At 38.4% G+C, this 60948-nt stretch overlaps 1 protein-coding gene across 1 annotated transcript; it reads left to right on the plus strand.

Annotated features, from left to right (window-relative positions):
• The first annotated feature begins 27569 nt into the window (after positions 1-27569).
• On the plus strand, positions 27570-60732 carry LOC139731159 (ras-associating and dilute domain-containing protein-like). The gene is made up of 11 exons (XM_071642040.1): positions 27570-29513; positions 33943-33980; positions 36851-37184; positions 43279-43510; positions 50498-50667; positions 52400-52553; positions 54985-55143; positions 55772-56905; positions 57656-57873; positions 58535-58674; positions 60633-60732. The coding sequence occupies exons 1-11, from the start codon at positions 27663-27665 to the stop codon at positions 60730-60732; spliced, it is 4530 nt and encodes a 1509-aa protein (XP_071498141.1). The 5' UTR covers positions 27570-27662.
• Positions 60733-60948: the final 216 nt, after the last annotated feature.

The raw sequence follows: 60948 nt of genomic DNA on the forward strand, positions 1-60948 counted from the left end.
GTGGTGTGTATGGCTTTTGGAAGCTACAGTGACAAAAAAATAAAAACAATCACAAAAACAAAAATGCAGGAGTGCAAGAAAAAAAAAAGACTGTCCACAAAAGTAATGTACTCTATTAGTGGTGTGAACAATAACAGGAAGAAGTCGTGTGCAGCTTTAATCAGTCCCTCTAATGAGAGTATTAGCCCTTAGAGTTCAACTTCTGAAGGTCTGAGGAAGTTGGCTCAATCAAGGTAGGGTCTGATCGTGGGAGGATCGTGGGTAAAAGGACAGAGCATAGTCTATTCCTCAGCCTTCAACTCAAAATGCCAGTTTGGGATTTTTGCTTATAAATGAAAAAAGTATTGCAAGAGAGAGTAGTCTGAAGACAGTTCCAAATGCTTAATTTTGCTAACTCCTATATTACGGGCCATTTCTACATTGTAGGGTGAATGAAATGACAAAAGATGATTTGAAGGGTGGGATATGACAAAAGGTGACTTGAATAGTGGGATTTGGACATATAGGACTGCACATTATAAGTGGGATCATTTTATCTGTTCTGTTTTGTTTATTTTCATGAAAAGTAGATCAATCTTTTATTGTACTACATTTTGTGTTGTTTTTCATGCTTTTGTTTCATGTTGCTGCGCATGTGTGTGTGTGTGTGTGTGTGTGTGAGTGTGTGTGTGTGTGTACTGACTGTGAGGAAGAGCCTGAACTCTATACCTTTTTTTTTTGTATAGTAAGTACTTCTGAAGAGAAGTAATTTGAAGAAGCATTCTACAGCCTTGAGAGGTAGCTAAAGTGAGGGTGCTTCATAAGAGTGATTTAAATGTTGCTGTTTCTGTGGCATTGCGGCATGATATTCATCCCCATTGCAGCTGTATGTGTATATTTTCCGCAACTAGTATTTGCCAACATCAGCCTTAAGGCATTCTTAAGAAGCACATGAAGGTGTTCTGTGCTCTTTTGTTGTGCCTGCATCTGTGCAGTCAAGCATCCCCATTCCCACCAGTTGTACATTCTCTCCCTGTACTGGCAACATTACACTCCATGCTTCCGAGCATCCAGTGGCTTTAGCTGGACTTCCATAGCAAGAAAACAGAGCTGACACTCCAAATCTGTTCTCCTGGGCATGGATGAGATCATCCATCCAGGATAAGCTAGAACCAAATGAGTTCAGGGACTCCACTGGAACTGCAGCAGTGTAGAAGAATTACTGCTCTATGTCCAAAGATGTGTTATCTCCATTATCCATCCTCCCAATATTTACCATTACATTGTGAAAGATCATCAAAGTAATTCTTAAGTACATCCCTTCAGGTGTTGCTTGATAGTTGAACTTCTGAACAATTACTTCACACACTGTCTGTCATAGATAGCCAACACTTAGCAGAAAATATAATCAGTCAAAAAGAGTTAAGATCTACTATTGCTACTAGCAACAAACAAGTCCATCGATTCAATTAATTATAACTCTACATCTCCATTAGATAAAGTCTGAGTGAATCCTCTAATAGTCCACTTTTAAGCTACACATGTTTACATTACTAGCATTGAGAGGCAAGTTATTACTCACAAGAATGGCATCATCTACACATTCTAGGTGGAGAAAAAAATTGGTTTTACCACTAACTCCTTAGCAGACACTAGTGCAGAGCTTTTAACGGTCTTTCAAATGATAAAATCGAGGATGTTGGGAATTGTAAGACCTTCCCTTTTTCATTTCTGTGGCTTCCTTACGACAAACTGTCCCCAGGAAGCCCCTGAGCAACCTGTTGTCTAATCTGCTCATACTGAGCAATCAGGGGGTACTTAGCACCTTAAGATCCAGCAAGTGGATTAGCGTAGGGATAATCCCTGACCCCAGAGCTTTGTACCCATGGCCCCATGTTCCCTTGACTTGGTAGACTTGTAAAGCAGCGTTGTGCATTCCATGGGCAGCCTTGATATGAGATGACAATGATTGAATTTGCTGCAGTGGAATCGATCCTTATGATCTGATCCTGAGCCCAGTCCAAAGCAGGTGCCTAATTCTGGATAAGGTGGTGGCTTTATTAAGGTCTCACTGAACACATTAGCAGACGCATTGTACACTGTACATTCGAAGAAATTCAAGATTGTGAGGTATACCTCTTTGTTTTGTTGCATATCCTGTGCTTATGGCTGAGAGTATGTTTGTAATCATTTGAGTCTTGTTGGGTTTTCTTTGTGAGTAATGTGGAAAGCATGTGAGTAGCAACACTTTCATTCAATCAGTTCCAGGAAAGTTTCTTCATGTTGAAAATGAAGAACAGAAATGTTTCAAATTAAGTGGATCTCATCAAATTTGAGGCAAGTGAATGTTTCCATACTCCTCGTATTCCATTGAATGGATTCAGTTGATATGTAGGTAGGGGCATTTTCTCTGTAGTATTCCATGGGATTTGCTCTCTGCTTGTAGGAACAACCAGATAAGGACTACCATGTCAGTAAGAACAGCACACACATATTATATGGGTGAGTTTTGGTGTCTTCACTTTTATCCTTTCAGCAGAGTGTCTTTTCTGCTCTCTTAAACATATTGAGATGAGGTAATGCTTCTTTCAGTGAGTTCTTTTGATTGCCACTGATTGACAAATTGTCATTCATCAATGTAGAGAAACATCAATTATTCAGTATTTTGGTAGTAGCCATGATAAAGATTAAAGGCATACATACTCAAGTATGGCTCAAACCACTGACCTCCTGATTGCTAGACAGCCGTCATATCCACTTTAGACTACCATTCGTACCAAGTTTCTTAGAATTTTGTGCTTATGAATGAGATCTGAAAAGCATAAGACCATTCTTTTTTTTTTAATTTCAATTAAATCAAATTCAAAAGTTCATATATTTCCATCAAAGAAGAAAAAGAACACATGACTCAAAGCAAATTCAACTTGAATTGAATTGAATTATTAATAGCTCACACATTTGGATTGGGCTTTAACCAACGACCTTCTGATGGCTATTATAGACAGATGTTGTATCCACCAGACAACTGAGCTTTCTCCTCATAGCTAGTAATAGTTCTGATCACATATAGCAGCAGGTACTACATGTCTGTTTAAATTAATGATCCTTGCATCCAGTTGTTCTTATTGCAACCGATTGAAAAATTGTCATTCTTGGGAATAGATATACAGTACCTGCTGCTATAAGAGATCAGAACCATTACTGGTTATAGGATGGAAGCTTGGTAGTCTAGTGGATATGATGCCTGTCTAGCAAGCAGGAGGTTGTTGGTTCAATCCCAACTGAGTGTATGTGCTAGTGATAAAACAAAGAAGAGAATAATCTAATGCTTTTCAGATCTCATTCATTAGCACAGATTTTCATTCATGCATAATCAATAATTCAGATAACATTTTCTTGAAAATTTCTTTCAAGTTGTGAGAAATTTTGGAAAAAAAAAATAATGCAACCCGACAAGTGCTTAACTCCTTTCTTCCGCAATGGATGATTGCCATCTAGAATGTGAGCTGTCTGTTTGGTGAGCAACATGTACGTAGAACGATTGATTGCAAAGCAGAGAGACGACAGGTGTCGTACTTACTGGCAGCGTGCGAGTTCTCATTGCAGTCCAATTCAAATATCACTGGAATTTTAGTTGACAGATTGACAAGTACTACAAGGAGCCAATGGTGGTGATGTAAGTACTTGTCATCGATTGGTCTGTCAGGCTCTGAGCTGTCAGAATGATTGTGTGTGTGTCTGGCTGTTTTTTTTCCTGTAAAACAGGGTAATAGATGACTTCATATGCCTCATGTGAGTCTATGCCTTTCTTTGTGATCAAGCCCTTCTTTGTCTTCATTTTTCCAATCTTTGACAATAAATTGATACCAGTTTGGTGATTGTCATGGTATTTCCCTGTTTGTCTGAATACACAGAAGAAAACCCTTGACATACAGACAGACAGAGGGAGGAGGGAAAGAGAGGGAGGGAGAGAAAGAGAAAGAAACATAAGTGAAATGGAGGAGAAAAACAAGAATGATTCTCTTTTGTTTCCTGTCACTAAGATTTGATTTCATGAATGATTTGCATAGATGACTTTCAATTGTACATTTTTGAACGACACCTTAAAGGGATGGTACAGTATTGGTGGAGATGAGAATTGGGCTTTAAATTTTTTGCGAGACACCAAGAAAACACTTATGATATAGTACAGAGCATACCATTTTAAGAGGAATTAAAAAATTATTTGATGAAAATCGGGTTTGGAATGACTGAAACATCCAAAAACAAAGTAAAACAAAGCAATCGAAATAAAGTGTGGGTCCCACACTTTATTAGAATCGCTCTTTTTTTGATATCTCGGCCTTTTCAAAACCAATTTTCATCAAACAAATGTTGAATTCCTCATAGAATTACATGCTCTTTCATATTTCATAAGAGGTTTCTCATTATCTCATCCAAAAATGTTAGAAACCTGAAATTAGGTCTCAACCAAAACTATATGATCCCTTTAACTAACCTTTGTTATTAATTTCATGGCCAAAAAAACCCCCAGACAAACAAACAAACAAAATCCAGGCAAGTCAGAAATGCCTAATATCTTAGGTATATAACATTGCAGAAGCATGTGTTCCTCAACTCATCTATTTGACACACAGCTCAACAGAATTGCTCATTACCAGATCTTTGTGCCCTAGTGCATATAATGTTCCTCATCATTACAGTCTAATGAATAACAATGGTCAAAACTTTAACCTAGAAACTGAAACAAGTAAGCTCCCATCATGGACTCATTATCTTGGTATGTAACTAACCAAAAACCCTTCCTCCAACATCCATGAGAGACGTAAGAATGACATCGATCATGTTCAGAGGGCACCTTCGCCTGCTTTACATGTACATGTTTGTGCCTCATGAGCCAGAAAGTGGGCGGATCCCTCCTCCCTCCCTGCTACAAACCCACTCCTCCTTTTTCTTTCTTTTAAAGAAAAGCATATCCTGCTCATCGGCAAAGCCAGTCAAAAGACAGAATTGAAGTGAACATCTGCAGTCTACAATAACAGGAAGTCTCTTTTCAGAATGTGTATTGATCTCTCCTTCCTTCTCCTCCTCCTCATCTGGTATTACCCTGTGGCGATTCTCATTCCATGCTTTCATTCACCTCAGTAAGTAAGGTATATTAGCTTGTGGCGTTTGATATGCAGTGAGAATTTATATGTGGTGGTTGTTGCTATTTTTTAAACCTGTAGGAAATGCTTGAGAGACCAAACCCATATCAAGGGAACTAACACCTGCTGCTGAATCGATACTGTGGTGCAAAAGGGATCAGTAGTATTAATTAAGCTGGAGAGGTTATACTTCTGTACCTCTACACTCTACCAGAGTGACTTATTCTTTGAGAATTAGACAGGCTGAAATTCTGGTTTTAGTTTTTTCTTAATCATTTCTATCTTTATCATGTGAAAGATTATTTAGACCACACATCACAGCTTGTGTTGTATGATTCATGTGTCTGAATACCTGTCATTGTATTTTTCTTTGTCTGATATCTTTATGCTAGTATCAAGAACCAGAAGCTAATGATGCACAAAACTAGGACAGTGTATTGAATGACAGCACTGTGCAGTCAGTTGCTGTAATTATCCTTTATCCTGTGCCATGAGCAACACATCTTCTGTTGATGTTTCCTTTCTACTTTTTATGCACCCCCAAATAAAATATATATTACAGGAGGAACTACTTCACATCAAACTGTGATATTCAAGAAATATCAAGACTGCAGACAGGGAACTTCCCAATGCGTATTATCATGATACTGGTCAAGCATCAACCATGTCAACTTGAAGCAGAGAATTTTCATAAATACTGTAAAACCAGAAATTTTCACTCTTGTTTTAATTTCACAAATTTTTCGAGAGCCAAAATTTGTGAAATTAAAATGCATTCAAAATTTCTTTTCATGCTATATGCATTGGATGCCAGTAGCAATTTGCAAAAATTTAATTTAATCTGAGCATGTGCACACCATGGGTTGAATCTGCAAAATTGACCAGCAGCTGACCAGTGGCTGACCAGTGAATCATCAAACTCTCACTAGCAGAGGAGTGAAATAAAAGTGAGCATGGCCCTGCCTTCCTGGTAAAGAGGGACAAGGTTTGCTGATGGTTCCTGTCAGATTAATTAGAGTCAATTGGAAGTAATTAAAAAATGAGGCTATTTTGAGACTTACGAGGACCAATACATCATCAGTTCTTATTACACAACACCTGCCATTAGTCTTTCTCCCTCTCTCTATATTTATATCTCTCTCTCTCCATCTTTGTCACCCTCTCTATTTCTCTCACTCCTGTACATACCACAGCAGTGTCCAGATTGCGGTTTGGTCATTGACCTTAATTTGTAAGGAATATTTAATGAACCAACTTGTAGTGCTTTGAAACAGATTGGCCTCAATTCACGAAGGTAGTTTAAATTTAGTCCATGGTCTAAAATAAGTAAGAAATAGGCATGCATGTATCAATGCGCATTTGGTGTACACATTTGGTCAGATGTATTTATGTAGAAGATATATGCAGAAACCATGGTCTAAATTTAACCCTCCTTCATGAATTCAGGCCAATATGGACATTACAGTGAATTAATTTGTAGATTGTTGGTTTCACTTTCATTATACAAATACTAGTAGATGAATAAAGTCTGTAAACTGATAACATAATGAATGATTCCTGTCCATTATTGTGTACCACCCATAAAATGTTATAAGGATGGTATGCCTTTAGTTGAGATGTGGCATTAGATTTTTTGGTGAAATAATGAGAAACTACTTATGAAATATGAAAGAGCATAATGATTCTAAAAGGAATTTTAAGTTCATTTGATGAAAATTAATTTTGAAATGGCAGACATATCCAGACAAAATGGTCCTGATAAAAGATGGAACCCAAATTAAAGGACCACAACAAAAACTATACCATTCCATTTAGCTCATAATTAGATAAAAGCCATGAGCTTTCATAGAGAGGGCTTTGAATGCAGAGATCCCTTACAGAAATATCTGGCTCTCAAATAATGGCTTTGAAGTGTATATTTTCTGAAGTGTGAATGGTTACCTAGTATGTGAACATCAGTTTCTAACACCTTTTGAAATTCTCATGAAAGGAAAAAGTAGATTTCTTGAAATTTTGTTTGGGTTCAATCAAATTTATCATGTATGTATTGATATTAAATGGAAGATTAAGGTGATGTTCGGATTATGAACCAAGCATGTTTCCTTATTCTTCATCCCACAAACAATAAGCTGCTTCACACCCGTGCTTGTACATGAAAGGGCAGCCTAGGGAATTGACAGGGTTAAACAACCATTTACATTACAAACAGGTGTACATTTTTATCTCCTTGTTTGTATGGCTGCCAGGGAGCAATGGGAGATTCACATGGACACAAACTAGCAAGTTACAAATCTCAAGATTTTGAGTGCAATCGCAAGCTCAAGCTTACTTGGTTGACCATAATCCACTAATTTGTGTACATATGAATCTCCCAATTGGGTGAGACATGGAAGTGTTTTTCTTAACCTGTTGAGGACGGACTGATTTTGCAACAACACACATTTCACATAGGCACCTGCCCAAGTATACTCAGGACTTGTCCTGAATGGGTTAAAGAGCATGACCCAAATATTACCATTATTCGCTGTCCTTTTGCAGAAATCCCAGACAGCTAAATAAGTTACATGACACCTGCTGCCCTGAAATGCCATTATGTCTAACTCATTTACATTATCTGAAGTTGAATTCCAAATGCTTCTCTTGTCTATGTGTCACCTCTGGCAGACATTGATGCCAGGTTCAAATCTCATCACGTACCCTCTATTACCTCCCCTTGCCTAAAAAATTAGGTCTGCTTTATTGAAACTCTTCTGATGGGCAACATAAAGGCATGACTTGCATTGTTCAACTAGATCTTATTTTTTTCTACTACTAGAAATTATGCACACTTACTTGTTCCTGGTTCATCTCATTGAATAAAGCTGTTTTTATCTTTAAAGTGTGTTGTTTTAGATAGCTCTAGCTGGTCTAGTAAGTGGAAAAAAAGCTGGTATTATTTTGCAGAGCTTTAGAACCTTACGTTGATTATTGTAAATATGGTAGCCTATCTAGATGACATAATATACCAATAATGATCATTCATATCTTAGTACTATAGTGCATCTCAGTGCCATGTAATGATTGCTTGCAGCTTGTGTGTAGATTTTTAAATGTGCAGAAGACAGTTCTGAACTTCCAACCTCCATAGTCTAGCGGATATAGAAAAAATCATGCACTTAATGGTAAAAGCACCATATTTGGTACACATGTACATGATGCCAATACAAGTCATTTCTGATATGGAAGCCACTCTGATTCTCCCTTTGGCGGCCGTGGCGGCCATTTTTCAAAATGGCCGCCATGTGATGTAGCAATGCTGTGTATTTTGGAAACTATAAGTCCGATTGTCGTGATTTTTGTACCAAAGTATAGGTTTTGAGGGTCAAGGATTCCAATAATATATTTTTTGAGAGGATAAAACCATGGCAACCTACTTATTGGCGGCCATTTTGAAAAAATATGGCCACCATGCTAGATATAACATATCCTTAAAACGTATGGACAAAGGGTCATGACTCTGGTACCAACTTATATGTTTTTGGGTCAAGGATTCTGATAAATTCAACTGTAAGTGAATATGAATCGTTTCATCCTACGTTTTGGCGGCCATTTTAATACATATGGCTGCCATACAACAGATGATGAATATTGTATATCTTCGAACTCAAAAGATATATAATCACGATTCAAGTGTAAAAGTATAGCTTTTGGGTGAAGGTTTTCAATATAATGATGTTCTAGCAAAGTGAATAGGTTCATCACATTCTTTGTTTTGGCGGCCATTTAATAAACAGCGTACGAGTGTTATGAAAGCGGGATGCCCATTGTGGATTGATTCTGGTGTAAACGTTTGTTTTAGGGGTCAACAATTACTTGTTCACTCATTTTTAGTATTCTAATGTGGGACATCTGGGCGTAGTTAACTTTGTAAGCATTTTGGAAAATATGCTCAACTTCCTTTATAGGATTTCTTTGTGTACAGTGTATGTCAAAAAACATGATCTTCACAATATCATGTCTGAAGTACATATTAATCAAGATTATATATTTTCTAGAAATATAGACTCTCGCTTTCTCTGGTGCCTGGACTATGGAATGAAAATCATACTTTCCAACCAATTAGTACATCTGTTTTCTTTGGAAAATGACACTAAGTGTGAGAAAACTTCTAAAACTTCTTGGGTCACTTACATCAAATGTAAACACACTATATGTATGTCTATAAAATCCATGATTGACCAGGCTGTTCTGATACTTATAACTACACTGAATCTTATACATCAAACGATAAAGTGAATAGTGGCAGTGGGCAGGTCCTTCTGGTCCTGTACGGGTAGAAAGACGTCCCCGCCCTCCACGAGTCTCCCGCTTCCTTGCGGGCATTTTTTTTTTTTTTTTGGTTAATCAAAGGCTAAGGAGTAAACCTTATCCAAATCCGGAACGGAACCCCTAAGGCGGTAAGGTGTTGTTGTTCATCATCTCTCCGGCAAATATAATAGGTAATATACAATACATCTTTATAGGTTTACATTTAATTGTCATTTGCAGGTCCACATGAGTCTACTAGCAAAATATAAACTAGAAGAAAAATTATGCTAATTTATGAATTTAAGGAAAACCTCAAAGAAATAAAAAATTTTAGGTTCATAGTTATTGGAAGATAAAACTGCAGAATAAAATATTCAGTAAATCGATCTTACTTACCGGCACCAGTAGAAATACTGAAGACGTTCTCTAAAGCGCACCTGCATCTATATATGCATTCACGTTCATCACCGCTTGGCAATGGATGATCAGGAACAATAATTGTTTCGGATTGTCAGAGCTAATTCGATTCCTTCATATGATTCCTTATAATTTTGTGTAACAGTATTGACAAGGTCATACTATGAAATAATGAACAAGAACTGAAAACAAACTTTAGAAATCAGTAGGTCTTATAAGACTGCAATACTAATCATGTCTTTGTGGCTGGAAACTATGACAGTACACTAATTGTGCTCTCCTGTCTATGCATCCAAATTTGGGGAAAAGTCTTCTATTCCATTCTCACTATTTTATTCTACCTTTGATATTCAACATAATTATCTTTAGTATTCCACGTATGCAACAATTGCACTTACGTGATGTTCAATACCTACTTAAATAGTGAATGTGATAGAGGTATGGTCAATCAACAACAATCAATGAACAATAAAGAAACAAACGCCGCAACGACATAGGAGGTTCATTTACCAATGATAGGTGAACGATTCTTGTCAATGGGACAATACATATGGCAAGTGAGGGTGTATATACCGGGTGTCCCAAAAAAAGCGGAAGGGTGAATTTTCAGCACCTTGCGATTTAAAAGTTATATATCTTTTGACATCATTAGAAAGAACATCTTCCGCAGAAGACTATGATACCAAAATCACTTAATTTGGTTCAGTACTTTTTATTCTACGCCAATTTCTGAAAATGCAGTCATTGTCAAATTTCGCCGGATTTTTGCGACTTATGAGATAATAATTTGAGTGCGACACGCGATCCATACGGTGAATATTGTGTAAGCTCGGTGATCCATGTCAACAAAAGATACAGCTTTCACATTGGGCACGGGCCAGGAAAAAACAGTGTGTGTGTGTGTGTGTGTGTGTGTGTGTGTGTGTGTGTGTGCGCGCGCGCGCGCACTCCCAATATGAAAGCGTTATCTTTCGTTGACATGGATCAACGAGCTTACACAATTCACCGTATGGAACACGTGTCGCACCCAAATTATTATCTCATAAGTCGCAAAAAATTGAAAATGACTGCATTTACAGAAATTAGCGTAAAATAAAAAGTGTTCAACCAAATTTATTGATTTTGGTATCATGGTCTTTTGCGGAAGATGCTCTTTCTAATGATGTCAAAAAAATATCACTTTTAGAACGCAAGGTACTGAAAATCCACCGTTCCGCTTTTTTTTTTGGGACACCCGATATAATACATACAGGGTGGCTCCTCAGAAAATGGAAACGCATATTTTTCCAAAACCAAAACGAAATTGTCCAATTTTGTTGAATATTTTTCTTTCTAGACATGTTTTTGTTAATCATTTATTTCTTACTTTACTTTATCAAAGCTCAGCAACGGAGACTACCCAACAATTGAAGGTCAATTTTCGACAATAATCCTATTCAAGCATTCCACATTGTGATGTGCGGCCTCAATTCTTTGTTAGTCTCCCAAGTGGCTTTTGTTCGATGCTGAAATTTGTTGAATTGAGCTAAGAAATTTACGCTCGACCCGTCTTAAAAAAAAAAAAAAAAAGCATCTGTAGAATGAAAACCACTCAACCAAATCGGATGATTTTGGTGTCATTCTTCTTCTAGATAAATTCTCTACAACTCTGTCATTCATTTTGGCATCAAAGTAATGCAAATGTGCAGATATTTTGCGAAAACTTGCGTTTCCGTTAATTCTAGGCCACACTGTATATAATGTGTGTGTGTGTGTGTGTGTGTGTGCATACTCTATGTAGTGCGGCAGTCATATTTATCAAAATGGACATGAAAACGAAATGTGTTAGTTCTATTCATCAATAAATGCTTGTTTAAAATCATTGACCCCAATTAGTTTCAAAGACGTACAGTATAGTATATATTGCGGTGGCCATAAATGGCAGCCAAAACATAGGATGTGATGGTTGTATGCACGAAAAGATGTATCCATTTAAATAATTGAACCTCAAAAACATGTTTTTGTACCAGAATCATGAAGATGCATCCATTGGTTTTAAAGATATATGAATAGAATGCAGAGCGGCAGCCATGTTTAACTGGAGTGAGGCCATATTTATTAAATGGCCGCCAAAACAAAGGATGTGATGAACCTATTCACTTTGCTAAAACATCATTATATTGAAAACCTTCACCCCAAATCTATACTTTTACACTTGAATCGTGATTTTATATTCATTGAGTTCGAAGATATACAATATTCATTATCCGTTGTATGGCAGCCATATTTATTAAAATGGCCCCCAAAACGTAGGATGAAACGATTCATATTCACTTACAGTTGAATTTATCGGAGTCCTTGACGCCAAAAACATAAGTTGGTATCAGAGTCATGACCCTTTGTCCATACGTTTTAAGGATATGTTATATCTAGCATGGTGGCCATATTTTTTCAAAATGGCCGCCAATAAGTAGGTTGCCATGGTTTTATCCTCTCAAAAATCATTTTATTGGAATCCTTGACCCTAAAAACCTATACTTTGGTACAAGAATCACGACAATCGGACTTATAGTTTCCAAAATACACAGCAATACTATATCACATGGCGGCCATTTTGAAAAATGGCCGCCACGGCCGCCACAGGCAGAATCAGAGTGGCTTCCATATCAGAAATGACTTGTATTGGCATCATATACATGTGTACCAAATATGGTGCTTTTACCATAATGTGCATGATTCACCCTATATGTGCCCTATATCCGCTAGACTACCAGAACTTGTTACTGCTTTGTAAATAATGAGTTCAGTCACCTGTAACACATTCCAATACTGATCTCTACCATATATCCAGCATTCCAGTCACCCAAATATAGGTTTGGGTGACCTACGTCACCTGTTTAATTAGGGTCTTAAAGAATTTAAAGTGCAAATTGCCCCAAATTAGCCTGGTAATTATTTCCGAGAGGAAGAGCAAGAGCACACAGTTTCCTGTCAAGATGAATAAATGCTATTGATTTTTCTTCTGACGTCATTACATGTTTGGGGAAGGAGGACTGAGGAATGGGTGGCATTGTTTGGTCTAACTGGATCTTTTGGTGAACTTGATGGGGACTGATTATTTGGAATACTTTCCTACACCTGAATTGATCCTTCATCTCTGGGGATTATGACAGAAAACAATAATATGTTTTCTTCCCACCCCCTTCTTTTTCCAGTTGAACTGGAAAGCCGTTAGGATGTCCAAGGGAGGGAGGATTTAATCTATAGAGCAATGATCTGTAACACTGCTTCCATTACCCAAATTCCCATGCGGACCACGAGATTGTCAAAGTTTGTGCTTTGCTTGTTGTTGCAGCCCCTTAGAGCTCTTCTGTTGGTAGCTGTGAAGTGGATAGGAATAAAGATTGACATGGATAAAGAAAAGGATACACCCTCACTGATGAATAAGGGAATGGATTGGATAGGAGATGGTCAGATTGATATCCAGTCTAGACCAAGAGCAAGTTTATTGCTAAATGTGAAAAGACTTACTAGGAAGTGAACAACATGCTCCTGTAGTAAATGTCTGTCAGTCATTTTATGTTAAATCCACAACTAAATGAAAACCTAGGAATATATCAATAATTATAGTAATAATAACAACAACACAAATTGAAACTATTATCACTTGTTTGCAATCATCATGTGAATTATATTTATTATCATTATTTATCACTGTCATTATATTTTCTTGCATATGTTTAACATAATATGACTGACAAACATACATTACATCATCATTATCAGAAGAAGAAAAAGTATATCTAACTTAATCTCCACAATTGTTATTGATTTGTATGGTTGGAAAGAGTATGTGTGACATTAAGATTTCAGCTAAGAAAGTTTTCAGTTTGTTAACTCAACGTAGCACCAAATGGCAGCACCTATAAAGCACTAATCTGCAGAACAGAATTAGGGCCAGCTGAAGTTGTTTTCTCCAAGGTTGTGCATAGATCAGGAGCAGAAGTCATTGTTGTTTCTCATTGTGCCACTTATTGGCTTTGCTGTCAACAAAACTGTGTTCATTATGTGACAGATGTGGCAAGCTTTTCTTTCCTCCCCTTTTGGGGGTTTCTTTCTTCTTCTTTTTTTTAATGAAAAACCTTTCCACACCAAGAGAAATCTATTGAACCGGCAACAAAATATTTATGGTAGCAGCCATTGTTTACCCTCAATTCATTATTCACCCCTACCTGTCCGTGTGGGGTACCAGCCTGCCCCTCTGTTGTGTATCATTCTCAGCTTGGCTCCTATTCTTCGGTCCCCTTCATTCCAGCCTGTGTGAAGAGGCAGCACTTATGAATATTTGATGTCAAGTAATGATTGCGCAGGGCACACAATACAGGGGTAGGCTTTAAGTGGCACATGACACACACACACCTGCCCCAGAAACATTGTCTTGTTTTGCTGCTCAGCATGGATAACTTTTTTTCTTGGTATGCAGAGACTCTGACCCAAAGTGTCTTTTAAACAGGAGATTCTCCTATTTGAACTCTTCAGCAAATGGGAGACTCTGAGCATGAGCACAATATTGTGTAACGTCCCTCGCGACAGGGGTCCAGAGCCCACTAAATTGCCCTGGAAGCTCTTAATTGCTAGTGTTGAAGATGCTCTGTGGTGCTATCTTATCCTTATTTTCAAACATGACAAAAATAATGTTGGGCGGTAGAATTCTATTAAAATCATAAGCAGGAGAAACACATCTCAAGCAAAAGACATACAGCAAAAGCAGGAGAAATTTAAACCTAAGAGAGAAAGAGAGGGAGGGAGAGAGCAAGAGATTTTGAGAAAATGGCCTAAAAATTGGAAATCTTCCTGTCAAAGCCAGAGAGTTGAGGTATCTGTTCTTATTTCAAGCCTCTTCCAATACTTTTTTTTTGGGGGGGGGGGGGGGTGCAAAATTGAGCTGGGAAATGTAGTTCACTTTCTGTGCCTACTCTTAAGTCTCATTCATTTTAATTTGTATCGTGGCTTTTCTTGTTTGATGTCTAACTGCATCCACAAATATATTTCTCAAGGATATAAGGTTTTCAGACATTCTTTCATCGTCTCTGCTTGTGCATCTCCTTCATAGATAATTCAGTGTAACTTTCGTATAACTTTCCATCTCTCATTTGCCATTTTCTTACATACTCTCGTCACCCCCTCCCTCCTTCCCTTTTTTAGTAGACAACCCAACTTATTATTTAACACTTCATGCATGTTCTTTTGGACCTATGCCTAATCTAACAATCAAGAATGAATTAAGTATTGTAGCCACATTATTTTCACAGCTGTGTAGATCCTGATAATGGTATGACTTGAACAACAGATAGGGCGACAAAAAACAAAAGGGTAAGAATTGGGTTTTGGTTTTGATGCGTCAATAAAGCTCAGTCGAGCCGAGATCGTCACAGTCACGTAGCCTAACTTTTCAACTCAAGCAAAACAGAGACATAATTGATGTAAGCTCTCCCTTTGTGAACATGAGCAAGGGATGCATTCTCTAGAGATTTGAATTGCTACATGAAGTGAATTAAATGGATTAAATGGTAGTGGTTCTGTCATAGGATGCAAAACATCGGACTCTGTGCCTGTGGCCTTTGCACAAGTACTTTGCTCATTGATATTTGGATGAGTGCTTTATCTGAAAGTGAATCTCATCTGTTTTGTACTTGTCTTATCAATCTTGTGATCCCATGCATATCATTTGGCAGATAATTACGACTTGTTGCCAAGTTACATAATGCATTGTGGAATAAGTCAATCACACAAACTTAAGTCACACAAATGTTGCTCTAGTTGATGGTACACTTTCTGTTTTTACAAGGAGCAGATGCCGTACCTTACATCAAGAGCTTTACTTAAGTCCTGTCATTGGTCAATCTTTTCAGGATGATTTTGTATTTTTCTTAGAGAAATATTGCAATGATTGTCCCCCTCCAGACAAGCTTTTATTCATTATAGATGTCAAGCAGAAATTATTCATATCATTGACACCTGAGAAATATGGAGGATGGCACTGCTTCTGTATATAAGCCAAACAAAGTGATCATGCAACAGTATTGACTCAAGACCCTGTATTGACCTCTCTTAGCGTAGCACTAATGCATGCGCAAGAATTGTTAGTCCACGGAATTGTCCTTTTAGATAAATCAATTATTGACCCATCCCAGAATAGGGTTGAGCCTCCAAAATGACAACCTGTTACTCCTTGCGTGTTGTGAGGCAGGAAAGAGAACACCTGAGGTTTCATAGGATTAATAGCCTCTTGGGAGCACTGTTGTGCAAGATCTTTTGGATTATGACACAAATACGTTCTGCAAAATGGGATTATCCAAGGACATTCGAATGTATCCATCCTTTCGGAGAGTGAGCATTGCAAACTTAATCCTGTCATTCTCTTGATTCGCCACGTTAAGGTGCAGATCACAAATCACATCGCTAGGCCTATTCACACTAATGGTTAAAGGCTGTGGTATTTTGTAATGTGAATGCACATGCCATGTGAAATACTGCGGTGTTTAGGGTGGTAATTCAAACTTCATATGAAATATGTTTGCCAGCTGTTCGTGTAAATCGTGTTACAAATTACCACCCATTGCACTGCGCTATATTTTTTTTCACATGAGCTGACATAATTCCTGTCTTTTCCCCATAGGAGATGTACATGTATGCATAATATGTGCAGTGCTAACCTCAGAGAGGTATACTTTGGGGCAAAAATACCATGGTATTTCATTGATGAGAACAGCCCCAACTGAAACACTGTGGTATCTATTACCATAGAATTTCACTTATAAGAACAGTGACAACAAATTTCAGTGGTATTTTAAACAGTGGTAATTCCAATGTGAATGTGCCTTCTAATGAATATGCATAATCAGAAATCTGTTAGTATGGAAGCAGTTTGTCCATTGTTTGTTCTATTTCAATCAGCTTATGTGATTAAATTTAATGATAAAGATAGGTAGGATGTGACAAAAGATATCTACACGGAATTCAAATAACTTTCATCCTGTGTCCCCAAGTCACATATTAAGAGTCGGGGCTGTGGCATATGTAGCACATGAAAATATATTGGAATTTATGTTATAAGTGTGAGGTAGTGTGCATAAAAATTTTTCCAATTCACGATAGTGTGAGAGATCCATATTGTGTATATATTATAGTTAAAAGTATCAACATGTAATCAGACAGATCCTATAAAATCTCTCAGACTTACATACAGGTGGTTTATTTGACTAGATCATTTTCTTGTGCATTTATTCCTTCTTGGCAGTTTTTCCTGGAGTTCTAAGCAAAATGTGAACTTTGCAGCTTAATTACTTGTTCTTGAAACTCCTTCAATGTCCAATTATTGAGAGTTACTGTGTAAGGTTGATCTGACAGTATGATAACGCAGCATAGACTGACGGAAGTGACATAATCCATTCTGGAATAGATTTCTCTGCCAAATCGTGCTCTATTGGTGCTTGATAAAACTCTACTGACTAATCAAATCTGTCAGTTTCCTGGCAGGCTGAAATAAGGCTTTGAATAAGAAGATGTCGCAAAGCTGACGGGTGGGAACCCGTATTGTGGGTGACCACCAACACATTTTTTCTACATTTCTGGTATGTTGGCAAAACTACACAGACATTGGCGCCATCTTCAATTAACTATGTGGTGGATGTCATGTGACATATCCATTTTATAAGATTATGTCACTGGTGTCCTATTAACCCATTGAGGACAGGCTGATTTTGCTATGACACACATTTACCATAGACACCTGCCTAAGTGTACTTGGGACCAGTCTTCAACGGGTTAAGTATTAAAGTACAAATTTTATCCTGCAGGGCCAAGTTAATGAAACATTGTAATAGTCTATTTGTGGTATTTATATATTACTTTTGTGAGATGCTCAGTATATTTCCCCATTTTCAGAAAGGAAGATGTATTATACGTGCAAAGAAAAAACAAACATCCAAACTAAAATCTATACTGCAGAGTCCTTTCATGGTTGAAAAGGAGGATATCTCATTTAGTAATATTTGATAAGTGTCATCGGCCATTTTAACATGGAATTTTGGAGAATATGCAAACAACAATTAGCTCTTACTATCGAGGAGGGTTGTGCAATCATTAACTTCTTGTTTTGCAAGACAAGTGATGAGTACACAAAACATAGTGTTTTGCAGGGCCTAACAGTTATTTTTCACTGTCTGTGGTTCATTAGACATGACTCATTTTTTAATGCACACATGAAAGTCTTTGTGCTGACATTGAGGCTCTATCACACATGAAGTTATAATTGCTCTCCACCAGACGTCCAGGACAGCCCTTAAAAGTAAGAAACAAGTTTCTCCTTCAAATTAATGAAATTCTTGCAATGAATAGTATTTTTTTTTTAATTGCAAATAATCAACAAATCGCCCTACATCAATGGGAATAAGAAGTGAATTAATCAGTGTTTAGCAGAAGCCATGATAAAAAATCAAGGGCATACATACTTGAGCAGGATTTGAACCTATGATTTCCTGATCACTAGATATCTGTAAGTCTCTTTAATATCCACTAGACCACCAAACTTTCTTCCAACAGCCAGAGCTGCATGGTTCTAATCCTTATAACATGCGGCGGGTCACTGTGTGCTTATTCAGATTAATAAAACTCTTGCAACTGATTGACAAATTGCCCAACATTGACATGATTTACGTCAATGTGGGGCAATTTGTCAATCAGTTGCAGTAAGTTTCTTCTTAGCGTAGACATTTCATAAAAAGACAACCAGACTATACAGTCTAATTCAATACTGTCTGGCAGTCAAGGAAAAAGGGGAGGGGGTCATATTATTATAATTTTTTTCCCAAGGCAGTTTGTTTATTCGAGGAAAACTGTGTTGCTTATGTGACATCACATGACGGAACAAAATCCTTGGGACACAAAGCTCACAGGAAGATGATCAGAGGTTTATCACAATGTGTCACTAGTAGGATCCCGTGGGATTTTCCATGAACTTGGCCTCTATGCATTAGGTGTCTGAGCATCAAGATGGGGCCTTGCGTAAGAAACGATATAAGGCAGCCAGTTGTGTTTCTCGTGGCAGAGCATATGTTGCGCAATTAACACTGCATATATAGAAATCGTCGTATTGTGATGATGTGCCCATAGTGAAATACTTGTTTGTTGGTATTCATTTTGGTCTGTGTATGTGTCAATGTGACTGGATCCTCCATGAGGTTTTTTTTATCTATGTGAGAATTTTCCTTTAACTGAGTTCATGAAAATGCGAATTCAAGACCTGAAGCAATTTAGCCCTATGATAAGATACAAATGGTGTAATACTTGAGGTGTATGCACGTGGTGTAATAATTAAGGTGTCAGTCTTCCATTGGTGTGTGCTACACAGACACAGACACGCAGACACACACACACACATACACATGCACACAAAAATTATTTTATTGCCACACAAGAAGTCATATCACTGTTTTAGAAACTAAAGGAGAATCAATTCCTGAATAAGTAGTAAATAATCTGTGTAATTGTGATTCTCAAATGAGAATATTTAATTTCTTGGGAATGATCAAAGCATGCAGGATGTTTCATTTTTTATTTTCTTCTTCTTCTTTTTCTATCTTTTTTTTTTGAGGAGGTGTAGGAATTAGATTAATCTCAAGGCATCATTGAAATATTCCGAAGATGGATTTGACTCAATGAGTTTCTCCATGCATTGGCACATCTCCAAGAACAGGATATGCATCAATGGCTGGTATTTCTTTACACATTTCAAGTGGACAGAACATAGGATGAAATGGGATGGATAACAGTGCCAAATGCAATGGAGATGACTCAATTATTTGTGCATGGACTGCTTCTGTGCCACTTTTACTTCCTGTTTGGATTTGGGTCAGAATATCTGACAAGACGTGCTGGTGTTCATATGCCCGTGTAATTGCAATGCTCCGCGTGAGAGAGAAAGAGATGATGACCACTTCTGTTTGGATCTTCAGTGTTGCTCGTACTGTCAAAGTTTGTTCAAGTGCTCAAGACTTGTCATATTCTTAGGCATCACAAAAGAAAGCAAGAAAACCTTCCATCAATTTGAATCTAACTGTCAAGAGTAACTGTCAAAGCTGTTCATGCAAGACTGTAAAATATTCCCAAGGCACAGCCAAGGGTTAGCACACTCTTACCAAAAGCAGTTTCAGTAAACTTTCTTTTACAAAAAGTCTTTCCCCATTATCACGTCTGCCTTTTTTCTCCCCCTAGGGCGTTATCCAGAGCTCACAGAGCAGATAGTAGTAATCCTTGGGTAGTTCTACCCAATAGCCGATCGATTGTTCAGCCATGCGTCCCCCACTGGTTACCTTTTGTGATGGACTTGAAGAACCCCCCTCCGCTCCTTTATTCACTTCATCTTATTACAAGAGATCAGCTTAACCCGCATGCTTACAAGCCACGTAATTCTCTTCGCACAGGACGTCGCAAAGCGCACGTTTCTTTCTCTCGCCAGCTCTTGTTGTTACCACACGTAGAGGGGGGTGATGACCGAGCCCCCAATTAAAGCGTAGGAGTGGAAGCTCACCACTCTCATTCAGTAAAGCGTCGCTCTCCAGAGACACCGGCATGTCAGCAATTTGCGTGGTATTGATTAAGTTATAGTTGTTTGTGTAGATCTGCAAAGGTGTGTGCTTGCTTTGGCCATTACGTGGAATATTTCCTTGGAATATGCCAGTATAAGAAGTCATGGATACATCTCTACCATAGCACCTATCATTGAATCATGGTAAGATATTCCAGTTTTTAACTTTTTTCCCAAAATCTTTGATTGATACTCTAGGGTATACAAGTGTGTTGAAAGCCGCACTATCTAGGGGCTGGTCTTTTTCAATATACCCACGTTGGGAAGCGGGGATGTTGTTTGCGTAGAACTTATTGACTGGAGATGGGAGATAGATTTCATTGATCCGAGGTTGTTGTTTTGCCACAGTTTAAACTCTTCCATCCATCTCTGGAAGGTGGTGGACACTGGTAGTAAACAGTCCAGTGATCCAGCTGCCAAAAATTCTGCTACCACAAATCTATGAAAGATATGAAGATGCTGCTCTCTGCTGTCCCTCCATCCATCTCACTCTATCTCTTCCCTTTCCACTCCCCAAACTCAATCCGGTATATCCTCATCCAACCTGTCCCTCTCTCAATCTACTTCGTGGTGTGTGATATACGAGGGTCAAGATGACCCCTCAGCAGAAATCAATGAACAGACTTCGTGGTAACTCAAGGTGACATACCCTTTCTGTGAAGTGGACATGCGTTGCTTTGTCCGTAATGATCGTACAAGCTCACCTGAAGGTGATGTTGTGTCTGTCTTGCGTGTAAGACTTGAAAATTCAAGTGTCACAATTTAACAGTGAACACTGAAACTGAATAGTTGATAATCAGTGAAGGATTGATTTGGCAGCATGCTGAGAAACAGGGATCAGTTGTGCAAGGTCGTACATCCTGGGACTTTTGGTTGCATTTACCAGCCATAGAATGTGGAATCTACCGCATCATTGATTGAGGCTCTGAACATGTGTCTCTCAAGACACACTAAGTGTTCTCTTTTTATATGTCTTGATATGGAGGGGTATTAAAGATTCAAAGATTTCGTAAGTTGACTGTTCACCTCTCTGAAACTTGCCTGATAACTGATTTTTTTTTTTAATCCTTGCAGGATGTTCTTCATGTTAGAGTGGTGTTATTTTGAAGATTCAAGTCCACCTTGTGTTTTGTAATGATTGTAGAAATGAGTTCGGTAGTAATGAAATATTACATAACAAACCTTTCACTGTACCATCCTCTTGTGTTTTGTTATGCTTCAGTGGTATCCATCTCACAGTTGTCATTTTGTTTTCAAAACTGAATTGTGAGTACTTTATATCAGACCACAAATTATGATAAAAAAGGAACAAGTCTGGATTGGGTAATGATGTCTATGACTATTATTCCATATGCTAAGCTTGTTGCAAGTTCCTCTTTTCTTAGCAGTATCACAGTTATTCTTGATTTGATAAGCAATATTGGGATCTAAATTGGAAATACCTCATCACTGTTTGAAGCGGAAATTTCATAGCTTTGCTTCATCTCAATAATCCATTTATATCTTTGTAATTGACAAAAGATATGAAATACCAGTGAATGTGAATGGACGAAGAAATATATAACCACTCAAGGAATTGTATGATACTTCTGAGAACATAACAGTCTGTAATGTCCAAAAGAGGAAGTGATATCATAAAAAATATGATTCATGCTACCCTGATGCCGTATTGCTATTGACTAATTATGTCTCATTCTTGTCTATCTCTCTCTCTCTCTGTCTATTCTTTGTCCTTTTGATGTAGACAGCCTACATCATCTATTAAACACTCTGTTATCCTGTGCTTTGAAGCTGTGCAAAATAGTAATGATGATAAAAGTATGCTTTATATTGTTTGTCATAAGTGTGTTCACAGAAATATTATGGATGTACATTTGAACAACATAGATAATGCACATCAAGACTACCATACAGTGCAAGTTGACAGATTGTTATGGAAAAAGCACACATGCAGTGATACCCCTACAGTTTTGTTCTGGATTTGATGTACCTGCAGTGAACCCCCACCCCACCCCCTACTGCACTTGTTGTCATATTTTACTGGAAATGCTGCTATCAATCTTTTTTTTTTTTCATCGCCAGAAAAAAAAACCCAAAACTACTTCACATTTTTTATTCACCTTCATGTGATATGAAACATCATACATTATGCTTGCATATGAAGGGAAAAGAGGAACTGAAACAAAATAACAGACAAGCAATTCAAAACTAAAGTTTATTTCTAAGAGGATTTCTACTACTATCTTTTTTGTGCATGTTTTGTTTATAATAGTAATAACAATAATAATAATAGAAATAGGCTTGATGTCCATGTTGATTTTATTGAGTGTACACAATCTACAAGTAAATTTCCATTTGTTGAAAAACTATTATTGTCATTATATGCAAGTACACAGGTCTTTGAAGATCAAACTTTTGAAGTACAGTGATACCAGTATCCTTTAATATATGCCCTCAGTGATTACATTATGTGCTTTTAAACCCATGGATGAGCTGATTTTGCTGCAACACGCATTTCCCATAGACATTTGCCCGAGTATACTCGGGACTTGTCTCAATGGGTAAATATGACTTTACAGCATCATGTCTTGAACTACTTTTGTGCTATGTTGCCTGTTATTTAGAAAACATTCTGTAAAGTACAATAGCAATTGGCTTGTGCAAGGAACATTGAGTGCTCACAAAAGGTGAAAATGTGATGGATGGTGCTTTAAAAGGGACTGTGCCAGGCTAAGGAAGTCTGTATTATTTTTTTTTTTCATATTATCTGTGATGTGGGGGGTCCATTGACACCGGTAATGCGTGATGCTTTTATTCATGTACGCTGTCAGAGTCGGTGATGTACAACCACCCATTTGTACAATTTTCCTTCATCAATGCTGACTCCAAGCTATTGTATGCAGCCTGTACATAGGACATTTCCCACAGAGAAAAGATTCACAGCCTCTCAGAATTGTACTAAAAGTTTTTTATCCCCCACGTTGCTGATAGATAATGTGCCCGACTTAATCCCTAAAGAATGAAAGGTGGTAATACTCTTTTGTAGACCGATGTTACAGGTTATAAATCAAGATAAAAGGGCATCTGCCGCTCAAAAAGAGTACCGTACTCATGCAATAAAGTTCCCACAGTGGTCCATTAACGTGATATCATATAGTATGAAAATCATGGGAAAACTGCAGGAGGATGAAATAATAACACTTTCAAATCTACTGGAAATTGGTAGACTGCATGATTTCATATTTTCCAAATGACTGAAAACGTAATGTTTAGAACTATTGAAGAGATTCAAATGACTAGAGCAAGTCATTTTTACTAAGCATTGAAGTGATTAAGTTGTGGCAGCCCATGAAAAATTGTTTTATTTGAGCAAATTATACACTGAACGAGAAGCATTTGAGCATGGGAGAAATAGAGGGGGGAGAGTAAACTGCAAGAGAGGGTGGGAGAGATGAGCAGACAGCAGACTGGGGGAGAAGTTTACACCATCAAACAGGAAACAGGCAAGCATGTTAGAATACATGGTAAATCATCTCGAACATTGAAGATAAGATGTAATGGAAAGCAGTGCCTGTGAGGGAGTGCCACATGAAACATTGGTGTATGATGAGAATGAGTCAGTCTGGAGAGTCGATGATGTCATGTGAATCATCCGAAAGTTAGAAAAAAAATGCATTTTTGTAGCGTGGTGTGGGACAAATTATGTCGTTTGAAACATCTGCATATAGATTGTGAATGCTGCTTGGTGAGTTTCTTGGAATTTATTGAACGTCGCTGGCAATAGAGGCTGAGACGTCACATAGCATGATCCTCAAAGTTTCATGTCAAGTACATTTTGCTGGTTTGGTATCACTGTAGGAGAGAAAATCAAGTTGTATGAATCAATTTCTTTCTATTGAGTCATTGTCTCCAACTGCTGAGATTTCTTTGTGGCTGTCACCAGCTGAGCATATCAGTTTATGGTCCCACTTGTTACAAGAGAATTCTGATACACATATCTTGTGTGACTGTTGCCTCAGGTATGATTCACGGGCATCCTCCAATTACATGCAATTTATGATTGAGTAATCATTTCAATATGCTGTCATTCTAATGACAGTATCAAATCAGAGAGAGGAATCAATCAGATATTCATGAGGGGAAAAGATGAATTTAGAGTTTACTTATGTAAAATTGCTTACCTGGTTTTATCATGGATATTGCTGGCACAATATTATTCACTTCTTTATAGAGTAAGGATTTATATTGCCTGTTAACTAAAAAGGAGAAGGATATAATTTTATAGAGGTCAGGAGAACTGACCGTGCCCCATAATTGACAAAATTGAGGAAACAGTGGATTAAAGGTAATGCTTGTGTGCCAATCTGATGATAAATGATCCATCATTAAAGTGTTTGTAGGGAAGACCAGGCTTCTTAACCTGTTGAGGGCGAGTCTCGAGTATACTTGGGCAAGTGTCTGTGGGAAATGCGTGTTGTAGCAAAATCAGTCCATCCTCAATGGGTTAATTTTCAGAATTTTGAGTTTTTTTCTTTTATTGTGAAAATTTAGATGCAAGTTCTGCATCAACAGTAGCCAAGTAAAGGTCCAGAGTGTATATTTACCTTGTTTCATGCAAACTGTTTACTTGTCCCTTGATATTAATAAGTCCACAGTCTAACTTGAGCATTCGGTGGTCAATGATCAAACTTTGCAGTGATTTGTATGTAGTTTTTAAGAGGGTTGATGTGCATGTAAGTGTGTGCCTGAGTTTGTTTTCTTCACCTGTGTCAACTACTTTGCAGAAGACAAATTTGAGAAAAACAGCTGTTAGTTAATATTCATGCATAATCTGTTCTAATTTCAGTACTCTACATGCAAAATATCAAATCATATCCATTCTAAAATGTGCAAACTAAACTAATTCAGTGCATCATTCATATGCTAAATTTCAAATCACATGGATCTTTTGACAGCAATGAGATTGCTATAAGTATCATTTGTGTAATGGCATCATTGAAAAATAAGTAATTTGAGATGGTGTACCAGGGGATCCTTCACAAAAAAAAACCCCACACACATTAAGTGCTTTGATTGTCAAAATATCCTTCTCTTTCTGTTTATTTTTAATAGTTATAATATGTGAGGGTTTTTTTGTATTTTTTTTTTCACTTTGAGAGGATGGAGAGAAGATAGCAAGTCTCAGTGACATGATGGAAAAGGCTCTTGGTGGAATTGGTAAACTGTTGTAACCAGAAGATCGTATGATCTCCCTGTTATACTGTATTATAATGATAGATGTAACCTATTTGGCCATATCTTCTTGATTTGGATGAATACACCTCTTGTTACAGTTACTGATGAATAATAAGTTTCATACAAACCAGGAGAAAATCTTGTCAATATTTATATTCAGTATTAAATGATCATGGTCTTACACTGCTTTATGCCACAATGCATCATCCATTTCAAAGTGAGTAGAAAAAATGTACAAAGAAAGTTTGGATAATATGCACTCAGGCAGGAGGTAATATTAGCCTACTAATGGTGTAATATTAGGCTTTCTGTAGTTTGGACATGATTTCCCTTGAAATCTTGATTCAATTCTCAGTTGCTCCATGTATGATAGGAAAAGAAAACTTTTCCTGAAAATATGTACAGTTTGGAAAATCACCTTCTTGAAAATGAAAATAGTCCTCTTATCTTGCCGAATTATGGAGACATCAGTAACATATGGGGATATGTTTATATGGCTGTAGGGCAGATATGTTACCAATTTCATTAAACTGATATATTACATATAGCACACCCCTCCCTAATGTGAAAGAGGATTCTTACTCATTTATTTTTATTTTCCAACATTCCCATATTATTCTTATTATTATCATCTAAGTAGCCTTTGCAGTTTGTGGTTAATGTTTAAAAGTTTCAATATCTCTTATTATTGCTTCAGAGTCACTCTGTCTGACAAATTAACTCACACAGCTGATTCTGCTTTGTCATTGAAGGTGTCAACTAGATCTGTTATTACTATCCCACTTTCGGGTCACCTAAGGCAAGTTAAATATATTTACAAATGCTCTTGAACACAAACTTTTTGGTGTATATTTAGCACAAAAGTTGCCATTTATTTTCTTTAGTTGACCTTGTGTTACCCAATTACCATGTCACGCAACTGAGAGGTTTTTCTTGTCAGACATTTATCAACAAGAGTCGGGTCAAACAAAATTGTTCACTTTAGTGATCGAAATTAAGGGAGTAGCATTCATCTAAAGTTGAATGCTCTTAAGCAGGAAACGACCATGCTTTATTGAACAATTAGGCCCCACAGTTTGTGGTTTGTGTCTGTGTTAGTGGTATTATTCATGTGTATGCCAAGAAAGTTGCCTGCCATAGGTACACACACGCTTGTCAACATTCATAAGAAGTCATATCATATATTCTTTTCCGCCACCTTTCCGACACATCACATCGGCAGTTGGGAAGTGAGCAAGTGATATCAAGTGTCAGGTGCTAGTGTGCATATGGTCATATGATCGCAGGACTAACTCCTGATTGCCAACCAAACTGTGTGCAGAGCACTCCAAACCTCTCTAGTCCCTTGCCAGGTTGTTGGCAATAAATACAAGCTGCATAACGAACATCATGGAGCAGCGGTTTGGTGAATGTTGTTGAGTTGGTCGAAGTTTGATCTGTGGAACAGCATCTTTTTCCCCCTGTCATTTGTGAGAGGGAACTCGGTGAAAAGATGTGGCAAGATTTCCCTCGGAGTTAATCTCTTCCCGCTGCTGTGCAGTGTGAAAATGACTGTCACAGAACATCAAGAATATCAAAACCAGTGCTGTACTTCTGACTCTTGTGGAAAATGTATCAGGATTTTATTATGCAGAGTATTCCTGAGGAAAGTGAGGAAGACTTATTGGGTATAAGTGATGTATCAATAACTAGTAAGTATCTTGTTGGGCAGAGATCTTATCAATTAACTCTGCCATCACAAACATGTTTCATTAAAAAAGTTGTTTTTAATGAAAAGTTAAACTACTTTGTAAATGTATTGTTATATATGCATTACCTTGTTGGATCTAGCATGATTACTGAATTTCCGTTATTGATTTCTTCTTCTTACAGATGAAATTCTCCTGTCTGAGGAGGAATGTCCATTGGACATAGCAGTAGAGAACAAGCGCAAGGTCCGATTTGTCCTCAAGGTCGCCCAGGAAAACAACATGGCTGGTCAAAATGGGGGTGTCCCTGCCCTCCCCGATGCTACCAGACATAAGATGTTGTCGAAGTTCTTTGGAGTTAACAGTAGTGAACTAAATCTGCCGTTTTCACAGTCTCTACCATCACCTCATGAACACACACCAAATGGCTTGGATTCACCGAGATTTGATGTCCATTCAAACAGTGATGCTATAAGCCTGAGTAGCAGTGGTAGCAGCAGCAGCGGTCTGTCAAACAGCCAGCGAAAACTGAAGGGACAGCGCCCTTTCAATGGATCCAATGGTGTAACGGGACTACTGCTGAAACCACAGACACCACGATTCAAGCGTAAGGCACCTAATCCAGGGCATGAACACAGGAACATTCGACCACAAAACAGAACACCAAAGAAAAGACATAGGCCTAAATCTCTGACACTTATTCTTGAGAGGTCGCTTAGTCTAAAGAGAAGACAAAATGGTAGCAGTAGGACCTCAAATGGAAAAGAACTTTCAACAGAAGAGACTGCACCAGGGGTTCTTAAAGTATTTGGTGACTCTCTTTGTCCTGGGTCAAACTATAAGAGTGTTCTTGCCTCAGCCCGATCTTCGGCCATTGAACTTGTCAAAGAAATCTTGAGTAGGTACTCTCTTCCGAGAAGTGCCTACAGGGAACATGTCTTGTGTGATGTGATTGGAAAGTTTGTCAAAACAAGAGCAAACGGTGTCAGTTTGTCACCGGGGGAGGACTCACGAGGGACATGGATCGAGGAGTGTGTTCGGCCCATTGCAGACCATGAGAAACCCCTCATATTGCAGTCCTTCTGGAAACCAGGTGATGGCCTCATGAGGAGATTCGAGGTGAGGAGGCGGCAAGATCTTCCTCCAGAGGAGGTTGACAACATAACCTCAGGAATCAACAAGAATGCCCGAAGACTCCAAATGTCCAGATCGTATGCCACCTCCACAGAGCATAGTTTGGACAAAGTTGACTCAGGCCATGACTTTGAAGATGGTTTCTTCAATGGGGACCTGGCCTCTCATTCTAGCCCGCGCTCGAGCGTCATCCGCACTCAGGACCCCAATGGCAGCATGGAACGGGAGGAGACAGAGAGCAGTGATGATGCCATGTCATGTGGTATCCGGATGCCTTCTGACTTACCCTATCTCCTCACCCTCCACAGCTACGATAGTAATGACCTCTTGATGCACATGCTGAACAAGGAAGTGATGCTTGTAGGAAATAGGAATGTGGAACCAGAGGATGAAGACAGTGATGACTTGTTTGCTGAGAGTGTTGATATTGCCCTTGATGCACCCGACATCTTGCCACAACATTGCTGGATATTCCGGCAACACAATTTCGCAGAGAGAGGAGTGGAGGAGGACTCAACTGGTGAAGAGAGTGAGTTTCTCGTTCGCTTGGAGAGTGTGTCAGATGCACTTGTCATCATCAATGGCACACCAATCACTGGAAGTGCCACTCTCAATCCTGGAGACTTTGTCTGCTTTGGACACCACTACGCATTCATGTACAAGGACCCGGCAGCGAGTATGTCACCTGCCATGTTCCCCTGGACTGTCCCAGCCAGCATGACCCAGCGCAGGTGGGTCGCCCCCAACCAGTATCTTGCCCAGAAAGCCAAGGAGTATGCCAATGACCGACAGCGGATTAAGGTGATGTACCGATTGCACGAAGAGGACCAGATCTTGGGATGGATTGGACACTACATTGAGAAAGCAAAGACAAACTGTACATTAGGCATCTCCTACCTGTTGTGCTCTATGGTGGAATACGCTGCCTATCACTTTCATCAGAGCACTGTCAAGTCACACATCCTCAAATCAGCAACTCTCATCCAAGGTATTGCATGGGTGAGTTGAACCATTACCAAGTTATCATTGTGGTCTCATACATTTTAACTTGTTGTAGTCAGTGTTAAAGGGATGGTACAGTATTGGTGGAGATGAGAATTGGGCTTTTAACTTTTTGTGAGATACCAAGAAAACACTTATGATATAATACAGAGCATACCATTTTAAGAGGAATTGAAAGTTTATTTGATGAAAATCGGGTTTGGAATAACCGAAACATCCAAAAACAAAGTAAAACAAAATGATCGTAATAAAGTGTGGGTCCCACACTTTATTAGAATCGCCCTTTTTTGGATATCTCAGCCATTTCAAAACCAATTTTCATCAAATAAACGTTAAATTCCTCATAGAATTACATGCTCTTTCATATTTCATAAGAGGTTTCTCATTATCTCACCAAAAAATGTTAAAAACCTGAAATTACGTCTCAACCAGAACTACATGATCCCTTTAAACTTTGACCATGAGGCAGCTAGTGTACAGCACCATTTTGGTGGTCTATGTAAGAAATATTCTGGTTTACACACTTTTTAAGAAAATTCGAAAAATTACAAATGTTTTCATCAAATAATTGTAAAGTGGCAATCACTTTCAAAATAGTCTTGAGGGAGCTAAAGGTTCACATCAGTTCAAGTTTATTTTGTCGTCTTCTTCAACATAAACAGTAACATGCATGTACAATGTCTGCTAAGGGAAAGAGATGGAAATGTAAGTAATATAAGAAAGCATGGTATATTATACTTTTGGTGAAAATTAGATAAATGAAACATTTGAGTGTTAAATAATTTAGGGACAGAGATGGGGTGGGGGTAATAGAGTTACCATGCAAATCACCACCACCACCCCCCCCCCCTCCCAAAAAAAGAAAACAAGTGAAATGCACGGTTACCAATTGAAGGACATATTACTTTACCATTTGACCAAGTTAAACATATATTTATAAGGTCATATCATTTATTAGGCAGTTGAGAAAACTAGAGCAAGTGTATAAATCCAGCAGAGATTAGTATAACAAGCAGTCAAAGTGTTAATGAACTGACATAAATCACTATAGTCTTATTGGTAACCTATATTTTCAGCAGGAATCCAGTTTATGGGTCTGATACAAAGTGTATGGAGATTTTAGAATGAAGGTGGATAGGTAAATATGTACAAACAGATAATATGAGAGCTGTGACATCAGTACCTCATCTTAGTCGCATATACCATGGTACCCAATTTTGCTGCTTCATGAAAATATTTGAATCTTACAAATTCCATTCATTTAATACTTTTTGTTTGGATTTCATAAAACTTTTCGATGTTCCATTTGCTTGACTTTACTCCACACATCCAAGTCAAAATATGCAGGGAGTAGAATTTCCCTATTGCATGAATAAATCTTTTCTTCACTTCACAAACCATAGTTTAAGTTCATAAAAGACTGCATCTCGCCAAATTTCCCACAGGAGGAAATAAAAGTGATGTAACAAGCAGTTAAAAAGTAGTTTGTGTAAGATGAATTGTAAGTGTAAGGGCGGTGCATTATATGAATTGCCAAATCATGTGCAAACAAGTGGCAGTCATTACTTCATAAGAGAAGTCCAGCGAGTTAACAAATGTTCATGTATGCCGGTGTGAGAATATATGACTAATAACTTTTGTTCACCAGCCTTTCTGACAGCTGCTGAATTATGTTGTGCTTATGCTGTGAGTAGGCCTTTTGGGCGAAAAAAGAAAACAGCACTTTCAAAAGTCGCTGTATGTCTAACAAAACTCTTGACACTTCATCACTCTGCATTAGTCGAAATCAATACTATCTCCGGAATTTAGAGAAGCAGTTCCTCTATGCGGAGCTAATTGGTGGTATGTGAAACACCTAGGCTCCATTGTTGTGAAATGGCACAATTAAAATGGTGGTTTTTGCCTCGTTCAAAGCTTCATTGCCTTTCCATAGACAGCAACAATGGACTACCCCACTGTCCCCCTATCCCAGTTCTCGGTACTCCAGCCAGAATTGACACAAAGGTGTCATAGGTGCACGCTAGGGTCCAGCATTGATCATCTCGTATCGGAAAAGCTGTGATAATCGCTTTGGATAAAAATGGCAAGCGGACCGTTATGCATGTGGTCACTGAGCTTTGTTTCCCACTGTCCACTTTTGACCACTGACTAAGAGAGATTGGGGGGGGGTGATATTTAATACTACATCTTATCATGATAATGATATGATATTTATGATAATGTTAATAATAATAATAATGATAACAATAATAATAATGATAATGATGATAATAGTAACAATAGTAATGGGAATTGTATAATATTGATAATAATGATAATGATAGTAATAAATAATTCTTATATTAGCACATTTTAGATCAGACAGCTCTTAATGAGCTTTACATCTGAGAAAATATGTAATTCCACACTTGAGAATACAAAACACTATCAAACAGTTTAAAGGAATAATTATCTGAAAAACTACAAAACCTTGTTTGGTTGAATGCATCAGTAAAAAGATATATTTTTAGCTGTTTTCTCAAAGAGTGCAGAGTTATTCTGAGAACAAAGAACGAATAACAAAGAGCAAATAGCTTTTATCATTTGAGTCATTGATTTTTAAGTTATCATTTCAATAACGTTAAACCTAAATCTCAGCCTTGTCTCCTTCAAACACCTCTAGATGTCAAGTCATTCCCTTTTGATTTGACATGGTATTCATCATTTTTGTTTATACTCTACATTAAAATAGTGTAATATCCATTTTATATTTTAAGTAGTGGCATGAGCATCAGTTTTATATCAAGGTATGCACTTTGTCATCACTGAAACTTGAGGCCACATCACATCTTGACAATTTCATCATTGGCATCAGGGTCTTGAGTTTTATTTTTGGACTATGCTACATGAGAATGACAAAGACTAGACTATCATCACATGTTTAGACTGTCCACTGGATTATGTGACAGAGGGTGTGTAAGACGGAAGGTGACAGTATTACTTGTGTCTGATATCATATGTGAACTGCAAAGTACTTTTATGTAGCCTGGGCCAGTTGAAATTAAGAGTGCCCCAACACATAAATTTTAATGAAAATTAATTAGTTCTGCCTTTGGTTCTTCCTCAGTCATGTTGCAAAATTGAACTATATATATTTTTAAATGTTTAATGGTAGGCCTACACATAGGCCTATATCGTTGTCTTCTCTTGTAATGAAGGGGACCCAATGTATTGTTATTAGTGCTGTATAATCACTTTAAATGTGCTTCATTACAGAAAAATAAAAGTATGCAAAAATGATTTTGAGAGATGGCCCTTTAAATCATGGAAATGTATATGATTGTAGTTTTTCCAATTCATAAACTGTAAGGGTTAGATTGCATCTGTTCATTGATTAGGCAGATTTATTAAACCTTACTGTGCTTTGCTCATTAATGGGCACATACACTAGAGTACTTGACGAGTTTGTTCGCAAAAACCGATAAGTTCATATTTGCCAAATGGAGATATTTGCGATTAAAGGTCAAGAAAAATAAAGAGAATGATAAGAAATTTTTGCTTCTTTTGACCATAACTTAAAAAATGTACCTTTATATGTAGTGACCAATATATCATTTAAAAGGTATTATTTTGTACTTTATGACAGAGACCGTACTTCAAAATCTTCCAAAATGGACTTATCGGTTTTTGCGAACAAACTCTTCACTTCTTTTTTTTTCCAGATTGGCACAAATGTATGGCAATTAATTGTCCATGAATAGAGATTACCTAATCCCCCTAATCCCTATTGTGTCACCATGGCCTTCCTGTAGGACTGAGGCACATTGCTACACCTGAGTGGGCTTGCTAATCTACAAATAGGTCAAGATTGGATGGATAACTTAATGCTAGTGAACAAGAAAAAAAAAACTTAGTAAGCTAAGCTAAGTTCCTTGGCACATGAAGGTCAAGTAATCTCTCTTTATCACAAGTACAGCTTCAGTATTCTGCATGGGTCATATATTAATAATGTCCACTATGTCTAATATGGCAAGATGAATTTCATTCATTTCTGCTCATTTGCAGATGGCATCCTATATTACTAGTAAGTGCTAGAACTGATTGTAAGTTTCTTCAGTACATGGTAGACATTTGATTATGGTCCTTCATCGTACAGTCACTTGTAAATGTTCCTGATGTGAGATGAAAGAGTAATCAGAACTTCCATTTGTGAATTCAGAATGATGTGATATATATATATTTATGTGTGTATCCAGTTATATGCCTAAATTATCATCTACTTTTGTTAGACGATCTGATGTCGCTCACACATACAATCAAAATTTGTACTGTTTTGTCATGTGAATACATGTATATCAAATATGTATTTCTTTTTTTACAGTGATACAGTGTGACCAGATTATCTGTAAACTTTTTTGTGTCACTTCTGTCACATCACATTATGCAGGATACAACCAAAGGCCTTGCCAATCGTCCAACTGAAAAGTAAGTAGCCCTCATCCTATAAATCTTGCTTGTTGTAGAGTTGTCATCAGTATGGTACTTCCATGAAGAATGGCTCAATGCTTCTCTTGGGATAGCAATTTTGTCATGATTCTGTTCAGATGGAAGTTGATTAAACATCAAGTTATCTTGGGCTTGGGTGTCTAATTTACATTGATAGTGCAGTTTGTGTTTTTTTTTAGTGTATTCCATGTGTCATTTGCTTCTATTTTTCACCTTCTCCTTGTGGTTTTCTTTTTCACTGGGGAAGCGTAGTATTTCTACCAAAATACTGTAGCAAGGAGTGAACAAAACACCTCAGATATTGATTAAGGGATACCGCATGCTCACCCCCTATAAGTGTCTCCAAAAAAGCCATGTAGAAGGTCACCTCAATCAACATAACTTCCTTCGTTTTAGTCTCTGTTTAATAGCTCTGCATCTTTCTACCCCCCATGCTAAATTTAGCCCACCTAGAATCAGGTTGCAAATAATTTCTACGGTGTCAGAAATTAGCTGTGTGTGTCCCTGAATCATCTGGAAGTCATGTTTCATGTTGCAACATTCTGAATTACATCACAAAATCTTCAAAGGCTGGGACCCCTTCAAAGTATAGTGCTTTTGGTGGGAGATTCATTGTAACTTTGAAATTGATTCGCATTTAGTAGATATCCGTACATGAAAAATCATATACATTGGACATGTCTTTGATACTAAATAGATATACATGTATGTCTGACAGGTGATGGCTTGATACAGTGGAAGCAAATGAAAAAGAAGAAAAAAAAATGAAGATGGTTTAGGAATATAGGGCTACTCACCGAAGATTGATAGCTTTTCAGATATAAAGCATTTGAATATGGTTCTGAAGCAAGAGTGTGGCACTTGTTTTGAGTTCAGAAGTAAGTAGAGTGGGTTCTTGTTGAGAGATTACTTGGAATGAAAAGATTATGTTGGTTAAAGTTGGAAAAGCATAAAATGAAATGTTTATTCTAAACATGTTAAGAATGTAGTATTTCTTCTGTCAAAATTAAATAGACTTGAATTAAGACTGTAAGATCTGTAGTAGTAACATTGTGACAACAACAATGCCAAAAAATGCCTGCTAGGCAGGTTTTTCTCAGCTTTAAATCCCCCTCCCTGAAACTAAATACCGAGACTTCCCCTTAGCTGGCACTTGACTCTGTAAAACGTCTGTCTGAGACAAAGTGCTGTCATGCTACTGTCATGTCAGGAGAAGTCAGGGAGGAAGTTCTATGGTGTCTGGACTTGGACATAACCCAGTTTCCAGAGGATGCACACACTGACAACTACAACAAAATTGCCTACATTGAATATTTTGTATCCCTTTTGCAACCCTGAAAATTAGATTTCTTTCATGAGCTGGTACATTGTAGAGGTAGATAATTCAGACCTTTCCTCAGAATCATAAAACTCAAAATTCCTGTATGATGGAGGGAGAAACATTATTGTAGATTTTAAGTGTATTTATTCGGACCCCAAGAAATTTCCAACCGTTATTCTCAGTAGAAAAGGGAAGCGTATTCTTGAGTGACATCGGGATAGTTGTTCATTTCTTTGTTAAAAATTCTGAGTTTTATTACCATAAGTGTGTTTTTATACACGATGTATAGAGAGATTATTTTCAATCACACAAAATGTCATGATGTTTGAAAAAAGGATATACAACCCTTATTTTAGATTGCTGTGCAATGACTGTACTAATAAATGGGGTATTGTCCACTTGCAGTAATATACCCATGGCATTTAAGATTAGCCAGTTTTGTGATATATTCATATTCCACTTATGTATTTTCCTGTGATAAGCAGTGTGTGTCACCTGCATCTTAAAAGAGTTAGACACTGTTGAACATTGTGATGGCACAATCTAGAATGAAAGCTGTGCCTTCTGATCTGTATAAAGGTGTTCAAGTGGATGAAAAAAAAAGTCAGGCCATAAATAGTTTTAAAAATTATGCTTCCTTTAAGAAAGATACCTGTAAACAAATATCACCATGTTAATCTATGTAACAGACAGGGCCTACTGGTAAGATGTCGGACAACGCAGTTGAGAAAATTCAAAGTTTTATGGCAACAGTGTAAAATATGTCTGTAAGATATTCTTTCTGTGGATAGAATGTGGTTTGATTTTAGTGGTTGCACCTCAATCAAACCACTAGGAAGCCTATGGAAAATTCATGAATAACCTTTTTTAAAGGTCTTGCAACCTATGATATATTTAACCTCTTGCCTCTGAGCTACAGGGATTCATCATAGGGTTAATACATGACACCTGTTTCTGGCATTTGGTTGGTTAATACATTCTGACTCTGTGGAATTGCTGATGCTTAATGTATGTCACATATTCATACACAGCAAAGTTGAGCCATCTTTTACTGATGAAAAGTCTTTTAGATTGCAGTTTAGTGATAATAATAGTAATGTTTGTTATGGTCACAACATCATCCATATCATGCAATGTTTATTATTTCTGTTATAGCACTGCCAAAAATTTAAAAGCGAAAGTGTGGGGCTTTCCTGCTATGATGCACTGGATGTTACAACATGATAATTTTAGCATCTGAAGGTTATTAACACACTTTCAAGTGTGTGATTACTTATGCAAACACAAATGGCCCCATTAAGTCCATCCCCCCCCAAAAAAAAAAAAAAAAAAAAATCAATCCCAAAAGCCTTACTCAATCTGCTGAAATATTGTCACATTGAGGGAGCTGGCAGACACATAGAGTGGCATTTATTGTATTCAATGCAATCAGAAATCTGAAGCAAAAGGTGCTATCTTTGATACCTCAACCATCCCTACATTCACTAATGCAAAGCTGCTATGATGGACATCTCTTATTTTCCTCTAGGCCTGAGGATGTCCATGCCACCATGGATGCCCTCATCCCAGATCTCCGCCTCCTCCTAATCTGCATGGCCAATGCCCTGGAGATGCTAAACTTCTACCAGAACAACCTCCACAACTACCTAGCAACCAGCCCCACCCATAGCAACAACAGCAGCAAAGATGGGGCAGGCAGTAGCAACAGCAGCAGCAGCAGTGGTCAGCAGGAGAGGCAAACCCCACCACCTAGTGACCAGAGCAAACCCAGGGAGATGGGAGAGGGGGAACAAGAAGTACTGTCCATCTTGGAGGAGGTCATGATGTATACCTTTCAGCAATGTGTCTATTATCTCACCAAGGTAAGAACATCTCTTATCATCTTAAACCTCTCTCATATTGCTTTTCTTCTCTTTCTTCTTCTTTTTCTTCCTCTCCTTCCTCTCCTTTTAGAATTCTTCTTCAATTTCTTTGCTATACTGATGATTATGACATTACTAATGTGTTTGGCTATAAATGACAGATGATGCAGTAGAATGGACAGAATCTTAGCATCGGAGAAAACAGTGGGCTATTAGTCACCCTGTTTATCCCCTGCAAGGCACCCTTGAGTGGTGGAGAGTGAAGGGGTGAGGGGTATTAAGGCATATCTGTTAGCAGCGCCTCAGACTAACCCCTGTCCTCACCACATTTCGTCTGCGGTCCTTTGGAAACGGAGCAAAGCCGTGTGAGCATCTCTAAAGTGCGTAACGCCCAGTCGGAGCGCGAGGGGCAAGCTGACCTGCTCCAGGATTCAAGAAAGGGAGAGGAACGTGCTAGTCACCCTTTGCTTGTAAAAGTCTTAGAGAGATTTTGGGAGATTCTGACTTTCTGAGACCCTGGAGTGAATCATACATTAGAAGAATTGAGTTAGTATGTTTATGTGTGTGTGTGTGTGTGTGTGTGTGTGCGTGTGTGTGCGTGAAAGGGAGTGGGGCTAGCCGTCGGTTGAAGGATTAGATTACTCTTTATTTTGATTCAATCCCGGTGGTTAGAGGTTCCATACAGATGAAATTTTGGTCACCTCTAACAAAGTGGATTTATGGCAGCCTTAGTAAACTTTATTTTCTCCCCCCCCCCCCAAAAAAAAAAAGCCAGTAACAAGGTAGGTGAGCAGACTCTCCATTTGCAGAGATAGTGTGGGCACACATCTCGTTTTCTTTCTCCCTCCTAGAATATTTCAGAAATTGAATTGCTCAAACAAAATGAGCGGCTGTGTTTATCATGTTGCCTGTGGCTACGATGCATGGAACCTGTGTTTAGAGACATCATCAAGTAGCCATAAATAGCTCTGTGCATAATAAGTCTGTTGTATTTCATGAAAACTGCAGCACCAATGTTGTTCGTCATGGCAGCTTTGTGAAAAGGAATATTTTTAGTGAACAAATGGAAGCTCAATGTATGTATATTGGGGGCATCATGTGCTTTTTTTCTATGTCACATGTGACTGTGTCATTGTCAGAGTGATATCTTTTCACTTCAAAATCATACTGTTCTAATATCTCACCATAATTACATGTGATTGCAAATATGTCTGTTCCCTCATGAAAATATTTCTTGAATATATATATATATATCTTTGTCAGGTATATCCCCCCCCCCCCTCCTCATTGTTAAAGTATCTTGCTTAAGAAATATATCAGAATCTCTGTCTTGGACTATGCAGCCAGAATCTTTTACACCCCTTATTTGATCCCCTGGCAAAAAGAAGGAGCAAAGGAGAGGGTGGGGAGGAGGGTTAGGGGGTAGGATGCACAGGCTTTAATGTTAAGCTGTGCTTTTAAAAGCCCTCCTCCCGGAAAAGACAGTCATTGCCAAGTGCAAGAAAAAAATCATGTCCTTTTTTTTTTCTGTTCCTTCCAGGGTTTTATAGAATTCATGTGCTAATCCATCACGTCTCAAGTACATCAACAGTCACATCTGTATGATCCTCCTGATCTCTCTCCCCTGAGATATGGGCTGAGATGTTTGACCAAGAAAGCATTCATAGATCAAATAACAAAAAAAAAAAACCAACACCAACAAACAAAAATTGCACAACCCAGTTTAATGCCAGAAGGGCTCTAACTGAAGAAGCTGTGCAAAGTCTTACCTGAGCCTGGTTGGTATTGGACATTGTCTGATCGAAACTTCAGAATGTCATAATATTTTTCTTGTCCTCTTCTGATGCAGTGTAAGCAGGGTAACACTTACCCTGGTCGCTGTAGCTAACAAAGCAAATTTCCCTCAAAGCACAAGTTGTTTTGAATCATTCCAGTTTGGAACCAAAACTCATCCTAGCAAAATCTCTCTCAGACTTAAAGATCAATTGTTTGATGGGCAGTAGGCCAGTTAGTATGATATTCCCTTGGACCTCGCAGAATCCATCTTGGTCAAGTGTCTTTGATCTCAGTTGAAGAAAAGTCCTCACCTGGTTAAGTAGGGCATAAGTGCATGAACACAAAATGCACCATTTTTTTTATCAAGGTCAATGAGGTAGACAAGATTGTCACACAGGGAGCATGTAAGCAAAATTATTAGCACACTTGGGGAAAAATAATTGTTTGACATATAAACACATCATGATAAGTTAAAAGCTGTTAATTTGTGAGAAGTTAGACATTGAGAATTGGCAGTGGAAAAACTTTGTGTGAGATGGCCACAGTGCATTATCAAAGTTGACAGTTTGTCTCACAAATTGCTGTACCCTGACTCTGCAGAGGCATGACATGCCAGGTGCCTCGTTGATGACTTAATGCAGATCACATGCTCCTGTTATTTCTCAGCAGTCCCTTCAGACTATGTGATGTCATAACTTTGCCTTTAAACTTTAGTTGATTACCGTCATGGGAATAATATAACTCAATGCACACTGACATGTCTTCCACACATACACAGGAGATTAGCATCTGGTTCTGTTAAAGGGGGGGGGGGGGGCAAAATATCACTTTCATCCACCCTCACCTTCCACCCGCTCATGAAAACAGATTTGTTCAACAAAGTGGAGTTAGGCCAGTTCACACACACCTGAACATTATGGTTTTGAAAAATAATCCCAACAACACAATGTGAAAACAAATAATTCTTGTGCTCGAACACACTGTGGTGTGCCCTAGACCCACTGTGTCTGACTCAGACTTTGTGGGCTCGGATTGCAGACCCATGCTATACAATTTGTGTAATCTCTTCTGTGGGAAGACCGGTGAAAGAACAGGATAGACGTCTAACAGTATGTATTGTATCATATGTTCATGTACATAATTCAATCATTTCTAATATAGTTGTGAACAGACTTGTGGATACATAAAAACAAACAAAAAGAGATATGATAGATAGATAGATAGATAGATAGATAGATAGATAGATAGATAGATAAAGAGGTAGGTAGGTAGGTAGATAGGAAAGGATAGGATAGGATCGGATCGGATCAAATTGGATCAGATCGGATAGGATAGAATAGGTACGTAGAGCAATCCAAGTGAGAAAAATTGTGCTCAAATGTTTGATTAGAATGAATGTTTGACAGAGTATAAAAGCACTAGTAAATTCACAGTGTTCAACTTCACCAAAGATGTGATAGAACAGAAATGGAGACTGTGCAAGAGAATGATCCACTAGCAAGTCCCTTGAAAACTTTGGACCTCTGCCGAGATATCTCCAAGGGTCTGAGGTTTGGAGCCTGAGACATTCAGATTCTTCTGTGGTTGAGTCGTAGAGGAAGAAGTAAGGTGGGGAAACACAGAGCTTGTCTTAAAGACCCCGGTAGTGTACTGCTAAAGTGTGGATTGGGAAGGGTGGACCAGCTTAGATATACGTATTGTATATATATGAGGATCCCCATAACAAATTGTGTATGGCTTTATCACTGATAGGTATGTAAAAACATGCGCAGCTGAAGAATCTCGGCTGGGGTTGACCGTTACTAATGAGCATGTACTTCGATGCATGTGTTTGTTGATGGATGCTATGAGTTGTTTTTGAATGTACCCTGGTAGGCAGCAAATGAAGATTGATTAAATCAAACTACCCATGAATCCCAATGCTACCCGGGCACCGTTTCATGAAAGTTGTCAGCCCTGACAAGTTGTCAGTCTCTGACAATTACCGTAGTAACAGTCAGTGACCAAAGTTCTCAGCCAATCAAAACCAAGGATTGTCCTGAAATTGTCAGAGACTGACAAATTGTCAGGGCTGACAACTTTCATGAAATGGTACCCAGATCTTTAAGTCACACTGTGAGATGGTACATTGTATCACATTACTAGTCATCTCCCCTCCCCCCCTCCACTGTCACAGTTTAGTCCTTCCTGCCCGTAATGTTTTATGTGGCGGCAGTGTTGTCACGTCAGAGGGAATGAGATGATGTGCATTGCTGTAGTGGTTAATACTAACACGCTCTCCTTACCACAAAGTGTAGTCACTTAAATTGATAGGAAGCAGTACTGCAGTCAATAATATTTCTCTTCTGATACTGAGTCAGCGCACATGTATTTTTTTTTTTCACAAAGTACTATCTCAGATCTCAGAGAGTTTAACAAAAATCAGTGTCCCTACAAAGTTAAGCAAATGTAAACAAAGGAGATATCCGATATATTATTCCAGTCTTTTCACTTGGAAAGAAGTACTTTGTTATCCTAGCAGAGATGGCAGATAAGCTGATTTTGATTTATCATTAAAATTCCTTGTACTACATGAACAGGTTACCGAGATTTCCATAGAAATGTGATATGAGTCATTTCTTCTTGATTTTACAGCGAGACAAAGGAGGAAGAAGATTCTTTTTTTCTTCTCCTGCATGTTTAAAATTATTGTTTCATGAAATCACATAAATAATGATTATGAATGTACATGTGCACATGTGGTAAATATATTCAACTTAAAAAAAAAAACAAAAAAGAAACAGGTGGATATTACAACAACAAAAATTGCCCGAGATATAGATCATAACATCACATGATTTAGCTGTGAATAATGATGATGGACTTCATCAACAGTCAGTGCCTAGTCAAAATTGTCATAACCAATATTGTGACTGTAAACCCACAACTCTTGAGGAATTGAAGCAACCAGTAGCCCAGTCATACCATGGGGCTTTGAATTGCTAGGAGACACCATCCCTTGATCAGCTACATTACCTGACAAGTTTTATAGCAGTCGGCATCATGTTGGTCACATTGAGTTGTAAAGCCACTGTAAAGGGGGAATGTTTAACACACAGCACTACCATTCATTTCTGATCGCCTATTGTCAGAGCCCTGTCAAAACGACTTATCTGTTTTGATGTATTATTTCATGTGACTGTTCATGAATGGAATTCACCTGCTCTTGACAAATAAAACTCGGAAATGGCATAATACCTGGCTGTTTCTCCTTTCCTTTCCTCATTTTTTTTCTTTTTCTTTTAGGGGCGTAGATTTTTTTATGTTTAATTTTGTTTACCTCATTCATTAGACCAGGCAGATTTCCAGGAAATTGTTCACAGAATCAGAGATAAACTGAGCAACCATTTCTGACACATAAAATCATGTTTCCTGTTTTCATTGTATTCATAGCAGCATGTAACCTCTCATTATTATTGTGTTTCATTAGTGGTTCGTTACATTTTGTGGCATTTTCCCAACAGGTGGTGCATATTCTAACATACCAACAGTGCATAATTTGCCAACACCATGTAATGACTGGATACTGTTTTTTTTTTTTTTTTTTTGAAATAGTAAAAGTTGATATTGCAGTATTGAGAAAAAAAATGTAGATGTATACACATTATGTCAGAGACACTCAAGGGTTAAAAAAGCTGCAAGGTCAAACAGGCAAAGAACAGATCAGGTGATTTCAGGAAAAGATTAATATAATGTATTTGTTCTTATGACCTTCTCTGCTCATGCACACCCTAAAACTTGTGACTAATTAGTGAACATTTTAAAATGTTTGGAAACCAATCTCGCACAAGAGCAAGTAATCCAAGAAATGGCACAGCTGTTGGGAAATATATGTTATATACCTAGTATAAACATGGAAAAATGCAAACTTGCTAGTTGGCACTGAGATTTATCATGTTATGAGCCTCTAAATAGTTTCCATTGACTCAGCTTTTGGAAGTTTAAAATGCAATGTATGACTCTGTCTGTTGTTTCTTGAGCTAAGATGTTTCCTTATAAATGTTGGAATACACTGAATATGATCATGTCATCTTGTTTGAAAGAAGTTTCAGCTGTACTACACTGAATGCCAAAGTTCTACTTCTTCTGCCTTTGCTTTTTTTTCTTATCTTCATTTTCTATTTGCGATATCAAACTGAAGTGCCCTAGCAATGAGACAAATATTCATCTTATGTCATTCCCTCTCAGATTCTTAAATTCCCATAGCTTTTACACAATATGCACCTGTTATTCCAAGCAATGAGTAGTAAGGTTTGATGTTGCTTTCTGTGTGTTGCAGACACTTTATGTAGCTCTCCCAGCTGTCCTGGACTCCAACCCATTCCTGGATGACGTTCAAGATGGCCGCAACTCACCCAGCAACAATGGCATGGACAAGGTCCTCTATGTCTTCAAGTCGACCTTTGACCTGATGCAAGAAGTGGGGGTGCATCCACAGATCACATCGCAGCTGTTTGCTTACCTCCTCTTCTTTACGAATGCATCGCTTTTCAACATGCTCATGGAGCGAGGTAAGCATCCCTCCTTGCAGACTCCTTTTTCTAATTTTTTTTCCCCCTCATCGATGGCATCATTATGTTAACAGTTATAATAGTAATAACAATGGGGTCATTTTTTATAACAAGGCTAGAAGCACCCCAAAGTCCTCTTTCAGCCTTCTGTGTTCTTTAATATTTCTTTCACAACACATGACAGGATACTGCTGCAGATTTTAGGGTCTTATTTTAAACCCAGGGCAGCCTCTTTAGTGATAGCACTGTTCTCTCTCATAGGACCTTGCTCTTTATAGCTATCACCCCAGGATTACCCCAGGTGCCCATCTGTACACCTGGATTTAGAAAGACATGTGAAGTTGGTTGAAATTGTCACTGCTGGTCTGAGGATACATGAACTGGGCAAGACTCTCACACACTATCTCTTCATATCTCTTCTATATGATTTCAGAGTCAGTATCCATAATACCATTATCACTGTCATAAACTTTTATATTTCATCGTTTTAGGAAATTAAGATCTTAAAGGAGTTGTGCATCACATTCCACAATGTGCTGCATCATTTTGTTTGCTTTACTTTTCATCTCCATTTGCAACACAAAGGGTCAAATCACAGAGGTAAATGATTGCTTCAAAGCAAAAAAATAATGTTTATTGAAGCAAAATCAACACAAGAATAACTACTTATTGGTAGTTAAAGCATATTGAGAAAAAAAAAGTTATTTTCATGCAGACATATTTGTCATTGATATCAATATATGTGATCAACAAGAACCATTTTGAAAGCCTCTTATTTCACTGATGACATCTGCAGTACATGGGAATTATATTGAGTTTTTCGTCATGTCATGACTACTTCATATGTTGTTTTTTTTTTTACTCAGTTGCTATCGGAATTGAATGAAAACAGAAATTAGGCAATGAGTTTGTGATATGGTCATATAACATTTGATTGGTTTTGCCCAGCTTTGGAAATCAAGGCATAAAGACACAGAAATGGCTTGCCGTAACAGTTTCCTGTCAGGTGCAAAAATAAAAAATAAAAATGAAAATAAATAAAAGAATGACATATATGGAGACAGCACCTGCCCATGGCTTTCCATACTCCCAAGTCCTCCGCATAACCTTCACGTGAGAGGATACTCCCTTATGTGGCCTTAAACCTCTTTTTAATGTGGATTGGTGCTGGATGCAGTCCACTGATCAGGGCCTTTCATGAACCACTCTAGGGCGGAGCCGCCGTTTGCCACCGGCCACCGGCAGCAGCAGAAATTAGATTACATGGCTCATCAGCAAGTTGACCAAACTGATGATTTGTCAAGAATAATCATGCATGGGACAGTGATGACAACCTAAATTAACTTTTTTGACTCCCCAAAGATGTGGGGATGAGGAGGGGAGGGAAGAAAGGGATGAAGCCATTTCACATCATAAGGTAGAGGGGATCACTTGTTGAAATTAGGTGATGACAGATTAAAATCAACTGTAGATATGAACTGGGCATCGCCATTAAATTGTAGCATTACCATGCTGCCCCATCATATTCAATAGATTTTTAAAAACATTTTTTATCTGCTATTCAACTACAGCAACATTTTGTATCAGCTTTGATGGAATGAAGTACTATCCTAAAAAACCATTAACCACCTATCCCAAGCAAACTATTGATACTTTTAGCAAAGAAGCAATATATTTTAGAATGAGAAAAGTGCTTCATATTTCCAGACAAAAGAAAAAATAAAGCCAGTGTACCAATGAAATTGATAATTGATACTCTGCCCCTTTCATTTGATTTGTGATGAAAGGGTTCTAGATGTTTTATAATATTTGAAGTATGATTCATAGAGCTTTGATGTATGGATGTATATCTGGTAATAGCATAAATTATCATCCTACGATGTTCTTTCAAGGTTTTCCGAGGATATTTTTTCTTCTTTTTTGAATTCTTGGTGTATGGAAGATTTTACCGTGTAGTCCTCACCATTTTTATGAAACCCTGTGTTTAGCATAGTGAAGTATACTCATAAAATTGTTAGTAGAGGGATCTTTTTTTTCTGACATTTGATCGGTAAAAGCCTATGGCAGTGTGGGTTCTGGCACATGGTGTGTGTGGTATTATAGGGCTACCACCTGTAGACAGCGGTGGACAACAGGTCCCCACTTTGCCAGATTTCCATCCCCTCTCATGCCAGCAGGAAGCGGATTTATGATGAGGATGACTGCACACAGGAATATGATGATGTAATCCCATTTCTGTTGACAGAGGCACTGGCTGCCATCAGATTGTCCAGACAAGAAGTCTCCGTCAACGAGAGGAAATATATGTATGCTGTAAAACCAGAAAGTTTCCATGTGCATAAAACTTTTGCAAATTTCACAAGGAGCCAAGTTTTGCCAAAGTACAGTGCACACAAAAGTTCTTATCTGCACAGTGCATCAAATACCAGTGGCAATGCTCATACTGGCCATCTGTTCCAATTTTTAAAAGTTTATTGCAACAAATCAATGTGTCTGGTTTTACAGTGTATTTTTGCTAAAAGTATGTTCTAGAACAATAATAGATGAGCCTGATACTGTCGTAGACTTCAAGCAGTAAAAAGTGACCGAAAACTTCTTCATCCAATAGATGCCTCTAATTCAGTCATCTAGCTCCTGTCTCTACTGTCTCTTTATTCTATCAAGTTGTGTGGAATTTATGGGATGACACAATGTGGTTTGCTTGCCCTGGCAGGATGTTTTGACATCCGCAAAGATGGCTTTTTTGATGGTTGTTGCTGCCAGATCCATGTTCTGTTCTTTTCATAGTTTTTTTTTTTTTTTTTTTTTTTTTTTTGAAAAACAAAAAAATGAGAAATGTAACAGGCTGGCAGGTTGTTAGTCTTTGGAGACAGGTTTTTCTTCATGACTCTGTAACTTTGAAGCCATTCCAAGGATAAATGTTCATAAAGTGTTAAAGAGTATACATATGTGTGGTTTTCACATTTGTTTGAAAGAAAAATAAAAAGTAAAATGCAACAGGCTTTCAGGTTGTTAGTCTTTGGGGACAGGCTTTTCATCATGACTTGGTTATTTTGAAAACAGTCCAGGGGATAATGATCATGAAGTGTTGAAAAGGATATTAAAGTAGTATAGTATGTTACCATCCCATAGCCTTTCCTCCAGCTAACTGAGCAGCTGCCTACAGTCACCATTAAGTGTGTTCCTATGTGTGAATTGTGGATGTGAAAGTATGTGCCTTTTATTATCTCATTTATATGATCCCATATGATTCGTAAATACGCAGTCAAATTTTTTAAAACCAATACGATAGAGTTTGACATTGCTGGAAATATTTAGGTGCTGAGGGTTAAAGAAGGGGAATTTAATTAACATATTGTATATAAGTGAGCATGAAATAATGTTCACATTAACCATAGTGAAGACACAGTAAATGTAAGCCTCATAAATGCATGTGATTAATGCTACATGAGTCATTGACTCCTACATACTAAGTATTTCTTTCCTTCTGTTTTGACTCATTGCTACCCACAGAAAAAAAAAATGAGGAAGACATTTTCCCCCTCTGTCTGCAGAATTCATTAACTTAGCCTAGTCTTTAATGTGTGAAGGTCGTACAAAAATCTAACATTCATCAAAATCAGTAACTGACACAAACCCTTCACCATTCATGATGAAATGTCATAATCTAATTTGCCTTCAGAATAACATGGCCTGAATATTCGATCAAACTGTATTGGGTTTCTCTGTGAGGTATTTTAGCCTTGTGTTCATTAGTCTCCACTACCCCCCCCCCCCCTTTTTTTTCAAATTTCCTTGCACTTTTGGCTTCCTCAAATCACCTTACAGCCCAAATAAAGTGTTTGAACATGAAAAAAATTTGTTAAAAGAAATTGGCCCAGTTTTGTTCCATATAGTTGACTGTGCAAAGTTTCAGGCATTCATGGAACCTCAGTGTCATGATCTAGACAGTGTGCACCAGAAAGAGACAAAGTGGATGTGGGTTATGATATGTATCCCTAACAGAGGAATAATATATCAACAGTGCAGTAGTAAAATATACTGGGTAAAGCATACCTTTTGAGTATGTGCACTTGCATGTCTGCTTTCCCATATTTATCTATTAATTTTGTTGTTGTTGTTGTTGTTGTTGTTGTTGTTGTTGTTGTTGTTGTAGTAGTAGTAGTACCAGGATATCTAAAGGGAAGCAAACTTTTCTAGGATTTATACTTTAAAAAAAAAATATTCCTGATTATGATGTATAAAGGCCTAATTCACCATGTTAATGTTGCATCATAGCAATGACAACAATCATACCACGATGCATGTAGCCAGTGTCTAACAAAGAAATCCCATGATGCCTTGCAGAGCAGACTGGACAGAGTTTTAATTCTGGCAATTTAGTCTTAATTGAAAGTTTATTGTGATGACATAACTCAAGGGTCATCTTTAGGTATTTCAGTTTCCCTGCCTTCTCACTCTATATAGATATACGTTCCTACACCTCAGTTTTCTTACACCTTGGCTTATTGTGCAAACCCTCAAACATGGCAGAAAATGTTAGTATGAGTTCAATACAGCTGTTCATATGTATGCCAAGGTTCTCAAGGTGCATTGGAATAGCGTGACAAATACTGGGAGAATCCTGAATCATTGCTGGTCTGAAGTCCCCTTGACATAGTCTAGAGGAAATGAAGCCAGCATAAAGGAAGAGAAACTAATGACTATTTCTCTTTTGAATGTTGCGGAGACATCAATTGCATTTGGCTGGTCCGGAGGCACCTAGCACTAAGCTCAAATCTTCTAATATTATATTCTGGAAAGAAAGATAGGGAGATAGAGAGAGTGTGTGCATCAGGGAAATCCCCCATAACTCTCTAGCAATGACACTGAGGAACAGTGTCCCAAGATGCCATGGGGGTAGGTGTAATTGGAAAAGCATTGTTTTGTTGCATCATCTGGGTTGTGTGTTCATAACGTGATGTTGTCATGCCTCTCAACAGAGCTGTATACATTCTCCCACCTTTCTACCCTCTCCGCCATCACTCTAACCGCAAACTCAAGAGGGTTGTTGGGGTGGGAGGTGTGGGGGTGGGGTGCAGGAATGGTCACCATGGCAACATATCCATCCTCTTTGTCTTCCTGTGAAGGTTAAGAAGCTTCCAGTGTGTTTGCACAACAGAAATGAACTTCATACTATCTATATTCAAGTCATATATATGTAATATGCCAGTCATCACAAATTAAGGAAGAGAGATTATTACGCTACAATGATTAGAACAGGTGCAATTGATTCTGATAGGTCATGTGCCACCTATAAAAAAGAATAATAATTCTCTGTATGTCAGAGAAACTTTCAGAGGAAAATCAGAGTAGGAATCTGCTGGCAGGGACTACAGCATTTGGGTGTCTCCCTGAATAGTGTGCGGTAATTAGAACCACCTACGTATTTATTAGCAATCTATAAGTCATGTACATTCATACTGCAATGTCATTGTTTTTCACAGATGTGTCAGCTCTTCTGTTCTAAACCAAGCAGTCAACTCACCTTGCAAAAAAAAAAAAAATGTTGTTTTAACAATGCTATTATATTCTTTGTCTTTTTTTCTTTTTAAAGAAGGGGAAACTTATGGCGAGTCTGTAGTTACAGACGGATAGGAGATTCCTGCTAACATGCCATAGTAATCATGCCATCATGAATATACACGTAATTGCAATTTTCATATAATCCAGCCAGGATTCTGTCAAAAGTGAAATTTTAGGACCCCCACCCCCCATAGTTGAGGGATTGGTTAGAAAGAGATAGAGGCATAGAAAGAGAGAGAGAGGGGGGGGGGTGGAGAGGATGGGCTTTAATTAACTATAATTCTATGTTATCTATACCACATAAGCCAACAATAAAGAAGGATTTATGGCAGGAATTTTCTTGCCATGTAAATAGATTATCATCATCGTCACCCACATGCTCAAAAGGATGCTCATAAAAATCCACCACTGCACACATCTCCTTGTTCCACCAAGGGCTCCCATCCGGTGCGGTTCATATCCTACGTCTCAGTTAGACAGAGGCAAGCCCCCCTTTTTGGGCAGTTAATCTCAAATGACAAGGGAGGGGTTAAGCCGAGAGGAAATTGGCTGAACGTCCCAACGATCAGATTGTCACTTATAGTCTGTCCTACCTCTTCTGCAAGGAAGTCAGAAGGTCATATCTTGATTATCATCATCATTATGGCAGGAGAAACACAGAAGTCATGTTGCATCCAAGCTCTTCCATCACACCAGCTTGGTTTCCCCTTGGAGATGCCCTGCAACAGGTGGTGGAAGAAGGGAAATTGATGGCATATTGTGTTAGGAGGTGGCTTTTTCTTCTTCAGTGTTGGACCATCTCCTGTTGGCTGTCTTAACAATTCCAATTTTGAGGAAAGTTTTAAGTCAGTGTGAAGTGAAAAAAAAAATCTTACCTTTTCCTTTTTGATGGTACTTTTTGTTGCAATATTTGTGCTTATTCAGCAAGAGTTTCACAGTGATGTGACATGAAGAGATTATGAAACTAGGATTTTATTCCAGATATTGACAAAAGTTTCACTGTTGTTGTTTTTTTTTTGTATATTTGCTCCAGAATGGTTGCTGAAGGTGGGTCATTATTTGGAAAGTGTACCAACCTACTTATCTAGTTAGGATATATATTTTTTTTTCTGTTTCCCTTACATGATTTGGCTTTTGAACCCCTATGATAATTCTCCTTTGAAGGTAATGATATTTGTCCTGTGCCAATCATGCCATTCTTGATTAGTAGATGATTAAAATGTAGTAAATATGTTTGTTCAGTCATCACCATCATGGAGAGCAACAAATGGAGAGTTTCTACTAGCATGAAACACAGACCATGTAATTTCTGTTTCTCACCATATTTTCCCCCTTATTTTCTCTCTGTCTTTCTCTGTCTTTCTCTCTCTCTCTTGTTCTCTGTCCTTCCATTTCTCTTCTCCACCCTGTATCACCCTTCAGGAGTTGGAGGCAAGTTCTTCAAGTGGTCCAAAGGAGCCCAGATCAGGGGTAACCTGGACCTCCTGGAGCTGTGGATCCATGAGAAGGACCTCAAGCTACAGGTGCGATTCCTGCAGAAGGTCTCCTCGGCAACAGACCTGCTGGCCACACCCAAGTTGCAGCTCGCTCAGGTGAGATATCAGTCAAAGTGTAAGAGAACACTTAAACATGCCAATTTGAGATGACAGAGTTTTGGTTTGTCCATGTAAAATACTTTCCTCAATAATTCTAGAATTGTCATAAAACACAGTGTTCAATAAGAATATTAGGGCAGTTTTCTTAAACATTTTATTATATCAATATCAGGCCATCCAGTTGAAATAAAGAAATTTACAGTAAACATTTGAATCTTCATTGTGTTTGTACATAGATTTCTATCCAGCATATCATATGTTTCCCCCCCCCCCCCCCCCAAAGAAAAAAACCAAACAAACAAACAAAACAAAAACTAATATTGGCAAAAATTCTAATAGATCGCTTGTTTGAAGCAATTTTGGGGCAAAATTATCCCTCATTAAAGTGTTCTGAACGATTGTATTGTATTTGGGGGCAATGCACATTGGAAACATAAAAGTACCTGACATCCCTGAAAAGTACCCTTTGACTGTGGAAATACCCACATACATTTGTGAAGAGATTGCTTCAGTTGCATATATGTGGGAAAATTTCTGATGCATTTCCCCCCAACAATTTGACAAGTGCCTCCGGTACACTTTCAGTACCCCAGTATTTCTTGGCTCAGTGTCTGTCAGATCCAAGGTCAGATTCTTTGGCAGTGACTGATGCTATTTGTTAGTGTACCTCTAGCCTGGGTGTTTTCTGCTTGTTGTTGTTTATGTAGCTGATTCGTATGGTATCTTCATGTTGTAAGATATGGCACTGCTAGGAAGACAAAAAACTTCCTTATTATTTCCCTGATGAAGCGGCCTCCAAATGATTTGTGTTAGACTGCTACAATATCAGATGGCTAGATCTTCATTTTTCAGTAGCAGACAGCAAATCTTTACAGAACTCATCTCTATTTCGGGCTAGATCAGTTGGTGACCTTTTAACCCACAATTAAAGAAGTGAGGCAACAATGAACACATTCACACTATACCTCTGTACTGATTTGTTTAAGACATGCAAAACCAAAGGGACCCCACTGTATGAGTAGGGTGGCAATCTGCAATTTATCATAGTTTAATATCCCCACCTGCTAGAAAGTGTGATAACAATAATGACAACTGTGTTTGTGCTATATCACTTGCACTCATATTCACCGTAGGATGGTGTTCAAGACACCTGCAGAAGGGGATGAGAAATGTCGTGTTGCAATGTATAAGAATGGATAAATGATCTGATGATATTGCAGACAGTGGTTATTCTAATCTCAAGAATGGTGGTGATGACGATGATGATGATGATGATTGCATCACAGACACTTGTGCATCTTTTTGCTGGCATCATGTACATTCAGATTGCTTAACTCCTACTTGCTCAGCTTTAAAGGGAATATCCCTCATCTGCATTGCATCAAGGAGGCTTTGAACTATAGGAAAAGTCATCAGTAATTAAGGATGGACATTTTCTGCCAGCTGTAGAATATACGTGCATAATGTGTGTTTGTACATAGGTTTCATTTTCGTTATTTCTCTTATGAAATGTGATACAGCTTGAAAATGATATCACCATCATTGTAATCCAGGTAATTAAAGTATAAAAAGGATTTTGACTTCAGCACTTTTTGAGATGAGGTAGATTGGGGGTAGTTTGAAGTTCTTAAAGCCTGCAAGGTTGAATGTCCTGCGTATGGGATAAAACAGAGTTTTTAGAAATGGCGATCTGCACTGACTCTTCCTCTTCATCTCTGACCACTGGTAGGCGGAGTGGAGTTCCCTGCGGCGAGACTTCCCTGCCCTCAACCCGGCCCAGATACATCAGATCCTGAGCGAGTATGACATTGGTGGCTCACAGGCCATGCGACCCCGGGGCTGGTTCCCCCCACCCAAGGAAGTGGAGGCTGCATTGAAAACAGGTGGGCAGGAAATCTTCAGCTTTTCCCTATTCCCTCATCCCCCACCCACATACTATTCCCCCTCCTCTCGCCCTCTCTCCTGGTCTCCCTCTCCCACATTCTCTATCCCTCACCCCAGCCTCTGCACTTTATGAATCTTACTCTTTTTTGTCAAGTTATCCAAATTGTAAAATCCATATATGAAGAACATTTTATGAAGTACAATATCACGTAATTTACACTTCCATCACACAATCATTGACAAATAAAACCAAACCAAAGGCATTTCACAGTTGTCTCAAGTTTGGTTAGCTGGAGTGCTACAAGTTTAGCAGTTTTACTGCCAGCCTTTTCTAATCACATCAAAAGTAACCTTGCAAATTGTCTTTCTTCGAAATCGCTTTTCTCACAACACTATAGATCTGTTTTTTTAGCAAACGCTGAAACTTTAAAATCAACTGTAAATCATGCACATGATCCTGAGCATAAACCTAAACTGACATAAGGGACACATCTAAAGTCACAAATTTTCGCTGCCAGTATGGGATTGTGCTATAGGGGTATTAACATTTATTTTTACTGCTGATCTGATGTGTTTTATCATGATGGCTACAAAGTAATTGGATTAACTGGCTTCAATACACACATTAGTCTCAGTGGAATACAATTGTTAAAGTGTGCGGTTGCTGGAAAAGTTGAAGCAACAGAAACTGACTTCATTATCAAATTGACTTGGTAATCTTGTGCGCCAGGGGAATTGTGTTAGTAATGTGATTGTTTGATAGGCTTACGAGGCTTAACACTTCCAAAACATAGTCCCCTTATTAAAGTGCAGTTTGAAAGCGGAGAAGGTCAGATTCTTTTGTTGATGATACTATAGGTCATATTCAAACCTATCATGTGACAGATATGACTAATTGAAATATCCTTTTGTCATCACATTACATATCACTGGGAATGATGTGAATACAGACTGGTGTATATGTAGCAAGAAATTGTTGTGATCCGGGATTTTCTTTGGAAGAGGTCGTATGCACTTTAATGCATTTCATCACAAATTGCGAACGATTAAAGAAACAGCACTGCACTTGATCAGACTGCTAATAGCAAGTTATTTTGTGACAGCTGATTCAGCAAATGGATTGATGAGTGTCAACTTACTCATCTACAAGGCCCCAGTGAAAGGTTTCAGTTTTACTACAACAGCATTCTTTTCCCACAGTAGCTGTGCATCTTGTGCAAACACAAACACACGCATACAAAACAAATGCTCTCAAATAAAATCTGCCTGTTACATGTATTAACTCTTAAAGGGAAGGTATAGTTTTGGTTGAGATAGGGATTGTGGTTGAATTTTTTGCGAGATAATTAGAAATCGCTTACATGAAATATTAAAAAGAATACAATTCTAAGAGAAATTAAAAGTTTAATTGATGAAAATCGGTTTTGAAATGGCCGAGTATCCAAAAGCAAAGTAAAACAAAGTGGTCCTAATAAAAGGCGGGTCCTACCTTTCATTAGGACATCTTTGTCTTTGTATATCTCAGCCATTTCATTACTGATTTTCATCAAATAAACTTTTAATTCCTCTTAGAATTTTATGCTCTGTAATATTTCATATAAGTGATTTCAAATCATCTTGCTAAGAGCTAAAATCTGAATTCCCATCTCAACCAAAAACTATACTATCCCTTTAATTCAAGATACCAAGGTTGCCTCTTAAAGAGTTTTTTTTTTTTCTGGCATCAGTTTTTCCTGCAATGTTGTCTTCACAGATTTTATCTGCCTTTCCTCTGAGCAAATGTTCAATGCCCACTGGACACACGATGACAAGTGTGATAAGGCTAGCTATTACATCTGTACAGGACATGGCTGTCACATTCATTATGCTACCTACGTTTACCCAATAACTGTGCATCTTTCAACGTCAGGAGATTATTATTGAGAGCATGGACCTCACAAAAATTCACGGCCTCACTGTTTGTTACTCAGTTGTCTTTTTTTTCCCCAGAAGTCACGCCTTTGTACCCCCAAACAAGAGTTTCTTTGTTGTTATTGAATAATAAATAGCTGTTGATAGTGTTTTGGTTATTTCCAGTATTCATATGAATACTTGTAGAAAAGAAAGTGATTCTCCAGTGTAGACTTTCATCTCTGAACTCTAATCTCACAGAAGAAAAGGATTAGTCTTAGTACAGACATGTATGCCCGTTAACTGTGGCCTTGCACATTATATATGTACATGATCTAGATAATGGACAAGCAAAGCTTTTTTATTCATGTTTTTATCGCTATTTATGCCTCCACCATGAAGTGTCTCCGAAGACATTATGTTTTCAGGTTGTCTTTTTGCTCAGAGAAGATTACAGGCAGTTTTTGACCTCCACTTGTTGTAACTAATCCCTCTGGATAATCAGGGTGTTGATGTGTTCTCCACTTGTCTCATGTACAGAGGACATCCTGGTGAGCTTTGATGACCACCCACCTCTGATCCTGCCCTCAGACGCCTTCCAACTGGACCTTAGGTGTGATGTCTGTGAGCTCATGCCGGGCTTCAAGAGCACCCTTCAGTCGCTGCAGAAGGAATTCCCCAAGATCCGTGTCAAGACAGGTACATATCCCTATTTTCTTCCATCCTCACCTTGTAACAGCAACCCCTTCCTATGTCCATTTGGCCTTCACACAATGTCAAAATTACATCCATCATTGTCAGCAATGTGGCAGCATTATCACTTGAACCACTTTTTTGTTTTTGTTTTTGTTATTATTACCAGCTTAATATGGCACCTAAAAAAGAAAAAACACAACAGCAACCCAGAACTGTTGGTCACAGTAAATTGCAATCTATGTAAATCCTCTTCGGATCACAGCCTTTACATTATGCGTAGAAAATCAAATTCAAAAACATCTGATTATTCAGGAACAGGAAATATTCTGTTATACCATATGACCACTCTTTAGTGGGAAGTCCAAATAATGCTATAATTCATCATTTGATTAATTGATTGATTGATCTTTGTTCATACAAATTAACCAGTATATGGCTCAGAAGCAGAGATTCATATTTGAGCATTTTCCTAGTGTGGTAGAAAAACATTACTTTTCAAGTCAAGACATTTTATAACAGGAGTGGAATCAAATCTTAGAAGAAGCCAGACTGCAAATTTGATAGTATGATCGCTAACTTTTATTTATATATTACCTGGCATGACAAATTGTTTGTTTTGTTTTTCTACCAGATTTTGGGGATTTGGATGCAGCATTGTTTGATGAGGGAGACACGATAGAAGAGACAACGGGACCGGAAGAGGATACGCCATCAAAAGATGGACGAACCTCAAAGGATGGCCCCCAGCTGAGGTCAAGGTGCTCCTCTTGGCCACAGAATGAAAAGGATGTTTCATCAATCCTTGACGAGAAGAACAGCAGTGGCAAGAAGGTGGCAAGTGGGGATGCTGCGTTGTCACGACAACAGAGGTGCCTCAAGAAAATGCAGGAGATGGAGAACGGGGAGGTCAACAACAACGTCCGGAACATCCGGGCACGTGGAAAGGTGCAGAGGCAGTCATCCTTGTCAGCAGTACCGGTTACAAAACCACCAAGGACGCATCCTCCTCTTACCAAAAGTTACAGTCTGCCGGCAAGCACGTCTGAAGATGCGGCCAGCGATCAGAGAACACATCTTAGCAATGGTAAGAAGGATGAGGAACCTCCCAGTAAGGCGTTGACCAATGATCGCCGCCAGGAGCAGCAGAACAAGGCCGTCAAGCCCATCCTGAAGACAAAAAAGGCCAAGAATCACAGAATGGACATGGAGAATGGGATATCTCCCATCACACAGGATGTCATCCCAGAGGAAGACAGTGAGGTCTTTCTACCGTCTCCGCCTTCAGCAAAAAGCAAACCAGTCCCACCTCTTGTACTACCAAAACCTCCATCCCCACCAGATTCTCCCGATGTCAGAGTTGCAGCATCATCGCCATCTCGAACACCAACAACTCCTTCCAAGAAGCAGGGGTTACCTCCCCCTCCTCCTCCTAAACCCAAATTCAGGCCAGCTGTCAACGGCCACAACCTGCCCCGATCGCCGTCCCCACACACTAACGGCAACGTGGACGTGGGTCTCCTGGCCCCGCCCGCTGGGTTTGACTCCTCGCCGGAGGAGAGAAAGAGGAAGGAGTTAGCGAAAACCAAGTCTGTGGAAACTGGAGATGGAAGAGCTGAGGTTTCAGTGGAAGGTGGAAGTACAGGAGAATTGTTGAGGACCAGCAGGACGGAGGATAGAGAGTCTCCAAGCAACAACACCAGCAATAACAATGTGGACCTGGATGGAGAAGCACTGGAGGAACTCCTCAGGGGAATTGACAATCAGGGTAAGTGTAGATGTAGATGAGTAAGGTGTCTGCTCAGATGATGAATGAGCTCTCCCTCGATTCAAAAGATTAGTCTGTTAGGATGTCATTGACTGTTGAAGACTGCAAGGAACTTTGTTGCGGGCAGGAATAGCACTTGATCAAATTGAAAGCAATGTGACTAGTGTGTAAGTCTCCCTGTCCAACTTTACATTCTCATTTGCTCTAAACAGCAGATTCTTATACTACTAACCACCTGCCCGTGTAAACCTGGTGGGTTGTGTACAAAATCTATGAGAAAGTCAGCATCTCTTGTAGGTAACGGCTTAATGAACTACATGGAGACAGAAACAGAGGACATGGCAGTGGCGGATCCAGAGGGGGGGCACACCGGGCGCACACCCCCTCTTTTTTTATAAAAACAACAGAAAAAAAAAAGAAAAAATGGGGGGCATGCGCCTCCCCCCTTTAATTTTGTAAAGGCACCTCCCCTTTACGGAATCCTGGATCCGCCCCTGCATGGTGTTATCCTAGTTTATCAAGTGAATGCATTTTCTGAATAAGTATTTGCTGTGCTCACACATTCTCTTTGCCCAAAGCCTTTTAATAGATGGCAAACAAATAAGGAAGAAAGGTATGTATTCATTCATTTCTGATTGGTTTAAGTATACTTTTATTACTAATTTTCAGTTGCAAGATATATTGAGCTGTTCTTAGCAAGTTCTCTGTTTTTTTCCTTATCTTCCCTCCCTTCTTGACCACCTTCCACAGAGCACAGTGACCTAAGCTTCTGGCAGGATGACCGACCCGGCTCGGAGTCCACCGGTAGTCTCCCTACCCCTGAGAGCTGGACCAACGATTCGCCTAACAGCGAGTGGTCATCCTCATCCTCATCATTCCGGGAGAGGAAAGACTCCATTGATGATGTCTTCGTGGTGGACCTAGAGAAGGGAGAAACTGGTCTAGGTCTAGGGCTGGTGGATGGACTGGTAAGACCCTGCCTGGAACACACTCTTTCTACATGCAGGATGACACATTTTGGATGAACAGCGCCCCCCATTGTCAAACCAATACAGAGTTGGGTGCTACAAATGGTCAGCTTACTGTTTTAAGGGATTCTACAATGACCCCGTGCTGGACAATTGCCCACTTCACTTATTACTTGGGAGTATATTGTCATGTGAGAAATTTATAGTGGGGAGGAAGAATTGTTTTTACACTAGATGAAAACAGTCTAGGGGGGGGGGGGGGCACTTAATTTTGGCTACCTTGGGCATTGCTCTTACATAAGTTTGCATCCAATTTCTTGCTACATGACCCAATTAATATGCAAATATCATGTTGAAACACATTGCCAGCATATGATGTAAATAAGCCATTGAAGGTAACCTTCCAAAGACTTTGAACAGGAAATCACTTTATTTTGTTTGTCTACTTCATGTTGTCTAACATTGTATAATTTGATATGATGCAAATTTATTTCTGCTTTTGATCTGGATGAATTTATAAGTGTTAATTTGAAGCAATTTTGAAAATGATTAAGCCTACCCTGCTTGTATTAAAAGATGATGTTGCTCAGTAAGAGATATTAAACAAATTACTCTTAAGTTCCTGCTGCTCTTTTCCTGGCCCCCTGATCCCTTCCCACAGCACACAGTCCTAAGATCGCCAGGCATCTACATTTGCAAGGTCTTGCCCGGAGGCTCGGCCAACCAGTGCCGGCGGCTGAGGGTGGGAGACAGGATCCTAGCAGTCAATGGGACCAGTTTAGTTGGCTCAGACTATGACAGGTAAGGGTTCCCCCAAAGAGGGAGAGCTAGAGAGCTATGGGATTGTGGATGACCTGTGAATATATGAAGAGTTTAAATACAAAAATTGATGTATCCACTGTCATCACTTGAGATATCTGAGATGAAAAACAAAGAAAATGAATAAAATTTTAATAATATCTTAACAAATACTTCTTGTCATGTAACAAGTGCAGTATCATTGAAAGGATTTAATTTTCTTCTATTTGATGATGGCCTTACTTTAAAAAATCTTTAAGAAGGAGTTTATAATGTGTATGTTTTTGCAGTAAAACTTTTCATATGGACATTTGAACTTTTTTTCATAGATAGACAGGTAGACAGGCATATAAACAGACAAATGGATTATATGTAAATGAGCGAATGAATGCATAATCAAACAGATAGACACACAGACAATTACACAAGGTAGGTTAAGTGACCATAGATAGATAATTAAGGTCATGAGTGCATACATATGATATATACATTTTATGTATTATACATGATATAAGATGGTGCAGTATCCGATGATAAGAAATTATGGTCAGTAGAGCAGGGAGAGGGATTAGCTAAGAAACCAAAATAAAGATATTTTGATATCAATGTGATGTGAATTTAAAAAACAAACAAACAAACAAACAAACAATTGAGTCAAGATGTCACATAATCAATTACAAAATATATTTCTGCATGACCTTTGTTTTGATTGCCCGAGTACATTGCAAAGGGCGTATGAAGGTTGAAGTTACTCACTGTTTATGCCCTTGTCTGGGTTCTACTGCTGAAAGTTAAAAACAAAATGACTAACATTGCTGAGTAACATGTGGCTCCCCTGCAGTAATCCGGGCTAATCCCCAATACCCTTGTTTTCTCACAATAAGTGGGTAGACTAATCTCGTAGGATGGAAGATAAACAAGAATTTCAGCAGAAGAAGCTAACTTTATCCACACAAATTTCACTGTAATATTTGCTTTTGTGGAAGTAGATGTAAATTTATGTAGCGTGACTGACCATGATCCGAAACATGAAATATGTAGTTGTTTCCTTTAACCCATTGAAGACTAGTCCCAAGTATACCTGGGCGAGTGTCTATGGGAAATGTGTGTTACAGCAAAATCAGCCCATCTTCAGTGGGTTAAAGTAGTTTTTGACTTCCACAGGCATGCTTTCATCGTAAAAGCCCATGATATCAAAGTTACAGAGCTGGTATACAGACGTAAAATAATGATTCATTATTGCCATTAGTTTCTCATAGGCAAAAAAATAAGGCATTGTAGGCAATGGCAACCTTTGAAATATGCCCCCCATAAAAATGGAGGGAGATGGGGAATATATGCATAGAGTATGTGTGAAATATTTTGTAGAGGATTGCAATGAGCAAACAAATTTTCTCAACAGCATGCCAACTCAGTAAAGTGACAATCAACCAAGGTTCAGGGATGGTGATTATTTCCTTGAAGACAGTGAGCTGGTTTTTTTTAGTTGTTTTCCCTATTTCATTTTCCCTATTTAATTTCCCTACACTTGTGTATGAAGTCAGAGTTTAGAGTGTTATGTAGTACTTAAGTCTTATCAGCACCCTCTTTTCTTCTATGTGTGTGGCTGTGTGTGGTTTTCTTTTTTTCAAATTTTTATTTACAGTCTATGTGGAGTCATAGAGCACATACATCAGTGACAGTAAAGAGCTCAATGACTGCAATATACATTCATAGCAAGGACGCCACCTGCTGGTGAGAGCTTGGCCAGTCGCACAGTTCTAAACTTATTGCTAGAACAGAGGCCTGTTTCATCAAAATCATGTCATAGGGAACGGAATGGGGGATTTCTACAGTTTCATCCTGTATGGCAATTTAAAGTAATCTCTCAAAGTGTCTGCTCAGTACTTTATCATCTTTAGAAATATCACAATTGATGCAATCAATATTAGTTTTTTCTCTCATCCTTATCATCTTTCCAGTGCCATGAACCTGATTAAGGACAGCGGCAACAGGCTACGCATCCTTGTTGGCAAGTCAGACAACAACGTCGCCATGAAGATAACAGCCTCCAGTTGCTAGTGGTGACAGACTTCCGAGCCAGATGTGGTGCTGTGTCTCTCCCTCTCTCTCTCTCTCTCTCTCTCTCTCTCTCTCTCTCTCTCTCTGTAATGTTTCAACATCATTCATTACTGAGAAGAGTAGTGTATCATAATCAGAATGCAACATTGTCAAACATTTTTTAACAACTTGATGAAATTTTGAGAACTATGAGACAAAAGTAGAACATATACTACG

Source organism: Diadema antillarum, unplaced genomic scaffold (assembly GCF_040938485.1).
Source record: "Diadema antillarum isolate AM-2024a unplaced genomic scaffold, OU_Dant_1.0 seq00000364_RagTag, whole genome shotgun sequence".
NCBI lineage: Eukaryota > Metazoa > Echinodermata > Echinoidea > Diadematoida > Diadematidae > Diadema > Diadema antillarum.

Bases quoted from the DNA above. Each gene is read 5' to 3' on its own strand.
- LOC139731159 (XM_071642040.1), top strand. From the start codon at position 27,663: ATGGCTGGTCAAAATGGGGGTGTCCCTGCCCTCCCCGATGCTACCAGA. The intron at 55,144-55,771 runs GTACATATCCCT...TTTTTCTACCAG, and splicing joins CAAGATCCGTGTCAAGACAG to ATTTTGGGGATTTGGATGCA. The intron at 56,906-57,655 runs GTAAGTGTAGAT...CACCTTCCACAG, and splicing joins CAGGGGAATTGACAATCAGG to AGCACAGTGACCTAAGCTTC.